Here is a 72,089-nt window from a genome sequence, read left to right as displayed (position 1 = left end):
CTAGACACTGCTGTAGGACAAGTGGTGTAGTACACATGATGAACACTAGACACTGCTGTAGGACAAGTGGTGTAGTACACATGATGAACACTAGACACTGCTGTAGGACGAGTGGTGTAGTACACATGATGAACACTAGACACTGCTGTAGGACGAGTGGTGTAGTACACATGATGAACACTAGACACTGCTGTAGGACGAGTGGTGTAGTACACATGATGAACACTAGACACTGCTGTAGGACAAGTGGTGTAGTACACATGATGAACACTAGACACTGCTGTAGGACAAGTGGTGTAGTACACATGATGAACACTAGACACTGCTGTAGGACAAGTGGTGTAGTACACATGATGAACACTAGACACTGCTGTAGGACGAGTGGTGTAGTACACATGATGAACACTAGACACTGCTGTAGGACAAGTGGTGTAGTACACATGATGAACACTAGACACTGCTGTAGGACAAGTGGTGTAGTACACATGATGAACACTAGACACTGCTGTAGGACAAGTGGTGTAGATGAACACTAGACATGATGAACACTAGACACTGCTGTAGGACGAGTGGTGTAGTACACATGATGAACACTAGACACTGCTGTAGGACGAGTGGTGTAGTACACATGATGAACAGACTAGACACTGCTGTAGTGGGACAAGTGGTGTAGTACACATGATGAACACTAGACACTGCTGTAGGACGAGTGGTGTAGTACACATGATGAACACTAGACACTGCTGTAGGACAAGTGGTGTAGTACACAGTGGTGCTAGTACACATGATGAACACTAGACACTGCTGTAGGACGAGTGGTGTAGTACACATGATGAACACTAGACACTGCTGTAGGACAAGTGGTGTAGTACACATGATGAACACTAGACACTGCTGTAGGACAAGTGGTGTAGTACACATGATGAACACTAGACACTGCTGTAGGACAAGTGGTGTAGTACACATGATGAACACTAGACACTGCTGTAGGACAGTGGTGTAGTACACATGATGAACACTAGACACTGCTGTAGGACAAGTGGTGTAGTACACATGATGAACACTAGACACTGCTGTAGGACAAGTGGTGTAGTACACATGATGAACACTAGACACTGCTGTAGGACAAGTGGTGTAGTACACATGATGAACACTAGACACTGCTGTAGGACAAGTGGTGTAGTACACATGATGAACACTAGACACTGCTGTAGGACGAGTGGTGTAGTACACATGATGAACACTAGACACTGCTGTAGGACAAGTGGTGTAGTACACATGATGAACACTAGACACTGCTGTAGGACAAGTGGTGTAGTACACATGATGAACACTAGACACTGCTGTAGGACATGAGTGGTGTAGTACACATGATGAACACTAGACACTGCTGTAGGACAAGTGGTGTAGTACACATGATGAACACTAGACACTGCTGTAGGACGAGTGGTGTAGTACACATGATGAACACTAGACACTGCTGTAGGACAAGTGGTGTAGTACACATGATGAACACTAGACACTGCTGTAGGACAAGTGGTGTAGTACACATGATGAACACTAGACACTGCTGTAGGACGAGTGGTGTAGTACACATGATGAACACTAGACACTGCTGTAGGACAAGTGGTGTAGTACACATGATGAACACTAGACACTGCTGTAGGACAAGTGGTGTAGTACACATGATGAACACTAGACACTGCTGTAGGACGAGTGGTGTAGTACACATGATGAACACTAGACACTGCTGTAGGACACTAGTACACATGATGAACACTAGACACTGCAAGTGGTGTAGTACACATGATGAACACTAGACACTGCTGTAGGACGAGTGGTGTAGTACACATGATGAACACTAGACACTGCTGTACATGATGAACACTAGACACTGCTGTAGGACGAGTGGTGTAGTACACATGATGAACACTAGACACTGCTGTAGGACAAGTGGTGTAGTACACATGATGAACACTAGACACTGCTGTAGGACGAGTGGTGTAGTACACATGATGAACACTAGACACTGCTGTAGGACGAGTGGTGTAGTACACATGATGAACACTAGACACTGCTGTAGGACAAGTGGTGTAGTACACATGATGAACACTAGACACTGCTGTAGGACGAGTGGTGTAGTACACATGATGAACACTAGACACTGCTGTAGGACAAGTGGTGTAGTACACATGATGAACACTAGACACTGCTGTAGGACAAGTGGTGTAGTACACATGATGAACACTAGACACTGCTGTAGGACGAGTGGTGTAGTACACATGATGAACACTAGACACTGCTGTAGGACAAGTGGTGTAGTACACATGATGAACACTAGACACTGCTGTAGGACAAGTGGTGTAGTACACATGATGAACACTAGACACTGCTGTAGGACGAGTGGTGTAGTACACATGATGAACACTAGACACTGCTGTAGGACTAGTGGTGTAGTACACATGATGAACACTAGACACTGCTGTAGGACAAGTGGTGTAGTACACATGATGAACACTAGACACTGCTGTAGGACGAGTGGTGTAGTACACATGATGAACACTAGACACTGCTGTAGGACGAGTGGTGTAGTACACATGATGAACACTAGACACTGCTGTAGGACGAGTGGTGTAGTACACATGATGAACACTAGACACTGCTGTAGGACGAGTGGTGTAGTACACATGATGAACACTAGACACTGCTGTATGATGGACTGAGTGGTGTAGTACACATGATGAACACTAGACACTGCTGTAGGACAAGTGGTGTAGTACACATGATGAACACTAGACACTGCTGTAGGACGAGTGGTGTAGTACACATGATGAACACTAGACACTGCTGTAGGACAAGTGGTGTAGTACACATGATGAACACTAGACACTGCTGTAGGACAAGTGGTGTAGTACACATGATGAACACTAGACACTGCTGTAGGACAAGTGGTGTAGTACACATGATGAACACTAGACACTGCTGTAGGACAAGTGGTGTAGTACACATGATGAACACTAGACACTGCTGTAGGACAAGTGGTGTAGTACACATGATGAACACTAGACACTGCTGTAGGACAAGTGGTGTAGTACACATGATGAACACTAGACACTGCTGTAGGACAAGTGGTGTAGTACACATGATGAACACTAGACACTGCTGTAGGACAAGTGGTGTAGTACACATGATGAACACTAGACACTGCTGTAGGACGAGTGGTGTAGTACACATGATGAACACTAGACACTGCTGTAGGACGAGTGGTGTAGTACACATGATGAACACTAGACACTGCTGTAGGACAAGTGGTGTAGTACACATGATGAACACTAGACACTGCTGTAGGACAAGTGGTGTAGTACACATGATGAACACTAGACACTGCTGTAGGACAAGTGGTGTAGTACACATGATGAACACTAGACACTGCTGTAGGACAAGTGGTGTAGTACACATGATGAACACTAGACACTGCTGTAGGACAAGTGGTGTAGTACACATGATGAACACTAGACACTGCTGTAGGACAAGTGGTGTAGTACACATGATGAACACTAGACACTGCTGTAGGACAAGTGGTGTAGTACACATGATGAACACTAGACACTGCTGTAGGACAAGTGGTGTAGTACACATGATGAACACTAGACACTGCTGTAGGACGAGTGGTGTAGTACACATGATGAACACTAGACACTGCTGTAGGACAAGTGGTGTAGTACACATGATGAACACTAGACACTGCTGTAGGACGAGTGGTGTAGTACACATGATGAACACTAGACACTGCTGTAGGACAAGTGGTGTAGTACACATGATGAACACTAGACACTGCTGTAGGACGAGTGGTGTAGTACACATGATGAACACTAGACACTGCTGTAGGACGAGTGGTGTAGTACACATGATGAACACTAGACACTGCTGTAGGACAGTGGTGTAGTACACATGATGAACACTAGACACTGCTGTAGGACAAGTGGTGTAGTACACATGATGAACACTAGACACTGCTGTAGGACAAGTGGTGTAGTACACATGATGAACACTAGACACTGCTGTAGGACAAGTGGTGTAGTACACATGATGAACACTAGACACTGCTGTAGGACAAGTGGTGTAGTACACATGATGAACACTAGACACTGCTGTAGGACGAGTGGTGTAGTACACATGATGAACACTAGACACTGCTGTAGGACAAGTGGTGTAGTACACATGATGAACACTAGACACTGCTGTAGGACTAGACACTGTGGTGTAGTACACATGATGAACACTAGACACTGCTGTAGGACAAGTGGTGTAGTACACATGATGAACACTAGACACTGCTGTAGGACAAGTGGTGTAGTACACATGATGAACACTAGACACTGCTGTAGGACAAGTGGTGTAGTACACATGATGAACACTAGACACTGCTGTAGGACAAGTGGTGTAGTACACATGATGAACACTAGACACTGCTGTAGGACGAGTGGTGTAGTACACATGATGTGGTGTAGTGGTGTACACATGATGAACACTAGACACTGCTGTAGGACGAGTGGTGGTACACATGATGAACACTAGACACTGCATAGGACAAGTGGTGAACACTGAGACACTGCTGTAGGACGAGTGGTGTAGTACACATGATGAACACTAGACACTGCTGTAGGACAAGTGGTGTAGTACACATGATGAACACTAGACACTGCTGTAGGACAAGTGGTGTAGTACACATGATGAACACTAGACACTGCTGTAGGACAAGTGGTGTAGTACACATGATGAACACTAGACACTGCTGTAGGACAAGTGGTGTAGTACACATGATGAACACTAGACACTGCTGTAGGACAAGTGGTGTAGTACACATGATGAACACTAGACACTGCTGTAGGACAAGTGGTGTAGTACACATGATGAACACTAGACACTGCTGTAGGACAAGTGGTGTAGTACACATGATGAACACTAGACACTGCTGTAGGACGAGTGGTGTAGTACACATGATGAACACTAGACACTGCTGTAGGACAAGTGGTGTAGTACACATGATGAACACTAGACACTGCTGTAGGACGAGTGGTGTAGTACACATGATGAACACTAGACACTGCTGTAGGACAAGTGGTGTAGTACACATGATGAACACTAGACACTGCTGTAGGACAAGTGGTGTAGTACACATGATGAACACTAGACACTGCTGTAGGACAAGTGGTGTAGTACACATGATGAACACTAGACACTGCTGTAGGACAAGTGGTGTAGTACACATGATGAACACTAGACACTGCTGTAGGACAAGTGGTGTAGTACACATGATGAACACTAGACACTGCTGTAGGACAAGTGGTGTAGTACACATGATGAACACTAGACACTGCTGTAGGACAAGTGGTGTAGTACACATGATGAACACTAGACACTGCTGTAGGACAAGTGGTGTAGTACACATGATGAACACTAGACACTGCTGTAGGACGAGTGGTGTAGTACACATGATGAACACTAGACACTGCTGTAGGACGAGTGGTGTAGTACACATGATGAACACTAGACACTGCTGTAGGACGAGTGGTGTAGTACACATGATGAACACTAGACACTGCTGTAGGACGAGTGGTGTAGTACACATGATGAACACTAGACACTGCTGTAGGACGAGTGGTGTAGTACACATGATGAACACTAGACACTGCTGTAGGACAAGTGGTGTAGTACACATGATGAACACTAGACACTGCTGTAGGACAAGTGGTGTAGTACACATGATGAACACTAGACACTGCTGTAGGACAAGTGGTGTAGTACACATGATGAACACTAGACACTGCTGTAGGACGAGTGGTGTAGTACACATGATGAACACTAGACACTGCTGTAGTACACATGATGAACACTAGACACTGCTGTAGGACAAGTGGTGTAGTACACATGATGAACACTAGACACTGCTGTAGGACGAGTGGTGTAGTACACATGATGAACACTAGACACTGCTGTAGGACGAGTGGTGTAGTACACATGATGAACACTAGACACTGCTGTAGGACGAGTGGTGTAGTACATATGATGAACACTAGACACTGCTGTAGGACAAGTGGTGTAGTACACATGATGAACACTAGACACTGCTGTAGGACGAGTGGTCTAGTACACATGATGAACACTAGACACTGCTGTAGTACACATGATGAACACTAGACACTGCTGTAGGACGAGTGGTGTAGTACACATGATGAACACTAGACACTGCTGTAGGACGAGTGGTGTAGTACACATGATGAACACTAGACACTGCTGTAGGACAAGTGGTGTAGTACACATGATGAACACTAGACACATGATGAACACTAGACACTGCTGTAGGACGAGTGGTGTAGTACACATGATGAACACTAGACACTGCTGTAGGACGAGTGGTGTAGTACACATGATGAACACTAGACACTGCTGTAGGACGAGTGGTGTAGTACACATGATGAACACTAGACACTGCTGTAGTGGTGGTACACATGATGTGGTGTAGTACACATGATGAACACTAGACACTGCTGTAGGACAAGTGGTGTAGTACACATGATGAACACTAGACACTGCTGTAGGACGAGTGGTGTAGTACACATGATGAACACTAGACACTGCTAGGACTAGTACACATGATGAACACTAGACACTGCTGTAGGACGAGTGGTGTAGTACACATGATGAACACTAGACACTGCTGTAGGACAAGTGGTGTAGTACACATGATGAACACTAGACACTGCTATAGGACAAGTGGTGTAGTACACATGATGAACACTAGACACTGCTGTAGGACAAGTGGTGTAGTACACATGATGAACACTAGACACTGCTGTAGGACAAGTGGTGTAGTACACATGATGAACACTAGACACTGCTGTAGGACAAGTGGTGTAGTACACATGATGAACACTAGACACTGCTGTAGGACAAGTGGTGTAGTACACATGATGAACACTAGACACTGCTGTAGGACGAGTGGTGTAGTACACATGATGAACACTAGACACTGCTGTAGGACGAGTGGTGTAGTACACATGATGAACACTAGACACTGCTGTAGGACAAGTGGTGTAGTACACATGATGAACACTAGACACTGCTGTAGGACAAGTGGTGTAGTACACATGATGAACACTAGACACTGCTGTAGGACAAGTGGTGTAGTACACATGATGAACACTAGACACTGCTGCTGTACACAGGACACTAGTGGTGTAGTACACATGATGAACACTAGACACTGCTGTAGTGGGACATGAGTGACACTGCTGTAGACACGAGTGGTGTAGTACACATGATGAACACTAGACACTGCTGTAGGACAAGTGGTGTAGTACACATGATGAACACTAGACACTGCTGTAGGACAAGTGGTGTAGTACACATGATGAACACTAGACACTGCTGTAGGACGAGTGGTGTACACATGATGTACACATGATGAACACTAGACACTGCTGTAGGACGAGTGGTGTAGTACACATGATGAACACTAGACACTGCTGTAGGACAAGTGGTGTAGTACACATGATGAACACTAGACACTGCTGTAGGACAAGTGGTGTAGTACACATGATGAACACTAGACACTGCTGTAGGACAAGTGGTGTAGTACACATGATGAACACTAGACACTGCTGTAGGACAAGTGGTGTAGTACACATGATGAACACTAGACACTGCTGTAGGACAAGTGGTGTAGTACACATGATGAACACTAGACACTGCTGTAGGACAAGTGGTGTAGTACACATGATGAACACTAGACACTGCTGTAGGACAAGTGGTGTAGTACACATGATGAACACTAGACACTGCTGTAGGACGAGTGGTGTAGTACACATGATGAACACTAGACACTGCTGTAGGACAAGTGGTGTAGTACACATGATGAACACTAGACACTGCTGTAGGACAAGTGGTGTAGTACACATGATGAACACTAGACACTGCTGTAGGACAAGTGGTGTAGTACACATGATGAACACTAGACACTGCTGTAGGACAAGTGGTGTAGTACACATGATGAACACTAGACACTGCTGTAGGACAAGTGGTGTAGTACACATGATGAACACTAGACACTGCTGTAGGACAAGTGGTGTAGTACACATGATGAACACTAGACACTGCTGTAGGACAAGTGGTGTAGTACACATGATGACACACTGTAGGACAAGTACATGATGACACTGCTGTAGGACGAGTGGTGTAGTACACATGATGAACACTAGACACTGCTGTAGGACAAGTGGTGTAGTACACATGATGAACACTAGACACTGCTGAGGACGAGTGGTGTAGTACACATGATGAACACTAGACACTGCTGTAGGACGAGTGGTGTAGTACACATGATGAACACTAGACACTGCTGTAGGACAAGTGGTGTAGTACACATGATGAACACTAGACACTGCTGTAGGACAAGTGGTGTAGTACACATGATGAACACTAGACACTGCTGTAGGACGAGTGGTGTAGTACACATGATGAACACTAGACACTGCTGTAGGACAAGTGGTGTAGTACACATGATGAACACTAGACACTGCTGTAGGACATGATGAAAGTGGTGTAGTACACATGATGAACACTAGACACTGCTGTAGGACGAGTGGTGTAGTACACATGATGAACACTAGACACTGCTGTAGGACAAGTGGTGTAGTACACATGATGAACACTAGACACTGCTGTAGGACAAGTGGTGTAGTACACATGATGAACACTAGACACTGCTGTAGGACGAGTGGTGTAGTACACATGATGAACACTAGACACTGCTGTAGGACAAGTGGTGTAGTACACATGATGAACACTAGACACTGCTGTGGTGTAGTACACATGATGAACACTAGACACTGCTGTAGGACAAGTGGTGTAGTACACATGATGAACACTAGACACTGCTGTAGGACAAGTGGTGTAGTACACATGATGAACACTAGACACTGCTGTAGGACATGATGAACAGTGGTGTAGTACACATGATGAACACTAGACACTGCTGTAGGACGAGTGGTGTAGTACACATGATGAACACTAGACACTGCTAGGACAAGTGGTGTAGTACACATGATGAACACTAGACACTGCTGTAGGACGAGTGGTGTAGTACACATGATGAACACTAGACACTGCTGTAGGACAAGTGGTGTAGTACACATGATGAACACTAGACACTGCTGTAGGACAAGTGGTGTAGTACACATGATGAACACTAGACACTGCTGTAGGACGAGTGGTGTAGTACACATGATGAACACTAGACACTGCTGTAGGACAAGTGGTGTAGTACACATGATGAACACTAGACACTGCTGTAGGACGAGTGGTGTAGTACACATGATGAACACTAGACACTGCTGTAGGACAAGTGGTGTAGTACACATGATGAACACTAGACACTGCTGTAGGACAAGTGGTGTAGTACACATGATGAACACTAGACACTGCTGTAGGACGAGTGGTGTAGTACACATGATGAACACTAGACACTGCTGTAGGACAAGTGGTGTAGTACACATGATGAACACTAGACACTGCTGTAGGACAAGTGGTGTAGTACACATGATGAACACTAGACACTGCTGTAGGACGAGTGGTGTAGTACACATGATGAACACTAGACACTGCTGTAGGACGAGTGGTGTAGTACACATGATGAACACTAGACACTGCTGTAGGACAAGTGGTGTAGTACACATGATGAACACTAGACACTGCTGTAGGACAAGTGGTGTAGTACACATGATGAACACTAGACACTGCTGTAGGACGAGTGGTGTAGTACACATGATGAACACTAGACACTGCTGTAGGACGAGTGGTGTAGTACACATGATGAACACTAGACACTGCTGTAGGACAAGTGGTGTAGTACACATGATGAACACTAGACACTGCTGTAGGACAAGTGGTGTAGTACACATGATGAACACTAGACACTGCTGTAGGACGAGTGGTGTAGTACACATGATGAACACTAGACACTGCTGTAGGACAAGTGGTGTAGTACACATGATGAACACTAGACACTGCTGTAGGACAAGTGGTGTAGTACACATGATGAACACTAGACACTGCTGTAGGACAAGTGGTGTAGTACACATGATGAACACTAGACACTGCTGTAGGACAAGTGGTGTAGTACACATGATGAACACTAGACACTGCTGTAGGACAAGTGGTGTAGTACACATGATGAACACTAGACACTGCTGTAGGACGAGTGGTGTAGTACACATGATGAACACTAGACACTGCTGTAGGACAAGTGGTGTAGTACACATGATGAACACTAGACACTGCTGTAGGACAAGTGGTGTAGTACACATGATGAACACTAGACACTGCTGTAGGACCAGTGGTGTAGTACACATGATGAACACTAGACACTGCTGTAGGACAAGTGGTGTAGTACACATGATGAACACTAGACACTGCTGTAGGACAAGTGGTGTAGTACACATGATGAACACTAGACACTGCTGTAGGACAAGTGGTGTAGTACACATGATGAACACTAGACACTGCTGTAGGACAAGTGGTGTAGTACACATGATGAACACTAGACACTGCTGTAGGACAAGTGGTGTAGTACACATGATGAACACTAGACACTGCTGTAGGACGAGTGGTGTAGTACACATGATGAACACTAGACACTGCTGTAGGACGAGTGGTGTAGTACACATGATGAACACTAGACACTGCTGTAGGACGAGTGGTGTAGTACACATGATGAACACTAGACACTGCTGTAGGACGAGTGGTGTAGTACACATGATGAACACTAGACACTGCTGTAGGACGAGTGGTGTAGTACACATGATGAACACTAGACACTGCTGTAGGACATGATGAACACTAGAGTGGTGTAGTACACATGATGAACACTAGACACTGCTGTAGGACAAGTGGTGTAGTACACATGATGAACACTAGACACTGCTGTAGGACGAGTGGTGTAGTACACATGATGAACACTAGACACTGCTGTAGGACAAGTGGTGTAGTACACATGATGAACACTAGACACTGCTGTAGGACAAGTGGTGTAGTACACATGATGAACACTAGACACTGCTGTAGGACAAGTGGTGTAGTACACATGATGAACACTAGACACTGCTGTAGGACGAGTGGTGTAGTACACATGATGAACACTAGACACTGCTGTAGGACGACAGTGGTGTAGTACACATGATGAACACTAGACACTGCTGTAGGACAAGTGGTGTAGTACACATGATGAACACTAGACACTGCTGTAGGACGAGTGGTGTAGTACACATGATGAACACTAGACACTGCTGTAGGACAAGTGGTGTAGTACACATGATGAACACTAGACACTGCTGTAGGACAAGTGGTGTAGTACACATGATGAACACTAGACACTGCTGTAGGACGAGTGGTGTAGTACACATGATGAACACTAGACACTGCTGTAGGACAAGTGGTGTAGTACACATGATGAACACTAGACACTGCTGTAGGACAAGTGGTGTAGTACACATGATGAACACTAGACACTGCTGTAGGACGAGTGGTGTAGTACACATGATGAACACTAGACACTGCTGTAGGACGAGTGGTGTAGTACACATGATGAACACTAGACACTGCTGTAGGACAAGTGGTGTAGTACACATGATGAACACTAGACACTGCTGTGGGACGAGTGGTGTAGTACACATGATGAACACTAGACACTGCTGTAGGACGAGTGGTGTAGTACACATGATGAACACTAGACACTGCTGTAGGACGAGTGGTGTAGTACACATGATGAACACTAGACACTGCTGTAGGGTGTAGTACACATGAGTGGTGTAGTACACATGATGAACACTAGACACTGCTGTAGGACGAGTGGTGTAGTACACATGATGAACACTAGACACTGCTGTAGGACGAGTGGTGTAGTACACATGATGAACACTAGACACTGCTGTAGGACGAGTGGTGTAGTACACATGATGAACACTAGACACTGCTGTAGGACAGTGGTGTAGTACACATGATGAACACTAGACACTGCTGTAGGACAGTGGTGTAGTACACATGATGAACACTAGACACTGCTGTAGGACAAGTGGTGTAGTACACATGATGAACACTAGACACTGCTGTAGGACAAGTGGTGTAGTACACATGATGAACACTAGACACTGCTGTAGGACAAGTGGTGTAGTACACATGATGAACACTAGACACTGCTGTAGGACAAGTGGTGTAGTACACATGATGAACACTAGACACTGCTGTAGGACGAGTGGTGTAGTACACATGATGAACACTAGACACTGCTGTAGGACAAGTGGTGTAGTACACATGATGAACACTAGACACTGCTGTAGGACAGTGGTGTAGTACACATGATGAACACTAGACACTGCTGTAGGACAAGTGGTGTAGTACACATGATGAACACTAGACACTGCTGTAGGACAAGTGGTGTAGTACACATGATGAACACTAGACACTGCTGTAGGACAAGTGGTGTAGTACACATGATGAACACTAGACACTGCTGTAGGACAAGTGGTGTAGTACACATGATGAACACTAGACACTGCTGTAGGACAAGTGGTGTAGTACACATGATGAACACTAGACACTGCTGTAGGACAAGTGGTGTAGTACACATGATGAACACTAGACACTGCTGTAGGACGAGTGGTGTAGTACACATGATGAACACTGCTGTAGGACAGTACACATGATGAACACTAGACACTGCTGTAGGAAGTGGTGTAGTACACATGATGAACACTAGACACTGCTGTAGGACACTGTACACATGATGTACAAGTGGTGGTACACATGATGAACACTAGACACTGCTGTAGGACGAGTGGTGTAGTACACATGATGAACACTAGACACTGCTGTAGGACACTGTACACATGATGAACACTAGACACTGCTGTAGGACGAGTGGTGTAGTACACATGATGAACACTAGACACAGTGGTGTAGTACACATGATGAACACTAGACACTGCTGACAAGTGGTGTAGTACATGATGAACACTAGACACTGCTGACACAGTGGTGTAGTACACATGATGAACACTAGACACTGCTGTAGACACTGGACAAGTGGTGTAGTACACATGATGAACACTAGACACTGCTGTACACATGGAACAAGTGGTGTAGTACACATGATGAACACTAGACACTGCATGATGACATGATGAACACTAGACACTGCTGTAGGACGAGTGGTGTAGTACACATGATGAACACTAGACATGATGATGAACACTAGACACTAGTGGTGTAGTACACATGATGAACACTGCTGTAGGACAAGTGGTACACATGTAGACACACATGATGAACACTAGACACTGTAGGACGAGTGGTGTAGTACACATGATGAACACTAAGTGGTGTGTAGTACACATGAACACTAGAAGCTGTAGGACGAGTGGCAGTACACTGATGAACACTAGACACTGCTGTAGGACGAGTGGTGTAGTACACATGATGAACAAGTGGTGTAGTAGTACACATGATGAACACTAGACACTGCTGTAGGACAAGTGGTGTAGTACACATGATGAACACTAGACACTGCTGTAGGACGAGTGGTGTAGTACACATGATGAAGTGGTGTAGTACACATGATGATGAACACTAGAACACACTGCTGTAGGACGAGTGGTGTAGTACACATGATGAACACTAGACACTGCTGTAGGACAAGTGGTGTAGTACACATGATGAACACTAGACACTGCTGTAGGACAAGTGGTGTAGTACACATGATGAACACTAGACACTGCTGTAGGACGAGTGGTGTAGTACACATGATGAACACTAGACACTGCTGTACACATGATGAACACTAGACACTGCGAGTGGTGTAGTACACATGATGAACACTAGACACTGCTGTAGGACAAGTGGTGTAGTACACATGATGAACACTAGACACTGCTGTAGGACAAGTGGTGTAGTACACATGATGAACACTAGACACTGCTGTAGGACAAGTGGTGTAGTACACATGATGAACACTAGACACTGCTGTAGGACAAGTGGTGTAGTACACATGATGAACACTAGACACTGCTGTAGGACGAGTGGTGTAGTACACATGATGAACACTAGACACTGCTGTAGGACTAGACAGTGGTGTAGTACACATGATGAACACTAGACACTGCTGTAGGACAAGTGGTGTAGTACACATGATGAACACTAGACACTGCTGTAGGACAAGTGGTGTAGTACACATGATGAACACTAGACACTGCTGTAGGACGAGTGGTGTAGTACACATGATGAACACTAGACACTGCTGTAGGACAAGTGGTGTAGTACACATGATGAACACTAGACACTGCTGTAGTACACATGATGGACGAGTGGTGTAGTACACATGATGAACACTAGACACTGCTGTAGGACAAGTGGTGTAGTACACATGATGAACACTAGACACTGCTGTAGGACAAGTGGTGTAGTACACATGATGAACACTAGACACTGCTGTAGGACGAGTAGTACACATGATGAACACTAGACACTGCTGTAGTGGTGTAGTACACATGATGAACACTAGACACTGCTGTAGGACAAGTGGTGTAGTACACATGATGAACACTAGACACTGCTGTAGGACACATGAGTGGTGTAGTACACATGATGAACACTAGACACTGCTGTAGGACAAGTGGTGTAGTACACATGATGAACACTAGACACTGCTGTAGGACAAGTGGTGTAGTACACATGATGAACACTAGACACTGCTGTAGGACGAGTGGTGTAGTACACATGATGAACACTAGACACTGCTGTAGGACAAGTGGTGTAGTACACATGATGAACACTAGACACTGCTGTAGTGGTGGACATGATGAACACTGACACTGCTGTAGTACACATGATGAACACTAGACACTGCTGTAGGACAAGTGGTGTAGTACACATGATGAACACTAGACACTGCTGTAGGACGAGTGGTGTAGTACACATGATGAACACTAGACACTGCTGTAGGACAAGTGGTGTAGTACACATGATGAACACTAGACACTGCTGTAGGACAAGTGGTGTAGTACACATGATGAACACTAGACACTGCTGTAGGACAAGTGGTGTAGTACACATGATGAACACTAGACACTGCTGTAGGACGAGTGGTGTAGTACACATGATGAACACTAGACACTGCTGTAGGACATGATGAGTGGTGTAGTACACATGATGAACACTAGACACTGCTGTAGGACAAGTGGTGTAGTACACATGATGAACACTAGACACTGCTGTAGGACGAGTGGTGTAGTACACATGATGAACACTAGACACTGCTGTAGGACGAGTGGTGTAGTACACATGATGAACACTAGACACTGCTGTAGGACAAGTGGTGTAGTACACATGATGAACACTAGACACTGCTGTAGGACGAGTGGTGTAGTACACATGATGAACACTAGACACTGCTGTAGGACAAGTGGTGTAGTACACATGATGAACACTAGACACTGCTGTAGGACAAGTGGTGTAGTACACATGATGAACACTAGACACTGCTGTAGGACAAGTGGTGTAGTACACATGATGAACACTAGACACTGCTGTAGGACGAGTGGTGTAGTACACATGATGAACACTAGACACTGCTGTAGGACAAGTGGTGTAGTACACATGATGAACACTAGACACTGCTGTAGGACGAGTGGTGTAGTACACATGATGAACACTAGACACTGCTGTAGGACAAGTGGTGTAGTACACATGATGAACACTAGACACTGCTGTAGGACAAGTGGTGTAGTACACATGATGAACACTAGACACTGCTGTAGGACGAGTGGTGTAGTACACATGATGAACACTAGACACTGCTGTAGGACAAGTGGTGTAGTACACATGATGAACACTAGACACTGCTGTAGGACAAGTGGTGTAGTACACATGATGAACACTAGACACTGCTGTAGGACAAGTGGTGTAGTACACATGATGAACACTAGACACTGCTGTAGGACGAGTGGTGTAGTACACATGATGAACACTAGACACTGCTGTAGGACAAGTGGTGTAGTACACATGATGAACACTAGACACTGCTGTAGGACGAGTGGTGTAGTACACATGATGAACACTAGACACTGCTGTAGGACATGATGAGTGGTGTAGTACACATGATGAACACTAGACACTGCTGTAGGACGAGTGGTGTAGTACACATGATGAACACTAGACACTGCTGTAGGACAAGTGGTGTAGTACACATGATGAACACTAGACACTGCTGTAGGACAAGTGGTGTAGTACACATGATGAACACTAGACACTGCTGTAGGACGAGTGGTGTAGTACACATGATGAACACTAGACACTGCTGTAGGACAAGTGGTGTAGTACACATGATGAACACTAGACACTGCTGTAGGACAAGTGGTGTAGTACACATGATGAACACTAGACACTGCTGTAGGACGAGTGGTGTAGTACACATGATGAACACTAGACACTGCTGTAGGACAAGTGGTGTAGTACACATGATGAACACTAGACACTGCTGTAGGACGAGTGGTGTAGTACACATGATGAACACTAGACACTGCTGTAGGACAAGTGGTGTAGTACACATGATGAACACTAGACACTGCTGTAGGACAAGTGGTGTAGTACACATGATGAACACTAGACACTGCTGTAGGACAAGTGGTGTAGTACACATGATGAACACTAGACACTGCTGTAGGACAAGTGGTGTAGTACACATGATGAACACTAGACACTGCTGTAGGACAAGTGGTGTAGTACACATGATGAACACTAGACACTGCTGTAGTGGGACATGATGTGGTGTAGTACACATGATGAACACTAGACACTGCTGTAGGACGAGTGGTGTAGTACACATGATGAACACTGGACACTGCTGTAGGACAAGTGGTGTAGTACACATGATGAACACTAGACACTGCTGTAGGACAAGTGGTGTAGTACACATGATGAACACTAGACACTGCTGTAGGACAAGTGGTGTAGTACACATGATGAACACTAGACACTGCTGTAGGACGAGTGGTGTAGTACACATGATGAACACTAGACACTGCTGTAGGACGAGTGGTGTAGTACACATGATGAACACTAGACACTGCTGTAGGACAAGTGGTGTAGTACACATGATGAACACTAGACACTGCTGTAGGACGAGTGGTGTAGTACATGATGAACATGATGAACACTAGACACTGCTGTAGGACAAGTGGTGTAGTACACATGATGAACACTAGACACTGCTGTAGGACAAGTGGTGTAGTACACATGATGAACACTAGACACTGCTGTAGGACAAGTGGTGTAGTACACATGATGAACACTAGACACTGCTGTAGGACAAGTGGTGTAGTACACATGATGAACACTAGACACTGCTGTAGGACGAGTGGTGTAGTACACATGATGAACACTAGACACTGCTGTAGGACAGTGGTGTAGTACACATGATGAACACTAGACACTGCTGTAGGACAAGTGGTGTAGTACACATGATGAACACTAGACACTGCTGTAGGACAAGTGGTGTAGTACACATGATGAACACTAGACACTGCTGTAGGACGAGTGTGAACACATGATGAACACTAGACACTGCTGTAGGACGAGTGGTGTAGTACACATGATGAACACTAGACACTGCTGTAGGACAAGTGGTGTAGTACACATGATGAACACTAGACACTGCTGTAGGACGAGTGGTGTAGTACACATGATGAACACTAGACACTGCTGTAGGACGAGTGGTGTAGTACACATGATGAACACTAGACACTGCTGTAGGACAAGTGGTGTAGTACACATGATGAACACTAGACACTGCTGTAGGACAAGTGGTGTAGTACACATGATGAACACTAGACACTGCTGTAGGACGAGTGGTGTAGTACACATGATGAACACTAGACACTGCTGTAGGACGAGTGGTGTAGTACACATGATGAACACTAGACACTGCTGTAGGACAAGTGGTGTAGTACACATGATGAACACTAGACACTGCTGTAGGACGAGTGGTGTAGTACACATGATGAACACTAGACACTGCTGTAGGACAAGTGGTGTAGTACACATGATGAACACTAGACACTGCTGTAGGACGAGTGGTGTAGTACACATGATGAACACTAGACACTGCTGTAGGACAAGTGGTGTAGTACACATGATGAACACTAGACACTGCTGTAGGACAAGTGGTGTAGTACACATGATGAACACTAGACACTGCTGTAGGACGAGTGGTGTAGTACACATGATGAACACTAGACACTGCTGTAGGACGAGTGGTGTAGTACACATGATGAACACTAGACACTGCTGTAGGACAAGTGGTGTAGTACACATGATGAACACTAGACACTGCTGTAGGACGAGTGGTGTAGTACACATGATGAACACTAGACACTGCTGTAGGAGTGGTGTAGTACACAGTGGTGTAGTACACATGATGAACACTAGACACTGCTGTAGGACGAGTGGTGTAGTACACATGATGAACACTAGACACTGCTGTAGGACAAGTGGTGTAGTACACATGATGAACACTAGACACTGCTGTAGGACAAGTGGTGTAGTACACATGATGAACACTAGACACTGCTGTAGGACAAGTGGTGTAGTACACATGATGAACACTAGACACTGCTGTAGGACAAGTGGTGTAGTACACATGATGAACACTAGACACTGCTGTAGGACGAGTGGTGTAGTACACATGATGAACACTAGACACTGCTGTAGGACAAGTGGTGTAGTACACATGATGAACACTAGACACTGCTGTAGGACAAGTGGTGTAGTACACATGATGAACACTAGACACTGCTGTAGTACACATGATGAACACTAGACACTGCTGTAGGACGAGTGGTGTAGTACACATGATGAACACTAGACACTGCTGTAGGACGAGTGGTGTAGTACACATGATGAACACTAGACACTGCTGTAGGACAAGTGGTGTAGTACACATGATGAACACTAGACACTGCTGTAGGACGAGTGGTGTAGTACACATGATGAACACTAGACACTGCTGTAGGACGAGTGGTGTAGTACACATGATGAACACTAGACACTGCTGTAGGACGAGTGGTGTAGTACACATGATGAACACTAGACACTGCTGTAGGACAAGTGGTGTAGTACACATGATGAACACTAGACACTGCTGTAGGACAGTGGTGTAGTACACATGATGAACACTAGACACTGCTGTAGGACAAGTGGTGTAGTACACATGATGAACACTAGACACTGCTGTAGGACAAGTGGTGTAGTACACATGATGAACACTAGACACTGCTGTAGGACAAGTGGTGTAGTACACATGATGAACATGAACACTAGACACATGATGAACTGACACTGCTGTAGGAGTGGTGTAGTACACATGATGAACACTAGACACTGCTGTAGGACAAGTGGTGTAGTACACATGATGAACACTAGACACTGCTGTAGGACGAGTGGTGTAGTACACATGATGAACACTAGACACTGCTGTAGGACAAGTGGTGTAGTACACATGATGAACACTAGACACTGCTGTAGGACAAGTGGTGTAGTACACATGATGAACACTAGACACTGCTGTAGGACAAGTGGTGTAGTACACATGATGAACACTAGACACTGCTGTAGGACAAGTGGTGTAGTACACATGATGAACACTAGACACTGCTGTAGGACAAGTGGTGTAGTACACATGATGAACACTAGACACTGCTGTAGGACAAGTGGTGTAGTACACATGATGAACACTAGACACTGCTGTAGGACGAGTGGTGTAGTACACATGATGAACACTAGACACTGCTGTAGGACAAGTGGTGTAGTACACATGATGAACACTAGACACTGCTGTAGGACGAGTGGTGTAGTACACATGATGAACACTAGACACTGCTGTAGGACAAGTGGTGTAGTACACATGATGAACACTAGACACTGCTGTAGGACAAGTGGTGTAGTACACATGATGAACACTAGACACTGCTGTAGGACGAGTGGTGTAGTACACATGATGAACACTAGACACTGCTGTAGGACGAGTGGTGTAGTACACATGATGAACACTAGACACTGCTGTAGGACGAGTGGTGTAGTACACATGATGAACACTAGACACTGTAGGACAAGTGTACACATGATGAACACTAGACACTGCTGGACGAGTGGTCTAGTACACATGATGAACACTAGACACTGCTGTAGTACACATGATGAACACTAGACACTGCTGTAGGACGAGTGGTGTAGTACACATGATGAACACTAGACACTGCTGTAGGACGAGTGGTGTAGTACACATGATGAACACTAGACACTGCTGTAGGACGAGTGGTGTAGTACACATGATGAACACTAGACACTGCTGTAGGACGAGTGGTGTAGTACACATGATGAACACTAGACACTGCTGTAGGACGAGTGGTGTAGTACACATGATGAACACTAGACACTGCTGTAGGACAAGTGGTGTAGTACACATGATGAACACTAGACACTGCTGTAGGACGAGTGGTGTAGTACACATGATGAACACTAGACACTGCTGTAGGACAGGTGGTGTAGTACACATGATGAACACTAGACACTGCTGTAGGACGAGTGGTGTAGTACACATGATGAACACTAGACACTGCTGTAGGACGAGTGGTGTAGTACACATGATGAACACTAGACACTGCTGTAGGACGAGTGGTGTAGTACACATGATGAACACTAGACACTGCTGTAGGACGAGTGGTGTAGTACACATGATGAACACTAGACACTGCTGTAGGACAAGTGGTGTAGTACACATGATGAACACTAGACACTGCTGTAGGACAAGTGGTGTAGTACACATGATGAACACTAGACACTGCTGTAGGACAAGTGGTGTAGTACACATGATGAACACTAGACACTGCTGTAGGACGAGTGGTGTAGTACACATGATGAACACTAGACACTGCTGTAGGACAAGTGGTGTAGTACACATGATGAACACTAGACACTGCTGTAGGACAAGTGGTGTAGTACACATGATGAACACTAGACACTGCTGTAGGACGAGTGGTGTAGTACACATGATGAACACTAGACACTGCTGTAGGACAAGTGGTGTAGTACACATGATGAACACTAGACACTGCTGTAGGACGAGTGGTGTAGTACACATGATGAACACTAGACACTGCTGTAGGACATGAGTGGTGTAGTACACATGATGAACACTAGACACTGCTGTAGGACAAGTGGTGTAGTACACATGATGAACACTAGACACTGCTGTAGGACAAGTGGTGTAGTACACATGATGAACACTAGACACTGCTGTAGGACAAGTGGTGTAGTACACATGATGAACACTAGACACTGCTGTAGGACAAGTGGTGTAGTACACATGATGAACACTAGACACTGCTGTAGGACAAGTGGTGTAGTACACATGATGAACACTAGACACTGCTGTAGGACAAGTGGTGTAGTACACATGATGAACACTAGACACTGCTGTAGGACGAGTGGTGTAGTACACATGATGAACACTAGACACTGCTGTAGGACGAGTGGTGTAGTACACATGATGAACACTAGACACTGCTGTAGGACAAGTGGTGTAGTACACATGATGAACACTAGACACTGCTGTAGGACAAGTGGTGTAGTACACATGATGAACACTAGACACTGCTGTAGGACAAGTGGTGTAGTACACATGATGAACACTAGACACTGCTGTAGGACAAGTGGTGTAGTACACATGATGAACACTAGACACTGCTGTAGGACAAGTGGTGTAGTACACATGATGAACACTAGACACTGCTGTAGGACAAGTGGTGTAGTACACATGATGAACACTAGACACTGCTGTAGGACGAGTGGTGTAGTACACATGATGAACACTAGACACTGCTGTAGGACAAGTGGTGTAGTACACATGATGAACACTAGACACTGCTGTAGGACAAGTGGTGTAGTACACATGATGAACACTAGACACTGCTGTAGGACAAGTGGTGTAGTACACATGATGAACACTAGACACTGCTGTAGGACGAGTGGTGTAGTACACATGATGAACACTAGACACTGCTGTAGGACGAGTGGTGTAGTACACATGATGAACACTAGACACTGCTGTAGGACAAGTGGTGTAGTACACATGATGAACACTAGACACTGCTGTAGGACAAGTGGTGTAGTACACATGATGAACACTAGACACTGCTGTAGGACGAGTGGTGTAGTACACATGATGAACACTAGACACTGCTGTAGGACGAGTGGTGTAGTACACATGATGAACACTAGACACTGCTGTAGGACGAGTGGTGTAGTACACATGATGAACACTAGACACTGCTGTAGGACAAGTGGTGTAGTACACATGATGAACACTAGACACTGCTGTAGGACAAGTGGTGTAGTACACATGATGAACACTAGACACTGCTGTAGGACAAGTGGTGTAGTACACATGATGAACACTAGACACTGCTGTAGGACAAGTGGTGTAGTACACATGATGAACACTAGACACTGCTGTAGGACAAGTGGTGTAGTACACATGATGAACACTAGACACTGCTGTAGGACAAGTGGTGTAGTACACATGATGAACACTAGACACTGCTGTAGGACAAGTGGTGTAGTATACATGATGAACACTAGACACTGCTGTAGGACGAGTGGTGTAGTACACATGATGAACACTGGACACTGCTGTAGGACAATTGGTGTAGTACACATGATGAACACTAGACACTGCTGTAGGACAAGTGGTGTAGTACACATGATGAACATGAACACTAGTACACATGATGAACACTAGACACTGCTGTAGGACGAGTGGTGTAGTACACATGATGAACACTAGACACTGCTGTGATGGACACTGCTGTAGGACGAGTGGTGTAGTACACATGATGAACACTAGACACTGCTGTAGGACAAGTGGTGTAGTACACATGATGAACACTAGACACTGCTGTAGGACGAGTGGTGTAGTACACATGATGAACACTAGACACTGCTGTAGGACGAGTGGTGTAGTACACATGATGAACACTAGACACTGCTGTAGGACAGTGGTGTAGTACACATGATGAACACTAGACACTGCTGTAGGACGAGTGGTGTAGTACACATGATGAACACTAGACACTGCTGTAGGACGAGTGGTGTAGTACACATGATGAACACTAGACACTGCTGTAGGACGAGTGGTGTAGTACACATGATGAACACTAGACACTGCTGTAGGACGAGTGGTGTAGTACACATGATGAACACTAGACACTGCTGTAGGACAAGTGGTGTAGTACACATGATGAACACTAGACACTGCTGTAGGACGAGTGGTGTAGTACACATGATGAACACTAGACACTGCTGTAGGACAAGTGGTGTAGTACACATGATGAACACTAGACACTGCTATAGGACGAGTGGTGTAGTACACATGATGAACACTAGACACTGCTGTAGGACGAGTGGTGTAGTACACATGATGAACACTAGACACTGCTGTAGGACGAGTGGTGTAGTACACATGATGAACACTAGACACTGCTGTAGGACAAGTGGTGTAGTACACATGATGAACACTAGACACTGCTAGGCGAGTGGTGTAGTACACATGATGAACACTAGACACTGCTGTGGACGAGTGGTGTAGTACACATGATGAACACTAGACACTGCTGTAGGACGAGTGGTGTAGTACACATGATGAACACTAGACACTGCTGTAGGACAAGTGGTGTAGTACACATGATGAACACTAGACACTGCTGTAGGACGAGTGGTGTAGTACACATGATGAACACTAGACACTGCTGTAGGACGAGTGGTGTAGTACACATGATGAACACTAGACACTGCTGTAGGACGAGTGGTGTAGTACACATGATGAACACTAGACACTGCTGTAGGACGAGTGGTGTAGTACACATGATGAACACTAGACACTGCTGTAGGACGAGTGGTGTAGTACACATGATGAACACTAGACACTGCTGTAGGACGAGTGGTGTAGTACACATGATGAACACTAGACACTGCTGTAGGACAGTGGTGTAGTACACATGATGAACACTAGACACTGCTGTAGGACAAGTGGTGTAGTACACATGATGAACACTAGACACTGCTGTAGGACGAGTGGTGTAGTACACATGATGAACACTAGACACTGCTGTAGGACAAGTGGTGTAGTACACATGATGAACACTAGACACTGCTGTAGGACAAGTGGTGTAGTACACATGATGAACACTAGACACTGCTGTAGGACAAGTGGTGTAGTACACATGATGAACACTAGACACTGCTGTAGGACAAGTGGTGTAGTACACATGATGAACACTAGACACTGCTGTAGGACAAGTGGTGTAGTACACATGATGAACACTAGACACTGCTGTAGTGGGACATGATGAACAGTGCTGTAGGACGAGTAGTAGTACACATGATGAACACTAGACACTGCTGTAGGACAAGTGGTGTAGTACACATGATGAACACTAGACACTGCTGTAGGACGAGTGGTGTAGTACACATGATGAACACTAGACACTGCTGTAGGACGAGTGGTGTAGTACACATGATGAACACTAGACACTGCTGTAGGACGAGTGGTGTAGTACACATGATGAACACTAGACACTGCTGTAGGACGAGTGGTGTAGTACACATGATGAACACTAGACACTGCTGTAGGACGAGTGGTGTAGTACACATGATGAACACTAGACACTGCTGTAGGACGAGTGGTGTAGTACACATGATGAACACTAGACACTGCTGTAGGACGAGTGGTGTAGTACACATGATGAACACTAGACACTGCTGTAGGACGAGTGGTGTAGTACACATGATGAACACTAGACACTGCTGTAGGACGAGTGGTGTAGTACACATGATGAACACTAGACACTGCTGTAGGACGAGTGGTGTAGTACACATGATGAACACTAGACACTGCTGTAGGACGAGTGGTGTAGTACACATGATGAACACTAGACACTGCTGTAGGACGAGTGGTGTAGTACACATGATGAACACTAGACACTGCTGTAGGACGAGTGGTGTAGTACACATGATGAACACTAGACACTGCTGTAGGACGAGTGGTGTAGTACACATGATGAACACTAGACACTGCTGTAGGACGAGTGGTGTAGTACACATGATGAACACTAGACACTGCTGTAGGACAGTGGTGTAGTACACATGATGAACACTAGACACTGCTGTAGGACAAGTGGTGTAGTACACATGATGAACACTAGACACTGCTGTAGGACAAGTGGTGTAGTACACATGATGAACACTAGACACTGCTGTAGGACAAGTGGTGTAGTACACATGATGAACACTAGACACTGCTATAGGACAAGTGGTGTAGTACACATGATGAACACTAGACACTGCTGTAGGACGAGTGGTGTAGTACACATGATGAACACTAGACACTGCTGTAGGACGAGTGGTGTAGTACACATGATGAACACTAGACACTGCTGTAGGACAAGTGGTGTAGTACACATGATGAACACTAGACACTGCTGTAGGACGAGTGGTGTAGTACACATGATGAACACTAGACACTGCTGTAGGACGAGTGGTGTAGTACACATGATGAACACTAGACACTGCTGTAGGACGAGTGGTGTAGTACACATGATGAACACTAGACACTGCTGTAGGACGAGTGGTGTAGTACACATGATGAACACTAGACACTGCTGTAGGACAAGTGGTGTAGTACACATGATGAACACTAGACACTGCTGTAGGACAAGTGGTGTAGTACACATGATGAACACTAGACACTGCTGTAGGACAAGTGGTGTAGTACACATGATGAACACTAGACACTGCTGTAGGACGAGTGGTGTAGTACACATGATGAACACTAGACACTGCTGTAGGACAAGTGGTGTAGTACACATGATGAACACTAGACACTGCTGTAGGACGAGTGCTGTAGTACACATGAAGAACACTGGACACTGCTGTAGGACAAGTGGTGTAGTACACATGATGAACACTAGACACTGCTGTAGGACGAGTGGTGTAGTACACATGATGAACACTAGACACTGCTGTAGGACGAGTGGTGTAGTACACATGATGAACACTAGACACTGCTGTAGGACAAGTGGTGTAGTACACATGATGAACACTAGACACTGCTGTAGGACAAGTGGTGTAGTACACATGATGAACACTAGACACTGCTGTAGGACGAGTGGTGTAGTACACATGATGAACACTAGACACTGCTGTAGGACGAGTGGTGTAGTACACATGATGAACACTAGACACTGCTATAGGACAAGTAGTGTAGTACACATGATGAACACTAGACACTGCTGTAGGACGAGTGGTGTAGTACACATGATGAACACTAGACACTGCTATAGGACAAGTAGTGTAGTACACATGATGAACACTAGACACTGCTGTAGGACGAGTGGTGTAGTACACATGATGAACACTAGACACTGCTATAGGACAAGTGGTGTAGTACACATGATGAACACTAGACACTGCTGTAGGACGAGTGGTGTAGTACACATGATGAACACTAGACACTGCTGTAGGACGAGTGGTGTAGTACACATGATGAACACTAGACACTGCTGTAGGACGAGTGGTGTAGTACACATGATGAACACTAGACACTGCTGTAGGACAAGTGGTGTAGTACACATGATGAACACTAGACACTGCTGTAGGACAAGTGGTGTAGTACACATGATGAACACTAGACACTGCTGTAGGACAAGTGGTGTAGTACACATGATGAACACTAGACACTGCTGTAGGACGAGTGGTGTAGTACACATGATGAACACTAGACACTGCTGTAGGACAAGTGGTGTAGTACACATGATGAACACTAGACACTGCTGTAGGACGAGTGGTGTAGTACACATGATGAACACTAGACACTGCTGTAGGACAAGTGGTGTAGTACACATGATGAACACTAGACACTGCTGTAGGACGAGTGGTGTAGTACACATGATGAACACTAGACACTGCTGTAGGACAAGTGGTGTAGTACACATGATGAACACTAGACACTGCTGTAGGACAAGTGGTGTAGTACACATGATGAACACTAGACACTGCTGTAGGACAAGTGGTGTAGTACACATGATGAACACTAGACACTGCTGTAGGACAAGTGGTCTAGTACACATGATGAACACTAGACACTGCTGTAGGACGAGTGGTGTAGTACACATGATGAACACTAGACACTGCTGTAGGACAAGTGGTGTAGTACACATGATGAACACTAGACACTGCTGTAGGACGAGTGGTGTAGTACACATGATGAACACTAGACACTGCTGTAGGACGAGTGGTGTAGTACACATGATGAACACTAGACACTGCTGTAGGACGAGTGGTGTAGTACACATGATGAACACTAGACACTGCTGTAGGACGAGTGGTGTAGTACACATGATGAACACTAGACACTGCTGTAGGACGAGTGGTGTAGTACACATGATGAACACTGGACACTGCTGTAGGACAGTGGTGTAGTACACATGATGAACACTAGACACTGCTGTAGGACTAGTGGTGTAGTACACATGATGAACACTAGACACTGCTGTAGGACGAGTGGTGTAGTACACATGATGAACACTAGACACTGCTGTAGGACGAGTGGTGTAGTACACATGATGAACACTAGACACTGCTGTAGGACAAGTGGTGTAGTACACATGATGAACACTAGACACTGCTGTAGGACAAGTGGTGTAGTACACATGATGAACACTAGACACTGCTGTAGGACGAGTGGTGTAGTACACATGATGAACACTAGACACTGCTGTAGGACAAGTGGTGTAGTACACATGATGAACACTAGACACTGCTGTAGGACAAGTGGTGTAGTACACATGATGAACACTAGACACTGCTGTAGGACAAGTGGTGTAGTACACATGATGAACACTAGACACTGCTGTAGGACAAGTGGTGTAGTACACATGATGAACACTAGACACTGCATGATGATGAACACTAGACACTGCTGTAGGACAAGTGGTGTAGTACACATGATGAACACTAGACACTGCTGTAGGACGAGTGGTGTAGTACACATGATGAACACTAGACACTGCTGTAGGACGAGTGGTGTAGTACACATGATGAACACTAGACACTGCTGTAGGACAAGTGGTGTAGTACACATGATGAACACTAGACACTGCTGTAGGACAAGTGGTGTAGTACACATGATGAACACTAGACACTGCTGTAGTACACATGATGGACAAGTGGTGTAGTACACATGATGAACACTAGACACTGCTGTAGGACGAGTGGTGTAGTACACATGATGAACACTAGACACTGCTGTAGGACGAGTGGTGTAGTACACATGATGAACACTAGACACTGCTGTAGGACAAGTGGTGTAGTACACATGATGAACACTAGACACTGCTGTAGGACGAGTGCTGTAGTACACATGAAGAACACTGGACACTGCTGTAGGACAAGTGGTGTAGTATACATGATGAACACTAGACACTGCTGTAGGACGAGTGGTGTAGTACATATGATGAACACTAGACACTGCTGTAGGACAAGTGGTGTAGTACACATGATGAACACTAGACACTGCTGTAGGACAAGTGGTGTAGTACACATGATGAACACTAGACACTGCTGTAGGACAAGTGGTGTAGTACACATGATGAACACTAGACACTGCTATAGGACAAGTGGTGTAGTACACATGATGAACACTAGACACTGCTATAGGACAAGTGGTGTAGTACACATGATGAACACTAGACACTGCTGTAGGACGAGTGGTGTAGTACACATGATGAACACTAGACACTGCTGTAGGACAAGTGGTGTAGTACACATGATGAACACTAGACACTGCTATAGGACAAGTGGTGTAGTACACATGATGAACACTAGACACTGCTGTAGGACGAGTGGTGTAGTACACATGATGAACACTAGACACTGCTGTAGGACGAGTGGTGTAGTACACATGATGAACACTAGACACTGCTGTAGGACGAGTGGTGTAGTACACATGATGAACACTGGACACTGCTGTAGGACGAGTGGTGTAGTACACATGATGAACACTAGACACTGCTGTAGGACAAGTGGTGTAGTACACATGATGAACACTAGACACTGCTGTAGGACAAGTGGTGTAGTACACATGATGATCACTAGACACTGCTGTAGGACGAGTGGTGTAGTACACATGATGAACACTAGACACTGCTGTAGGACAGTGGTGTAGTACACATGATGAACACTAGACACTGCTGTAGGACAAGTGGTGTAGTACACATGATGAACACTAGACACTGCTGTAGGACGAGTGCTGTAGTACACATGAAGAACACTGGACACTGCTGTAGGACAAGTGGTGTAGTATACATGATGAACACTAGACACTGCTGTAGGACGAGTGGTGTAGTACATATGATGAACACTAGACACTGCTGTAGGACGAGTGGTGTAGTACACATGATTAACACTAGACACTGCTGTAGGACAAGTGGTGTAGTACACATGATGAACACTAGACACTGCTGTAGGACGAGTGGTGTAGTACACATGATGAACACTAGACACTGCTGTAGGACGAGTAGTGCAGTACACATGATGAACACTAGACAGTGCTGTAGGACGAGTGGTGTAGTACACATGATGAACACTAGACACTGCTATAGGACAAGTAGTGTAGTACACATGATGAACACTAGACACTGCTGTAGGACGAGTGGTGTAGTACACATGATGAACACTAGACACTGCTATAGGACAAGTAGTGTAGTACACATGATGAACACTAGACACTGCTGTAGGACGAGTGGTGTAGTACACATGATGAACACTAGACACTGCTATAGGACAAGTAGTGTAGTACACATGATGAACACTAGACACTGCTGTAGGACGAGTGGTGTAGTACACATGATGAACACTAGACACTGCTGTAGGACGAGTGGTGTAGTACACATGATGAACACTAGACACTGCTGTAGGACGAGCGGTGTAGTACACATGATGAACACTAGACACTGCTGTAGGACGAGTGGTGTAGTACACATGATGAACACTGGACACTGCTGTAGGACAAGTGGTGTAGTACACATGATGAACACTAGACACTGCTATAGGACAAGTGGTGTAGTACACATGATGAACACTAGACACTGCTGTAGGACGAGTGGTGTAGTACACATGATGAACACTAGACACTGCTGTAGGACAAGTGGTGTAGTACACATGATGAACACTAGACACTGCTGTAGGACGAGTGGTGTAGTACACATGATGAACACTAGACACTGCTGTAGGACAAGTGGTCTAGTACACATGATGAACATTAGACACTGCTGTAGGACAAGTGGTGTAGTACACATGATGAACACTAGACACTGCTGTAGGACAAGTGGTGTAGTACACATGATGAACACTAGACACTGCTGTAGGACAAGTGGTGTAGTACACATGATGAACACTAGACACTGCTATAGGACAAGTGGTCTAGTACACATGATGAACACTAGACACTGCTGTAGGACGAGTGGTGTAGTACATATGATGAACACTAGACACTGCTGTAGGACAAGTGGTCTAGTACACATGATGAACACTAGACACTGCTGTAGGACGAGTGGTGTAGTACATATGATGAACACTAGACACTGCTGTAGGACAAGTGGTCTAGTACACAACCCATCCTGGGGTGGTAGGTAGCCTAGTGGTTAGAGCGTTGAGCCAATAACCAAAAGGTTGCTGGATTGAATCCCCAACCTGACAAAGTAAAAATCTGATATTTGGCCTCAAAACAAGGCAGTTAACTTACTGTTCCCTGGTAGCCTGTCATTGTAAATAAGAACGTGTTCTTAACTGACTTGCCTAGTTAAATAAAGGTTCAAATAAAACATGATGAACACCAGGTAGAGGAAGAGAGCTGATAGACCCAAGATGCACTAGTTTCTACTTCCCTATGTACACACACATATAAACAAAGACGCACAATTATAATATACTTCAACCGATTATGCAGCAGAGGCTCTAAACTTGCTGCAACTTCATTAAGTGATATCCATCCATCAATTCACTTCTTTACATGTGGTCTGTGTTACTTAATTGGCAAAGAAACAAAATCCAACTCTGCCTTGATTGGGTTGTATCCATTTCCATCCCTTCCTACTTTATCAGTGGTCAGAGAAACACAGAGATCTATGGCCAAGGATCAGTTTCCTCTCCCCTCGTCCCCTCCTCCTCTCTCGTTCACAGCCTGGGGGTGAAATGGGATGGAATGCTGGAGGTGTTGGAGTAGGGCAGATCGGATTACTCCTTCCTTCTCAGGTTGGTCAGTAGTATCACTCTGGTGGGATTGTACCTGGATGTTCCTGACATCTTACGCTCTTCTGTGTGACATCATTAGTGGTCTGAACATGAATATGACATGAGAATTATTTCCCTACTCCTTCATTTTCTCTGTCTCTCTCTCACTTTCCTCCCTCTCTTCACCTCTCCTGGACCCCACTCCCAACCCCCCTGGGGATGGACGCCACTCCCAACCCCCCTGGGGATGGACGCCACTCCCAACCCCCCTGGGGATGGACACAACTCCCAACCCCCCTGGGGATGGACACCACTCCTAACCCCCCTGGGGATGGACACCACTCCCAACCCCCCTGGGGATGGACAAACAGATGGACGTACTCAGTCACACTTGGCACTTGTGTCCCATGAATAGTTAAAGAGGGGTTTGGTGACGATCAGGCCGTAACTGAGATTAGAACAGCCAGCAGGACTCAGTCCAGGAGGCAACAGGCCGGGCTCTGGGACTCCCCAGGAGGCAACAACAACCAGCAGGAGGGGCAGGAGGCAGGACTAGGGGGTACAGCACGTGGCATGATGCCTACCCTGTGGTGGAAACGTAAACTTGGAAACGTAGACTTGGGTGGAAGGGAGAAACAAAGCAAACAACTGTCAATCTGTGGGTAAACAAACACATGACTGTACATTAGACCTCTGTGCCTGTGTGTTCATCCAAAGGGATGTATATGTATATACAGTATGGAGAGGAGACATTGTAGCTGTGTTGTGTGTTGGTGTTTTGCTGAGGTGTTTAAACACTGTAATGCACCTTCACCTTCCTATAGATATACCATTACCTGACACAGGTGTGAGTACACGTGTCCTCTGCATGCTGAAGCCCGTAGAATAGCTGGCCTACAGTAGAGTGGATTGGGTATGGTGGTAGGGACATTGGGGGATAAAGTAGGGGCCATTGAGTAGGACTGCTAGGAGAGAGAGAGAGAGAGAGAGAGAGAGAGAGAGAGAGAGAAAGGGAGAGAGAGAGAGAGAATATAGACTTAGTTTGACAACAAAACAAAACAATCAAAATGAAACAAAAGCTGATCAGGACAAAATAAAGGTAGAGGAATTGAAAAAGGATATGATGCCTTGGTGGCAATTCACTTGAGACGGTGGTGGAAACTGATCCTGACCAAAAAGATGCAGATTGCTTCCTGTACTCTGATGCCACTAGAGAGACACTCACACAAGTGGAGAGTACATCAACCCTATGCAAATAAGAGAGAGAGGGGGGGGGGGGAGAGAGACAGCAGAGAGAGAGAGAGAGAGAGGGGAGACAGAGCAGGAGAGAGAGAGAGCAGAGAGAGACCAGAGAGAGAGCAGAGAGAGAGAGAGAGGGGGCTGGACCCTGAGCAGTATGGTCCAGAGGGAAAGGCATTGAAGCAAGAGGAGATTCACACATCCTAACACGACGTAGATAGAGAGGAGACTAAAGAGACGTCTTCTAGGGAAGCATAGACAGCATTAAGACACTTCATTAGAACAAGCAACGATTCTATGTTGTTAGAACAAGTAGATAGATACAAAAGGACGGACGAGAGAGAGAAAGTTTGGATTCTAGTGTTGTCCAACACACATATATATATATATATATATATTTTTTTTTTTACCTTTGTCAGTCTACATCAGTCTCAATTGGATACGATAAGTCATGGACCCTCCTCTCCTGCCGGTGGCCAGGATGGAGGTGGATGTGGACCTGGGCTTTGCCCTCTTCTTTGTCTTCCTACTGTGTTCCTTCCTGCTGTTCACCATAGTGCGCTGTGCCCAGATGGTCCTGAACCCCTACAGCGCCATCTCTGTCGCCGCATACCAGAATATGGAGGAACAACCTGAGGAGTGACCTCACTCCACACTGGGCAGGAAATAATGTGAGCATAGTGGAAGAACCCTAGCCCAACTGTGGCTAGTGTGCTGAAGGTGGGAAGTTTGGTTTCGTAGTTAGACTTGTGGGAATCAAGAGGAGCAGGAAGCACATGAAGGGAGTGGTACTTAAAAGTTTGGAGAATTCATCAGTCCACAGATCTGGAGATGAACATCACACACCATGATAATTTGGAAAACAGGAGCAAATGGGACCATGAGGATTTCAAATTGTTACAGTACAGTTTATGTTTAGGCAATGTGCTTTTGGGAAAGTCTACAGTTGTCAGCATGTCATGGACCAGTGTCAGATAAATGTAGGAATGACCACCATTTTAGTTTTTGTATTCCTAATCAGCCACTGTCATATTCACATCTGCTTTCCATTAAAACAAATAGGCGAAGCCATGAGAGAAAGTTTCATGACAATAAAAAGCATACTTGAATGTCTGTTTAATTTGTGATGTTTTTACAATATGCAGTCTAGGTTAGAATAATAATAATTGATTGCATTTCTATAGCGCTTTCCATAGAGTCTCAAAGCACTTGAAGAGCAAAAAACAAACTAGCAATATAATAATATATCATGACAGGTCAAGCAAGAGAGGCCAAGTCTTTGAAAGCTGCAACTTCTGAAGACGGAAAGGGTCAATTCATGGCTTGAGCATAAGGACCTGGTCAGAGGATGGTCGATGATTTCATGTCATTTTCAATAAACATAATGCATGTTAATTGCCAATAATTAGTGAGAGTTAAAAGAAAGGGATGAGGTAATGGGAATAACACAACCATTGAAGGAGCCTACATGTATTCAGTCTGACTGTAAGCAGAGCATTGGTGGAGGGAAAGAGGTCCACTTTACTTCTTTTCGGGAGGTATGATGATGCGATAGCGTAAGAATAGTGCTGTTAAGATCAGAGATATGTCTCCTGGGTATACACCTTCGTTCGAGGTGCACATACATATGTCTCCTGATTACAAACCAAGTAATATTACTTATAGGTCTTCATGCTCTCTTGAGAATCTTGACGATCTCTAAATGGAGTCAGACAGCAGTGGTGAGCACTCTGAGGATGAGCCAGTCCAGGATTACCTGCAGCGACAGAGCAGGCACTTCGAGTCACACGGCCCGGGGCTCAACCTGTGGTGTGCTTTGCTCTCCGGAGCAGGGCACCGCTAAAAGGGGTGATAGTGTTGAGTATAGAGGTGGTTCAAATGAAAAGGAATATTCATAGTGTTTGTGACGCCTGCCGTTTGGTGAGACGTAGACCTGGTGGCAATGGCGAGACTGACAATACCCTGTCAGTTTTGTTGAGCTTTGACACAGAGTTTCTACCTCATAAGGTCTGGTTAGGTTATATTTGATTTTCTGCGAGGGCCTGTTTCGAACCCACTTTGGTGCTTTAAGTGCCAACGTTTCGGACATATTGCAGCAGGGAGATCCCACAATGTAAAACATGTGCAGGAGGGTAGTCAGAGGGAGTGTACAGCTGCCATAGAGAAAACACTGTCTGTCAATTGTGGGGGTTCCCATGCAGCTGTGGATCTGAAGTGCCCTGTGAGAGGGAGACAGGTTGAGATTGCCAGAGTTCACGTGGGACTGAAAGTTTCCTATGCTGAGGCAGTGAAGAGAGTAGAGGATAGCCCAATGGTGAGTGAGTCGACTGGGAAGCCACCAGTGAGTAGACCTGAAGAGAGAGAGCCAGAAAAGATTAGTTTTTAGAAAGGTTGGATTTATTGCGTAATAGCCATGGTGATCAACTGCACTGATGGAGTGGAAATCACAAAAGATAGATGGTAGTTGCAGCAGCAAATATTTGTGTGTGAGATTTTAGTGCAGAAGATCGACAGGAAGTTTTGAGAGAAGGGTTCCATCCGACCAGGCTGACAGCCTGCAATGCTGTAGGATCGTTTAGTGCCAAAGTAATGGGATGGGCTGATGGTTTTTGTGGATAGTGTATAGCAGGGTTTGATGGTGCAATTGAAGTTTTACCCCATTTCCCTTTTTTGATCAAAATGTGCAATACGCATTCCGACCTGCTAAGGGCAGCAATTCGCAACACCGCGTCTAGTCTGCCGGAAAGCCACAGGAAGAAGTTGTACGCGGGTTATTGTGAGTGGTCTGGAGCTGTCTAGCTGAATGACTGGATAAATGGACAATAATGATGTGTGAGTTCATTAACTTCCAATAAAAATAGTCTCGATTCATAAAACAGTTTTTAGTTGCAGATGCATTATACGGTGAGCGGATATAGATTTAGAGAAGGCAACTACAAAAGGCTGAACTGCTTGTTATAGCATAGCTAGCTAGTCTGCCTCCCCAGCTCAGTAACGTTAGCTTGCTAGCGAGGTAACTTTAGAATTGGCAAGATTGTTTGAATACACTCAACTTGTCCGATAAATGAAGATCCACTGTGATTACGAGCACAAAATCACTTAATTTAAAAAGTGCATTCCCCCAGGAATGTAATTTAAAGCTACTACAGTACAATATTTCTGACTGCTAAACTTGTCCTCTTCGCTCACGGCTGTGTGGTAACCTTTTGCCGATGTGACGTTTGGTAGTTGTAGTTTAAATTTTTCACTAAGAGTCTCTTTCCCCTATGTTAGTATGATATACAAATGGTGTAAAAGGTTTTTGATTACAATAACTTTCATTCCAAATAACGAGTTTCAAAGGTTTATTTGGGTCTTCTAAGATGAGTTAAATACGTTTATTTATAAGACTACAACTACCACGAGCACGGTCGATGTCCCTGAACAGTGGTCCCTCATTTCAAAACAATGCGACGATCACATGAAATTGAAAACACCAATGCATGACCTTTGTTACAATATAAACTACCTAGGGTGATATTTTAAAAACATTGTACAGGTGAGTTTTAGTCCCAACGTTTAATCGGCCCTGAAATTACAACAATGTTCAGAATGGCGTGTAGTTGGCTTGCTAGCTAGCTAACACTAGCTTGATCAGTCACAATGTAATCTTAGCTAACTCTATAAAATCTCTCGATGTCTCAACCCCGGTCTCCATCGTTCTCTCTGCCTGGCCCCCGTTACATCTCTCACTCCTGTCTCCCCACAGGATGGAGGTGGAGGGCTGGGACTCTGGTCTGGAGGAGGAGCTGGGTGTGTCTCTGGAGGAGCTGAGTAAGTGGATTGAGGAGGAGGTGGAGAGGAGCGAGGCAGTCCGCCAGAGGAAGGCCCAGCTGGCTGAGCTCAAAGAATGGGTGGAGCAGAAAGAGAAGGAAGAGGAGGTGGTGGACAAACTCTTCAACAATGCCAACCAGTGAGTGTGTGTGTGTGGGGGGGGATGATGTTTTGTTTCTTTCTTTCTCAGGTCCATAGTAGATTAGAAGACTTTAGGGTGTGTGTCTCTGTGTCAGGTCTACAGAAGAATGTGAGGCCCGGCTTACTGTAAAATAGGACTGGTGTGTGTGTTACCGTCTGTGTGATTCTCTCCATTGTGTGTGTGTGTTTCAGGTCCATAGTGGAGTGTGAGGCGCTGGTGAAGTCCACCTACAGTAAAATGGGTCTGGTCTACAAGGAGAGCTCTTCAGAGGATGAGGGTGGAGTGGGAGGGGTTCAGTCCTCTGATGTCATAGAAATTGACGATGATGATGACGATGATGATGTCATCGCTGTGGGCTTACGTACGTACTGCCACTTACTCCCAGTGAGCTAAACAATATGTTTACCAAAGGAAACCTTTCCAGGGGGGCAGCTCCAGGATAAGACACAGGAGTGAATGTCTAACCTGGTTTCTTTTCTCTCTTCTCTGACCTCTTTCCTCTCAGTGGTTCCTCCCAAGAAACCTGGGATACCTGTCCAGGATGCAATGGTGAGAGAACAAATAATTAGTCACACACACACTCGTGTTAATTGAATGTGTATTAATTGACCCTGTTATCTGCAGATTTCCAGTGTTCCTCCCAGCCGGTGTTCAAAGATGTCTCTCTCTCTCTCTCTCTCTCTCTCTCTCTTCCCCATACATACATACATACATACATACATACATACATACCGTGGGGCAAAAAAGTATTTAGTCAGCCACCAATTGTACAAGTTCTCCCACTTAAAAAGATGAGAGAGGCCTGTAATTATCATCATAGGTACACTTCAACTATGACAGACAAAATGAGGAGAAAAAATCCAGAAAATCACAGATTTTTAATGAATTTATTTGCAAATTATGGTGGAAAATAAGTATTTGGTCACCTACAAACAAGCAAGATTTCTGGCTCTCACAGACCTGTAACTTCTTTAAGAGGCTCCTCTGTCCTCTACTCGTTACCTGTATTAATGGCACCTGTTTGAACTTGTAATCAGTATAAAAGACACCTGTCCACAACCTCAAACAGTCACACTCCAAACTCCACTATGGCCAAGACCAAAGAGCTGTCAAAGGACACCAGAAACAAAATTGTAGACCTGCACCAGGCTGGGAAGACTGAATCTGCAATAGGTAAGCAGTTTGGTTTGAAGAAATCAACTGTGGGAGCAATTATTAGGAAATACAAGACCACTGATAATCTCCCTCGATCTGGGGCTCCACGCAAGATCTCATCCCGTGGGGTCAAAATGATCACAAGAACGGTGAGCAAAAATCCCAGAACCACACGGGGGGACCTAGTGAATGACCTGCAGAGAGCTGGGACCAAAGTAACAAAGCCTACCATCAGTAACGCACTACGCCGCCAGGGACTCAAATCCTGCAATGCCAGATGTGTCCCCCTGCTTAAGCCAGTACATGTCCAGGCCCGTCTGAAGTTTGCTAGAGAGCATTTGGATGATCCAGAAGAAGATTGGAAGAATGTCATATGGTCAGATGAAACCAAAATATAACTTTTTGGTAAAAACTCAACTCGTCGTGTTTGGAGGACAAAGAATGCTGAGTTGCAGCCAAAGAACACCATACCATGTGAAGCATGGGGGTGGAAACATCATGCTTAGGGGCTGTTTTTCTGCAAAGGGACCAGGACGACTGATCCGTGTAAAGGAAAGAATGAATGGGGCCATGTATCGTGAGATTTTGAGTGAAAACCTCCTTCCATCCGCAAGGGCATTGAAGATGAAACGTGTCTGGGTCTTTCAGCATGACAATGATCCCAAACACACCGCCTGGGCAACGAAGGAGTGGCTTCGTAAGAAGCATTTCAAGGTCCTGGAGTGGCCTAGCCAGTCTCCAGATCTCAACCCCATAGAAAATCTTTGGAGGGAGTTGAAAATCCGTGTTGCCCAGCAGCAGCCCCAAAACATCACTGCTCTAGAGGAGATCTGCATGGAGGAATGGGCCAAAATACCAGCAACAGTGTGAATACCAGCAACAGTGTGAAGACTTACAGAAAACGTTTGACCTCTATCATTGCCAACAAAGGGTATATAACAAAGTATTGAGATAAACTTTTGTTATTGACCAAATACTTATTTTCCACCATAATTTGCAAATAAATTAATTCAAAATCCTACAATGTGATTTTCTGGATTTTTTTATCTCATTTTGTCTGTCATAGTTGAAGTGTACCTATGAAGAAAATTACAGGCCTCATCTTTTTAAGTGGGAGAACTTGTACAATTGGTGGCTGACTAACTACTTTTTTTGCCCCACTGTACGTACATACATGCATACAAACAAATACTGGTGGTAGTTAAAATTCAGAAAGAAGTTTGAACAATATCCACATGTATGTGTTAATTGTTTGTGTTTCCTGTAGTTTAAGGAGGCGTCGGCAGCTCTCCAGCGTTCCTCCCAGCAGGTGTTGAAGCTGGCCCAGACAGTCAACAAGAACTCTTCTTCCGGGCCTGCTATACAACAGCCAGGTAATGGCACCAATGTGCAATTCTATGTCTGTGATTGATGTATATCTCCGGGTCGCTAGGTGGCGTTCTCTCTTCAGTGTTGTCCATGATGGCAGTGTCTTTGTGTGTATACATACTGCACAAATGTTCATGTGCGTTTTTTATTTTGTGTAGGTGGCCCAGTGCCCATGCCAGCAGTGTTTGTGTCCCAGGCCACGCCCAGGAACACACCCACCCAGCCTAACCCCTCCCTGAAGGATGATGAAATCAGACTGGAGATGAGTCTTCTGGGAAAGAAACGCACCAAGACCTGGCACAGTGGAATGCTCATCGCCATCAACCCTGTCGGTGAGACATGCATACACACACACACACACACACACACACACACACACACACACACACACACACGCATGGTGAAGTTTGACATTGAATGTGTGTGTTTGTAGGTAATGGTTACAGTAAGTACAAGGTGAAGTTTGAGAACAAGGGGAAGAGTCTACTGTCTGGGAACCACATAGCGTTTCACTACCACCCCACCCTGGAGAGGCTATACGTGGGAGCCAGGGTGGTCGCCAAGTACAAGGACGGCAACCAGGTCTGGCTCTACGCTGGCATCGTGGCAGAGATGCCCAACAACAAGAACCGCATGAGGTGGGAAGCTGTGTGTGTGTGAGCATGTTTCAAATATCCTCTGTGTGTTTGGTGAAGGATTGTGAAGCTGTTTCAACTGTTGTCTATGTGTGTTTCAGGTTCCTGATCTTCTTTGACGACGGTTATGCCTCCTACGTGACCCTGCCTGAGCTCTATCCTGTCTGCAGACCAAGTAAGAACCCTCCTTTCTGTCTTCATGTCCTCTCTTTCCTTTCAATATGCTCTCTTTTCTCCTATCAATCTGGTTTTGGGATGTGACCTCAGCTTAACCTCTTCACATCTTTTCTCACCATCTCTCCTCTCCCCCATTGTCTTTTCTCACCATCTCTCCTCTCCCCCATTGTCTTCTCTCACCATCTCTCCTCTCCCCCTCTGCCCCATTGTCTTCTCTCACCATCTCTCCTCTCCCCCATTGTCTTCTCTCATCATCTCTCCTCTCCCCCATTGTCTTCTCTCACCATCTCTCCTCTCCCCCATTGTCTTCTCTCACCATCTCTCCTCTCCCCCATTGTCTTCTCTCACCATCTCTCCTCTCCCCCATTGTCTTCTCTCACCATCTCTCCTCTCCCCCTCTGCCCCATTGTCTTCTCTCACCCTCCGCTCCCCCCCCTCTGCCCCATTGTCTTCACTAACCATCTCTCCTCTTCCTCTCCCCATCATATTTTCTCCCCCAGTGAAGCGTACATGGGAGGACATAGAGGATGCATCGTGTAAAGACTTCATAGAGGAATATATAACGTCATACCCCAACAGGCCCATGGTGCTGCTGAAGGCAGGCCAGGTCATCAAGACAGAGTGGGAGGGGACATGGTGGAGGAGCAGAGTGGAGGAGGTGGACGGCAGCCTCGTCAAGATCCTCTTCCTGGTATGATGACATCATCACTGGGATTTGATTACCAGCCAACTTTATTTATAGTCTGATTTAACATGATGGTCCCAGCATGTTATAAACAGGGATAGTTTAATTTGTGGTTTTGAATCACATTTTTATACTACTTCTGCAGACACTCAACAAAATATGAAAATAAGGTAAGATAAAGCAATTAAATGACTGAAAAGTGATCTCTGTTGTAATCCGTTTGTATGGTTATTTGTTCTCCTTCAGGATGACAAGCGTAGTGAGTGGATCTACCGCGGTTCAACCAGGCTGGAGCCCATGTTCAACCTGAAGACCAACTGTGCCAACACCCAGGAGAAGAAGATGGCTGGCCAGCAGAGGACACGCCCCAGCATGGGTAACACTCACTCTATTCAATCAATCATTTAATATATGAACAATCAAACCAATCACTTAACCAATCAATCCATCTTTAATAACCCAGCAGGATCACATATTATATTGGACATGACGGAACCTTGGCCTGTCCTTCATTGGATAACTCTAGTCTCTACTTCATTGGGATGTCGTTAACCATTTTCTCTCTCTCTGTAGGAGCATTGAGGACCAAGGGCCCCGTGGTCCAGTATCACAGTGGGGGGAACACCATAACCCCCAGTGGGACCCCCACTAAATCCCCCCATCCCCTCTCCCCACCCTCCTCTATCCCTCCTACACCCTCCCAGCCCAATCAGCTTGCACGAACAGAGTGAGTATCACAGACACACAGTTTAAATCTTGTGACATTCCTTGAAAATGGACATCCTCTCTCTCCTCTCGCTGCTACATTTACCCCTTTTCTCCCTGATCCCCCCTTCTTCCCTCCTGTTCCTCTCTGTCTCCCCCACCCTCAACAGTCCTAAGTATCAGATGGCTAAGAAGAGTACTTCTCCATACATTCCCACGCCAGGAGGCTCTCGCACTGGATTGGCCAGTAATAGCCACGCCCCTAAAGCCATGCAGCCCCAACCTCCAACTGGTTCTCCTGGAAACTCATCCAGGTGAGAGAGGGGACAGGAAATGTATGAACCTAAAAAAAAACATCAAATCTGCATTAATTAGGTCCCTTCTCCTTCTGCTATTGAACATAATCTCTTACTAAAGAGCCACACTCACAAATATGCTGTTTTATAGGAATTCATAACTCTACTTCACTCTCGCACCCCCCTCCAGAATGTATGTCCTTCAGACTGGCAACATCCAGACTCTCACGTCCCTACAGCCTATCCAACACCAGCAGCAGTCTCTGCCCCCTCCTCCCCAAGCTCCTCCCACCGCCCCCGCACCTGCAGTGACCCCATACACCTTCAGTAACGACCGGATTCCCCACGAGCCCTCGTACCGCGCCCCCACAGACCGCATCTTCTACCTGCCTCACACCTGCCAGCCTGCTTGTCTCAACCGTATCCGGCCCTCCAGACCAGATATGCACCGGGGCAGGAACCCCCTGCTCACCCCTCTACTGTACGAGTTCAGACGCATGACGGGCCGACGGAGAGTCAACCGCAAGGTAAAGACAGAAAAAGAGCTTTGAGAAGTATTATCTTTGGATTGGATTATAATAGGGGGACAGATTTTGGTATTAACTATCTTTCATCCCCCCTCTCTCTCCCTCTCCCCAACCCCCCTGTCAGATGTCGTTCCATGTGATCTACAAGTCTCCTTGTGGGCTGTGTCTGCGCAGCATGGCAGAGATCCAGCGCTACCTGTTCCAGACGCGCTGTGACTTCATCTTCCTGGAGATGTTCTGCTTGGACCCCTATGTCCTGGTCGACCGGCGCTTCCAGCCCCAGAAGCCTTACTACTACATCCGAGACATCACCAACGGCCGCGAGGACATTCCCCTGTCCTGCGTCAACGAGATCGACATCACACCACCCCCCGACGTGGCCTACAGTGAGGAGAGGGATTTCTCAATCAGTATATAGGCCTTGAGTTACTATAGAGGCCTCAATCAAACGATTACCCATCAGAGCGCTAGGTCTTCCTGTATAGTACAGGCCAATGGTGGTGCACTAGCTACACAACACGTAAGGAAAGGGGGATACCTAGTCAGTTGTACAACTGAATCCATTCAACTGAAATGTGTCTTCTGCATTTAACCCCTCTGAATCAGAGAGGTGCGGGGGGGCTGCCATAATTGGACATTCTTCGGCGCCCAGGGAACAGTGGGTTAACTGCCTTGCTCAGGGGAACAGTGGGTTAACTGCCTTGCTCAGGGGAACAGTGGGTTAACTGCCTTGCTCAGGGGAACAGTGGGTTAACTGCCTTGCTCAGGGGAACAGTGGGTTAACTGCCTTGCTCAGGGGAACAGTGGGTTAACTGCCTTGCTCAGGGGAACAGTGGGTTAACTGCCTTGCTCAGGGGAACAGTGGGTTAACTGCCTTGCTCAGGGGAACAGTGGGTTAACTGCCTTGCTCAGGGGTAGAAAGGCATATTTTTACCTTGTCAGCTGAGATTCGATCTAGCAACCTTTCGGTTACTGACCCAACGCTCTAACCACTAGGCTACCTGGAATAGGGAGTCAATTGAGATGAAGGGTGAAGAATTCCTGAAGACATCAGTGACTGATGTCTGTGTGTTCCCAGGTAAGGAGCGTATCCCTGAAGACGGAGTGTTCATCAACACCAGTCCTGAGTTCCTGGTGGGCTGTGACTGTACCGACGGCTGCAGGGACAAGTCAGTACTATGCCTCTTGATCTTCTGACCTTCCTGTGACCCCCTCGTGACCCCCTCATCTGGGCTCTGTCTTAGATTTCACATGTCCAATTGTTAAATCAGGGAATAACTCATTTAGTCAATTGAAATTGTTGAAATGGAGATTGTGTGTGTTGTGCAGGTCCAAGTGTTCGTGTCACCAGCTGACCCTGCAGGCCACAGCCTGTACCCCTGGAGCACAGATCAACCACACGGCTGGATACACACAAAAGAGACTGGAGGAGTGTTTGCCCACCGGGTGAGAGACGCACACAAACAACACACACAGCCACAAACACAGACATCCCTCTTACTAATCTCTCCCCCTCTCCGTCCTTCCCCCTCTCAGGATTTATGAGTGTAATAAGCGTTGTAAGTGCTGCAGTCAGATGTGTACTAACCGTCTGGTGCAGCACGGTCTGCAGGTGAGGCTGCAGCTCTTTAAGACCCAGAACAAAGGCTGGGGCATCCGCTGTCTGGACGACGTGGCCAAGGGGTCCTTCGTCTGTATCTACGCAGGTACGTCGCTGGGTGGTGTGGTGGAGGAGGGGACAGAGCGGCGTTATAGCAGGCGTTACACATGGATAACAGTATGTACCGGTATTCACATTGCATTACATGTAGGAAGTTGTTAGAGGAATTCTAAATTCCTCTATATTTTTCCCAATCAGAATTAAATACTCTGTCAATGCATTCTATGGGATTGTAAGACCCAATATTTTTATAAGAAATGGACAGAGCCCCGGTCTTAAAAGTCAGGTAACAGCGTTTAATTCAAGAGAGTACTGGGTACATACACATTTTCCCACAGGTTATAAACTGAAAATGACGTCAGCGTTTTCTAAATGTTCTATCTCTTCATGACACGGGTAGAGAGGCCCTATAGTTCTCGAGCCTTCCCTCCTCGCCTAAAGCCAAGGTCAGTCAGTGTAAATCAGCATTCTAGACAGTCTGGAGATAGTCCGTCCCTGCCATCTGGAGATAGTTCATTCATTTGTACAAAGGAACAGACCGTCATTGTTACTAGACTCCTGACTATATTATATACAATTGGGAATGGGAGCGAGAGAGAGAATTCATTATGTACAGTACATAATAGCATTTGGACTAGTCAGTCCTGATTGAAATGTATACATAATTAGTCATCATTGATAAAAAATTCCCTTAACAGAAGTGGACTGCATAATAAGACCATTCATAACAGCACATGGCTCCTTGTCAGTGTATATAATTGTTTAAATGCCTACATGTGAATGCAGAATGAATACTAATGTAGAAAGTCTTGCCCTATTTCCTTTACTTCCCTTCTTCTCTCTCTCTCTCCTCACATCTCAATTCAATTCAGGGCTTTAATGGCATGGGAAACATGTTTACATTGCCAAAGCAAGTGAAATAGATCATAAACAAAAGTCAAATAAACAATCAACAATTAGCAGTAAACATTAGTTTCAGAGGATTAGAGCCATTTGAAATATCATATTATGGCTATGTGTTATAACTTTCTAATATAAATATGGCTTGTATTTACAATGATGTTTGTTTTTCACTGGTTGCTCTTTTCTTGTGGCAACAGGTTACATCTCTGCTGTGGTGTCTCAATGGTATTTCACCTAATAAATACAGGAGTTTATCCACATTTGATTTGCTTTCAAATACTTTGTGGGTCTGTGTAATCTGAAGGAAATATGTGTCTCTCATATGGTCATACATTTGGCAGGAGGTTTTGAAGTGCAGCTCAGTGTGTACATAGCCTGCCTTCTCTCAAGAGCCGGGTCTGCCTATGGCGCCCTCTCTCAATAGCAAGGCTATGCTCACTGAGTCTGTACATAGTCAAAGCTTTTCTTAAGTTTGGGTCAGTCACAGTGGTCAGGTATTCTGCCACTGTGTACTCTCTGTTTAGGGCCAAATAGTATTCTAGTTTGCTCTGTTTTTTTGTTAATTCTTTCCAATGTGTCAAGTAATTATCTTTTTGTTTTCGCATGATTTGGTTGGGTCTAATTGTGTTGTTGTCCTGGGGGTTTGTGAACAGAGCCCAAAGACCAGCTTTCTTAGGGGACTCTTGTCTAAGTTAATCTCCCTGTAAGTGATGGTTTTGTTATGGAAGGTTTGGGAATCGCTTCCTTTTAGCTGGTTGTAGAATTTAATGTCTCTTTTCTGGATTTTGATCATTAGCGGGTATCGGCATAATTTTGCTTCTGCATGCATCATTTGGATGAGTCTCAATTTGGTGTTTGTCCCGTTTTCTGAATTCTTGGTTTGTGAGCGTACCCCAGACCTCACAACCATAAAGGGCAATGGGTTCTATAACTGGGGTTTTTAGACAGATCCTGATTTTATGTTCCTTTTGATGCCGTTGAAGGCACTTCTTGCCTTGTCTCTCAGTTCACAGCTTTGTGGTAGTTACCTGTGGTGCTGATATTTAGGCCGAGGTATGTGTTGTTTTTTGTGTGCTCTAGAGCTACGGTGTCTAGGTGGAATTTGTCTTTGTGTTCTTGGCATCTGGACTTTTTTTGGAACAACAATTTTGTATTACTGAGATTTACTGTCAGGGCCCAGGTCAGATTCTGGTAGGGTGAGGCCGGGTGCTGCAGACTGCCCTCGCCAATTTGTTTATATGTAATGTTATGTTATGTTATGTTATGTTGAAGAGGGTGGGGCTCAAGCCCTGTCTCACCCCACAGCCCTGTTGAAAGAAATGTGTGTGTATTTTTAGTCAATATTAACTGTACACTTGTTTGTGTACATGGATTTTATAATGTTGTATGATTTTTCCCCCCCCAACACTGCTTGCCATTAATTTGTATAGCAGACCCTCATGCCAAATTGAGTCAAAAGCTTTTTTGAAATCAACAAAGCATGAGTTTTGTTTAGGGTGTGCAGGGTGAATATGTGGTCTGTCGAACAGTAATTTGGTACAAAGCCTATTTGACATTTGCTCAGTACATTGTTTTCATTGAAGAATTGAACGAGTCTGCTGTCAATGATATTGCTTAGGATTTTCACACGGTTGCTGTTGATGATGCGTATCCCACAATAGCTATTGGGGTCAAGCTATTGTCTCCACTTTTGTGGATTGGGGTAATGAGTCCTTGGTTCCAAATATTGGGGAAGATGCCAGAGCGTTGGATGATGTTTAAGTAGAGCCAGTTGGAAGTCTGTATATTTTATCATTTAGGATACCATCAACACCACATGCCTTTTTGGGTTGGAGGGTTTTTATTTTGTCCTGTAGCTCATTCAATGTAATTGGAGAATCCAGTGAGTTCTGGTAGTCTTTAATAGCTGATTCTAAGATTTGTGATTGATCATGTATATGTTTTTGCTGTTTGTACCTTTTGTTATAGGGCCAAAAAGTTTGGCGAAGTGGTTTATCCATAGATCTCCATTTGGGATAGATTATGCTTTGTTTTTGTGTTCCAATTATCCCAGAAGTGGTTAGATTCTATGGATTCTTCAATTACATTGATCTGATTTCTGGCGTGCTGTTCCTTTTTCTGTATTGTTTTAGTGATTCACCATAGTGAAGGCGTAGTAGACTCAGGTTTTCTAGGTCTCTATATTTGTGGTTGGGTAGGTTTCTCAATTTCTTAGGTTTTTGCGTTCTTCATCCAGCCATTTGTCATTGCTTTGAACTTTCTTTGGTTGTCTGCTTGAGATTTTTAGATTTCATAGGGAAGCTGAAAGGTCGAATATACTGTTTCGGCTTTCTGCTGTTACAGTGAAATGTTTTGTCCAGGAAGTTGTCTAAAAGGGATTGAATTTGTTGTTGTTTGGTAGGTTTCTACACTACACTTTTCTATAGCATTTCGTAATATTGTGCAGTTCCTTTGGCTTTGATGCCTCATGATTGAGTTTTGCTCTGTTCAAGTAGACTGTGATTTTGCTTGTGGTCTAATAGGGGTGTCAGTGGACTGACTGAATGCTCTGAGAGACTCTGGGCTGTGGTCAGTGATAAAGTAATCTACAGTACTACTGCCAAGGGATGAGCTGTAGGTGTACCTACCATAGGAGTCCCCTCAAAGTCTACCATTGACTATGTAGAGATCCTAGGTGCGTCAGAGCTGCAGGAGTTGTGACATGTTTTTGTTGGTTGTTTTGTCATAGTTGTGTCTAGGGGGGGATTTTTGGGAGGATATACTGTCTCCTCCAGGTGTTTGTCCCCCTGTGTGCTGAGAGTGTCTGGTTCTTGTCCAGTTCTGGCATTTAGGTCACCACAGACTAGTACATGTCCCTGGGCCTGGAAATGGTTGATCTCCCCCTCCAGGATGGAGAAGCTCTTATCGTTAGTATGAGGATTCTATTGGGGGAATATAGGTAGCACACATGAGGACATTTGTCTCTGTTGGGATAGTTTCCTTATTAATTTCTGGCCAGGTGTAAATTGTTCCTCTTTTGACTAATTTAATAGAGTGCGTTGGCTCAGCGCTACACCAAGTTAGCATTCCCCTGAGTGTCTTTCCTGTTCCACACCTGGTAGTTCAGTGGATGGGACTACCAGCTCTCTGTAACCCCGAGAATGCAACCAGCGGGTTTGTCTCCTCTATACCATTGAAGATTACAATGTCTGTATTTCCACTTTATTTGTAGTCTGGGTTCCTGTTCTTTAGACCAAAGGCAGATGACCTCAGACATGGTATATTCCAGGATGAGATAGTAAAACCTTTGTGTTCCATAGTGTCTAGTGTTGTTTTCATGTGGTTTTGTCCCGCACGCCCTCTCTCCCTCCCTTCTCTCTCTCCCTCCCTCTCGTCTTTCTCTCCCTCCCTCTCGTCTCTCTCTCCCTCCCTCTCGTCTCTCTCTCCCTCCCTCTCGTCTCTCTCTCCCTCCCTCCCTCTCGTCTCTCTCTCCCTCCCTCCCTCTCGTCTCTCTCTCCCTCCCTCCCTCTCGTCTCTCTCTCCCTCCCTCCCTCCCTCTCGTCTCTCTCTCCCTCCCTCTCGTCTCTCTCTCCCTCCCTCTCGTCTCTCTCTCCCTCTCTCCCTCCCTCTCGTCCCTCTCTCCCTCCCTCTCGTCTCTCTCTCTCTCCCTCCCTCCCTCCCTCCCTCCCTCCCTCTCGTCTCTCTCTCCCTCCCTCTCGTCTCTCTCTCCCTCCCTCTCGTCTCTCTCTCTCCCTCCCTCTCGTCTCTCTCTCCCTCCCTCTCCTCTCTCTCTCCCTCCCTCCCTCCCTCCCTCTCGTCTCTCTCTCTCTCCTCTCTCTCTCCCTCCCTCCCTCTCGTCTCTCTCTCTCCCTCCCTCTCGTCTCTCTCTCTCTCCCTCCCTCTCTCTCTCTCTCTCCCTCCCTCTCGTCCCTCTCTCCCTCCCTCTCGTCTCTCCCTCCCTCTCTCCCTCCCTCTCGTCCCTCTCTCCCTCCCTCTCGTCTCTCCCTCCCTCTCTCCCTCCAGTCTCTCTCTCTCCCTCCCTCTCGTCTCTCTCTCCCTCTCCTCTCTCCCTCCCTCACTCCCTCTCGTCTCTCTCTTACTCTCTTCTCCCTCTCCCTTTCTCCCAGGTAAGATTCTGACAGATGACTTTGCGGACAAGGAGGGTCTGGAGATGGGTGATGAGTACTTTGCTAACCTGGACCACATAGAGAGTGTGGAGAACTTCAAGGAAGGGTATGAGAGTGAGGCCCACTGTTCAGATAGTGACGGGAGTGGGGTGGACATGTCCAGGCTGAAGAACCCCCCCCCGTCCTCCCTGGCTTTGCAGAACAAGAACCTTCCCAAACCCCCCCAGAGAACCAATGCTGCCAACCCCGCTGGCAAAGGTGAGGGGTCACAGTTTAGTCTGGCTTTTACTTTTGACCAGAGCCAAAGTAGTGCACTATGTAGGGATTATGATGCCATTTAGGACTCGCATAGGGTCTGAAATGACACCTTTTGTGGTTTTCCGACTTCCTTCTCTCCGTCAGCGCGGGGTGCTGGTGGCGACTCCTCTAAGGATGGGGATAGTGATGAAGAGTCGAACAACGACAAAAGTTCAGACGACACGTTTGTGAAGGACCCCTACTACAGCTCCAGCTCTGTGTGGAGGAGCTACACCACCCGTCGCCAGGCCAAGGGCGTCATGGAAGGTGTGTGCGCACTTAACTGAACCCCCAGTTGTCACGCTGGGCCTGCAGTAGGAAGTTATGTTAAAGGCCCACTGCAGTCAATGTGATATATATATTTCCACACTGAGGTTGGTGTAAGAGCTATTTGAAAAGACCTCCTGAAAGGTCAGCCTGTTGTGGTGGGATGGAGTTTTGTCCTGCCTGATGACATCACCAGGCGGTTAATGAGTTAATAAGAAAGAGTTCCAAACATCTCTGCCAATAACAGCTAGTTATCTGTTTCCTCCTCCCCACTTGCCAGGATCAACTGGGGATCCTTAATAAATACACAAATACCCTCAGACACTCCTAGCAAGATTCATGCTTGAGAAATTGCCATTTTCTAGAAACATTTATTACATTCTTTAATATTTTAATTGAAAACAATCACAGTAAGATACTTAATTGTTACCCAGATATATTTGATATTGAGAAAAACAGCTGAACCATTTTACATGTAGCAGCGTGATGTAAAATGATATTTATTTAATCTGCCCCCATCCAGGGAGCCAGGACAGTAAGGATGGGATGAGTGTGTCAGTGGGGGGGAAGGAGGACAGGAAGCCGCCCCCCATGCCAGAGGAGAGTGGGAAGAGTAAAGTAGCGTCCTGGCTCACCAACCAACCCTCTACCTCCCAGGCCACCGTTAAGATGGAGGGACTGAAGATAGAGAAGAAGGTAAGGGGGGGGGGTAGCCCATATCCATCTCAGCTATTTTGTGTAGATCCTATTACATATATTATGAGAAATCGATCAGCCTCGATCTCTTGCTTTCATCTCCTGGTGTTCTGATTGGGCACCCTCTCATGTGATGATTGATTCCTTCTCATGTTTATTCATGAGTTATTTGTGTTCCGGTGCTCTGGTTGGATACTGATACACCTTCTCCTGTGTTCTCTGTTCTAGGACCCCGGAGACCAGAAAAGGTACGTAATGAATGATTGTGAAATGTAATTTCAACCTATTTAACTCTGGCTTGGCCCTTTTAGGCCTGTGTTGCACAATATCAAATATACCTGGTAGAATGTGCCATATGAATAACATTCGATAATGTTGAGTGACTCTGTGTGTTTTTACGCCCTCCGCAGTCAACAATCAGTGAAGACGGAGGGAGGGAAGAGACAGGATGTGATGACGCTGTCGGACAGTGATGACGTCCAGACCATCAGCTCTGGATCTGATGACAACAAGGAGAGAGAGAAACACACAGAGGGTGAAGATGGGGCAGGTAGGGAGAGGAGAGGATGGGAGAGGAGAGGATGGGAGAGGAGAGGATGGGAGAGGAGAGGATGGGAGAGGAAGGGAGAGGGGAGGTAGGGAGAGGAGAGGATGGGGGAGGTAGGGAGAGGAGAGGATGGGGGAGGAGAGGATGGGGGGAGGAAGGGAGAGGAGAGGATGGGGGAGGAAGGGAGAGGGGAGGATGGGGGAGGTAGGGAGAGGAGAGGATGGGGGAGGAAGGGAGAGGGGAGGTAGGGAGAGGAGAGGATGGGGAGGAAGGGAGAGGAGAGGATGGGGGAGGAAGGGAGAGGATAGGATGGGGGAGGAAGGGAGAGGATAGGATGGGGGAGGAAGGGAGAGGATAGGATGGGGGAGGAAGGGAGAGGGGAGGATGGGAGAGGAGAGGATGGGGGAGGTAGGGAGAGGAGAGGATGGGGGAGGAGAGGATGGGGGAGGAAGGGAGAGGAGAGGATGGGGGAGGAAGGGAGAGGGGAGGATGGGGGAGGTAGGGAGAGGAGAGGATGGGGGAGGAAGGGAGAGGGGAGGTAGGGAGAGGAGAGGATGGGGGAGGAAGGGAGAGGATAGAATGGGGGAGGAAGGGAGAGGATAGGATGGGGGAGGAAGGGAGAGGAGAGGATGGGGAGGTAGGGAGAAGAGAGGATGGGGGAGGAAGGGGGAGAAGAGGAAGGCAGAAGGGAAATGCACACGGGGAGAAGGGAAGGCGGAGGAAAACGTGCACCGGTTTAGGAGGAAATTGGAGGGGGGAGGGAGAAGGGGGCGAGGATGAGGGGGCAGGGGGGAAGAAGAAGAATGGGGGAGGGGAAAACACAGGTGAGGAGAGGGGGAAGTTGGGGCTGTGGGTTCATAGATCTGTGTTTTATCAGGTATTGCCAGACCTGTTCATGTGGTGCTTCTCCCTGAATTGACCCTTTCTCTTCTCCCCATCGTCCTCCTCTCCTCCCTCTCCTTGCCTCCTGTCTCAGGTGCGGTGAAGAGGCAGGTGGCTGTGAAGTCCACGCGAGGCATTGCTCTGAAGAACTCCCATGGCCTGATGGTGAAGACTGGAGGGGCTGGGATGGGGCCAGGGGGAGGCCCGGGGGGCCACGGAGGGGCACAGGGTAAGGGTGGGGACGGGGGGAGACAGTGGACCTAAAAACACACGGCAGTTCTTCGATGGCGAGGAGTCCTGCTACATCATCGACGCCAAGCTGGAGGGCAACCTGGGGCGCTACCTCAACGTGAGTGTGATACGTGTGTGTCACTTTCCATTAATCGGTAATAGCTGGCTTTTGTCTGATTTTAAAATAAATGCATAAAAAAGCTGATAAATAAAATTTCCGCCGGCCAAAGTTTTTGCCTATTCATTGATGGAAATACAGTTGACTGGTCATGCTTATCGGTCTATAGAGACATTTGTATAATTTAGTGGAATGTAATTGGCTCGTGTGTACAGTATATTGGTTATGCATCTTATTTATCACACGCGTACAGCATACAGATACAGGGTCTTAGTGGAACATCTGTCAGACAGCGGAAGAGCTGCTCCTTCAGCATCTTGTGCTGCTTTCAAGACACCTGGGAACTTGTAAAAATACAAATCATGACGTCCGTGAACTTCAGGTTGGAAAGTCGGAGCTCTAGAAAGAGACCCGAGTTGGAATTCCGTGTTGGTTGACCATTCAAAATCATTTTTCTGAGTTGGAGCTAGTTTTTTCTCCAGGTCCCATTTATCTTGAACTCACTGAAGTCAGAGATTTCCGAGTTCCTATGCCTCATCAGCGCGCAACATTCCAGTTTGCAATGGAGACTATATGCATTTTGACAAAGGGAATTAAGCTCTCTCTCCTCTCTTCCCTCTCATCTCTCCCCCTTACAGCATAGCTGCAGTGCTAACCTGTTTGTCCAGAATGTGTTTGTAGACACACACGATCTGCGTTTCCCCTGGGTAGCCTTCTTCGCCAGCAAGTGAGTGTTCTGTATTAGACATGGTTACATAGACTTGGTAGAAGCCTGTTACTCTGATAAAGAAACATGTATTATTTGAAATGTGGTTTTGTGCTGAGCACTTGTGAATGTTGCGCGTTGACCACTGAGTCATCCACTAACGTGTGTGTGTGTGTGTGCAGGCGTATCCGGGCGGGGACAGAGTTGACATGGGACTATAACTACGAGGTTGGCAGTGTGGAGGGAAAGGAGCTACTGTGCTGCTGTGGCTCAACAGAGTGCAGAGGAAGACTGCTATAAGAGACCACCCTCTATACCTCCATCTCATCCCTCTATTTCTTCATCTTATCTCGGAGTGCAGAGGGAGTTCTGCTGGAAGAGACCTCTAGAAGAAGTGTAGAAGAAGCCTGCTGTAAGGACACTATGCTAGATGGGACACCTGCACCCACGAGTCTCTGTCCATGTTTCTCTTTTCTTCCTCCCCCTCTATTTTTTTTCTGAATTGTTTGCCTATTGCTGATGTATTGTAATTCTTTACTGTTTTGTCTGTATGCCCAGTTGTCTGTATGCCCAGTTGTCTGTATGCCCAGTTGTATTTGACTGTCTGTGAATTCAGATAAAACTGTGCTCTTCTCACAACTGAATAAAATCCTGTTTTCTACACATTCCACATAGTTTTAATGTTTTATGCAGAAGGATTTCAGTGTACCTCAGGGCTAGATATCATTTGTGCTCATTACAGCTGTAGTAGTGTTTCCCTCAAGAAAGCAGGAAGCCACTTTCATCGACACTGGAGTCAGTCTCTCAAAGCCACCAGACAGACACTGGAGCAGCCAGTGATGTTGGACTCCGTGTCTGTAGATGAGCCCCTGTGGACATGGGTCTTCATACATGTACACTGAGCAAAAATATAAACGCAACAATTTCAAAGGTTCTACTGAGTTGAAGTTCATATGAGATTCAGTCAATTGAAATAAATTCATTAGGCCATAATGAATGATTTCACATCACTGGGATTACAGATATGCATCGTTTGGTCACAGATACCTAAAAACCAAAAGGGAGGGGTATGGATCAGAAAACCAGTCGGTATCTGGGGTGACCACCATTTGCCTCATGCAGCGCGACACATCTCCTTTGCATAGAGTTGGTCAGGCTGTTGATTGGAATGTTGTCCCACTCCTCTTCAATGGCTGTGCGAAGTTGCTCGATATTAGTTTAAATGAAACACGTTGTCGATCCAGAGCATCCCAAACATGCTCAATGGGTGACATCTCTGGTGAGTATGCAGGCCATGGAAGAACTGGGCCATTGTCAGATTCCAGGAATTGTGCACAAATCCTTCCAATATGGGACTGTGCATTAACATGCTGAAACCTGAGGTGATGGCAGCAGATGAATGGCACGACAATGATGTGTTTTTGTCCTGAATATAAAGTGTTATGTTTGGGGCAAATCCAATGCAACACATTAAGTACCACCCTACATATTTTCAAGCATAGTGGTGGCTGCATCATGCTTGTAATACAGTAATTAAGGACTGGGGTGTTGGTCAGCATACCAAAGATACGGAATAGAGCTAAGCACAGGCAAAATTATGTGGGAAAACCTGGTTCAGTGTGTTTTCCACCAGGCAAAGGGAGATTAATTCACCTTTCACTAAACTACAAGGACAAATATACACTGGAGTTGCTTACCAAGAAGACAGTAAATGTTCTTGAGTGGCCAAGTTACAGTTTTGTCTTAAATCTTCTAGAAAATCTACAGTATGGCAAGACCTGAAAATTGTTGTCTAGCAATGATCAACAACCAATTTGACAGCTTGAAGAATTTTGAAAAGAATAATGGGCTAATGTTGCACAGGTGTGGAAAGCTCTTAGAGACGTACCCAGAAACACTCACAGCTGTAATGGTTGACAAAGGTGATTCTAACATGTATTGATTCAGGGGGTTGAATTCTTATTTACAAATGTTACATTTGTTCTTCCACTTTTACATGATAGTATTTTACATAGATCATTGACACAAAAATGACAAATCCATTTTTATCCCACTTTGTAACACAACAAAATGTGGAAAAAGTAAAGTGGGTTGAGTAATTTCTGAATGCGCTGGTGTTGTTGAACCAATACATTGGGAATTTAACAGGTGTCCTTGGTGGAACATTTTGAGTTCATATCAAAAGACTGTGTGATGTAACAGAACACAGGTAAAAGATTAGTTCATACAAGTTTGGGGTGTTTAAAACCATGGGAGAGTCAAACCTGTTCAAGATCACTCCTTTCCACTTTAAAGATTGCTTATCTGTCTAATGCTGATCTACCCTACTTTAGTCTTTTTAGTAAGTGGATGGATTGGTGTAGTATGCTGACTGGCTTTATCTTGGGCCTCAATGGGATAAGCTTGTCCAGGAGGATAGCCTGGAGGGACACTACGGTATTGTATTGCTTTAAAACGTTGATAGGTAGCCTAGGAATGAACCAATAACCTGGCAGTGGCAACAGGTTTCTCTGTGGTTCCTCTTATATAAGACTAGTTAGGCCTAAACAGGTGGCCCCAACATTTCCAGTCCAGCTAGTTTTACAGGTGCGAGAGAATGTGTTGTGGACGTATGAACTCTGAACAAAGGGAATTGAAAGTGAAACTTAAATGTCTTTCTTCACCTGTTGAGCACCGAGGATCAAGACAGTGAACTTTTCAAAGACAGAAAAACATTGAAATAATAGTAAAGGTGTACCAGAACTTTAATACAGATATGACATCAGTCCTGTCCGAGCAGCTCCAGTGCCCAGTCTGTTTGTGCCTTTTCACCGACCCGGTGAGTCTACCGTGCGACCACACCTTCTGCCGCCCCTGCATCAGAGCTCACCTGTTGCAGAGCTCAGCGAAGAGCCAGAGCCGCTGCCCAGAGTGCCGCGGCCCTTTCAGCCAGAAGGATCTCCGGGCTCACCGTGTCTTGACCAATATGGCAGATGTGGCCCGAGAGGAGGAGGAGAGTGGCCTCGCAGCGAGGGGACCAGAGGCACCGCAGGGACGCACTGTAGCCTCAGAGCTGGTGTGTCCAGAGCATGACGAGAAGTTCAAGTTGTTCTGTGAGACAGACCAGAGGTTGGTGTGTGTGATCTGCAGAGATGGAGAAAAGCACCGGGGACACACGTTCACACCTGTGAAAGAGGCAGCAAAGATCAGTAAGGTGTGTAGGTCTATGACAGCACAGTTCTTTTTAAACCTCATAATTGTACTTATACTGCTGTGTGAACGTCTTAAATGGTAAGAGATGTTTATTATATAACTTTTCTTGCCTGTAGGTTTCCAAGTCTATATTTAATTTCCTCAATCTGTGTTTTAGTGTTCTATACAACAGTAAGTAACTTGATAAAACTTGCAAAATCTCTTTCTCTCTCTTAATTTCTCTCTTAATCTCTTTCTTAATCTCTCTCTTTCAATCTTGCTCTCTTTCTCTCTCTGTCACGTTCTGACCTTAGTTCTTTTGTTATGTCTTTGTTTTAGTATGGTCAGGGCGTGAGTTGGGTGGGTTGTCTATGTTCCTTTTTCTATGTTGTGTTTTGCGTTTGGCCTGGTATGGTTCTCAATCAGAGGCAGGTGTCGTTAGTTGTCTCTGATTGAGAATCATACTCAGGTAGCCTTTTCCCACCTGTGTTTCATGGGTGATTATTTTCTGTTATGTGTTTGTCACCTTTCAGAACTGTTTCGTTTCTCCTTTGTTATTTTGTTTAGTGTTCTCGGTTTAATAAATATATGATGAACACTCACAACGCTGCGCTTTGGTCCTCACCTCATTCCAACGACGATCGTGACACTCTGTCATAAATATAATCTTTAAATCTGTAAACACTGTTAAACCCATGGCAAAGTAGGCTACATGCATTCTCTCAGTCACAAGGAGTGTTGTGGTATGTATCTGTTCTCAAGCTCTGTTGGCTCTCTGGCATTCTATCAAATGGGAGATGTAGACAAGGGATTGCATACTGACAATTCATCTTTTAAAGTCAATTTCCCAGATGTTCACAGAGATCACATTCACAATAAACGCTACCGATGTCGCCTCAAGCGAAAATGATGTCAAAGGTGGTGCATTGTAGACTATTCCGCTCCTCAAACCAGGCTCTCTGTATGTGTGATAAATAAAAAGGCATAAGCGACATAAGCAGTCACTTAGGGCCCCCAGCCGCTAGGGGTCCTAGGTCCCAACTATGGATGTTAATGGTTAACTGTTAAAGCTGCCGAAAATACATTTGACCAGTCAAGCTTATCGGTCTATAGGTTCATTTGCATAATTTTGTGGAATTAAATTGGCTCATTTGTATTTTTGTGAGTCGTCATGCATTTTATTTATCACACATATAGACAGCCTAGTTTGAGGAGCGGAATAGCCTACCACCTGTCAGACAGCATGAGAGTAGCGCCTCAAAAAGCCTGTAGGCTACTGGAGTGAAACCTGCTTTTGTAAGCCCAAAAAATAACAATTCTATATGTAATCGTGTGTTAGAAACTTGTGGCGACGATTAAAAAGTAGCTATTTCTATTTCTCAATCTGAACTCGTAAAGCGCGCATTTGGATGCGTAGGCTATAGTCTGCCTACCGTTGACTATCAGCGCATCATCCACCACTTTGCAATGTGAGCTTGAGCCAGTAAAATTGTTTTAAACTTTATCCTTCTCCCCAATTGGTAGTTACAGTCTTGTCCCATTGCTGCAACTCCCGTACAGACTCAGGAGAGGCGAAGATCAAGGGCAGTGTGTCCTCCAAAACACAACCCAGCCAAGCCGCTTCTTGACACAATGCCTGCTTAACCCAGAAGCCAGCCGCACCAATGTGTCAGAGGAAACACTGTACACATGGCAACCGTGTCAGCGTGCATTGCGCCCAGCCCGCCACAGGAGTAGCTAGTGCACGATGGGACAAGGACATCCCTACTGGCCAAACCCTCCCTTAACCTGGACGACGCTGGGCTGGCTGCAACGGAGCTTGGACTCGAACCAAGAATCTCTAGTGGCACAGCCTAAAACCACTGCGCCACTCGGGAGGCCAAAAAATAGTTTAAACCTAAACATTTTTGTAAATAATGAGGCATGTCTTGCTTCACAGTTGTTTTTGCGAAAATCCATCCATAGAAACGTGGAGGCAATTATTTTATAAAGACTTCCTGATGCCTTTAACCAGCATTTCTCTCCTGTTCTATTGTTTTTTTTAATCATCTTTATTTTGTTGTCCAGAAGCCAAAGGCACAATCCTAGTCATATTAGCAACCCATCCTAGCAGTTGCTATTAGATTCCCCCTCAGTCTAAGTTTCTAATGGAGATTTTCATCTCACTCACATATTGAACTGCTCACATTAGATGCGCTGTTTAGAACTGTGTTTTCCGCTAATTTCATTTTGGCAAATGTTTAAAAATGATGTTTAATTAGCTGCTTCATTACAGGAATTGCATGTTCAATAATAGGCTATAGACTTTTTTTTTCATTATACCCCCCTATTTCTCCCCAATTTCATGAAATCCAATTGCAATCCAATTACGATCTTGTCTCATCGCTGCAACTCCCCAACGGGCTCGGGAGAGGCGAAGATCGAGTCATGCGTCCTCTGAAACATGACCCGCCAAGCAGCTCTTCTTAACATCCACTTGCTTAACCCGGAAGCCAGCTTCACCAATGTGTCAGAGGAAACACTGTTCAACTGACAACTACTGGCAGCTTGCAGGTGCCCGGCCCGCCACAAGGAGTCGCTAGAGCGTGATGATCCAAGGAAAACCCCCCTGGCTAAACCCTCCCCTAACCCGGACAACGCTGGGCCAATTGTGCACCGCCCTGTTGGACACCATCGAACCCCAGATCGAACCCCAGGCTGTAGTGACGCCGCAACACTGCGATGCAGTGCCTAACATTCTGACCAGACCGCACGCACGTGTGTGTCTGCGTGCACCATTGCACATGTGGATTTTGTCCCCCCACACCAGATGCTATCAGGACACGCAGGTTGAAATATCAAAACACTGAACCAATTATATTAATTTTGGGACAGGTCAAAAAGCAATAAACATTTATGGCAATATAGCTAGCTAGCTTCCTGTTGCTTGCTCATTTGTTCTGTGATATAAACATTGGGTTGTTATTTTACCTGAAATGCACAAGGTCCTCTACTCCGACAATTAATCCACAGATAAAAAGGTCAACCAAATGATTTTCTAGTCATCTCTCCTCCTTCCTTCAGACTTCTTCTTCTTATTTGGTCTTGATATGGCGGTTGGCAACCAACTGTAAGGTACATTACAACAACTGACTGGAGTGTGGACCTCAGTTCATCTTTCAATCACCCATGTGGGTATATTCTCCTAAAAACCAATGAGAAGATGGGAGAGGCAGGACTTGCAGCGTGTTGAGCATCACAAATAGAACCAAGTTATATTTTAGCTCCTGGCCATGCAGACACTCGCTGATGCGCGCAAGCAGTGTGGGTGCAATGATTGAATGACTTGTACAGTATGTGTACATTTATTTTGCAACGCTCACGCAGTTCACGTGTCCGGTCTGGTCAGCATGTTAGACCACTGCGCCACTCGGGAGGCCGGGCTATAGCCTTTTGACTGTAAAACGATGTTTCCATTAAGCTCTTAATGAAAAATGGCCGACCCTTGTATGCATGTGTAACCGATATGAAATGGCTAGTTTGCGGGGTGTACGCTAATAGCGTTTCAATCTGTGACGTCACTCGCTCTGAGACCTTGAAGTAGTTGTTCCCCTTGCTTTGCTTTTGTGTCGCGATGGGTAACGATGCTTCGAGGGTGGCTGTGGTCGATGTGTGCAGAGGGTCCCTGGTTCGAGCCCAGGTAGGGGCTAGGAGAGGGACAGAAACTAAACTGTTACACATGCACAGTATCAGAGAGGAACAGGCGAAGCGAGAGGTTCACTCTCACCAAAATAAGTCACATGGGCTTATTTTGGGACTAATCTTGTCGCCTGCCTTCCCGCCTTGGGACGACTCCCATTGTTAGGGCAGAAACATAAGCATCTCGTCATTATATACATATCTCTGATAGTATTTTCTGTTGGTCACGTCATTTTACTGGTTGGACATTTTCTTACCGTTCGTTGACCGGTTAATGAGGGTCAGTTAAGTCGGCAGAATACCGACCAGGCATGCAGGGCACGTGTCCAGGGGTCCTGACCTCAGGGTGCCTCCATTGATTTTGTTAGTCACTCTCACTCAGATATCATTAACATGGCATAAGTCACTGTAAAATGTGTAGAATTGCAGGAAATTAGCTTTAAAACGGCAAAAATGTATCTCTGCCCCATGGCAAAATGAGTAGATTACATGACATTTTTTATTTTTTTTAATTGCTTGCTTGGTAGGGGGGTATTTGATTGAATCCTAGTCTCTGTGTTGTTAGAACGTTCTGAGGGGAGCTCTGGGGTTCCTGGTGAAAGAGAACCGTGAAATGGAAGGACTGAACCAACAGCAGGCCTCTGAGATCATCAAGACCAAGGTGAGGGAATCTCTTTCTCTCTCACTCACACCTACACATACTGTTGGCTGTAACTAATGGACAATAAAGTTGTATTGTACGTGTTATTGTATTGAATAATTGACTAATCTGTGAATGTGACTTTAGTAAAGCTTGAAGAAAGTGGTGTGTCATACAGTCAAACATTTCCATCCCATCACAGGAGAAATCTAAAAGCCTGTCGGCTCACATCTCCTCCTGTTTCGAGGAGCTGCACCAGTTCCTGAGGAGGAGGGAGGAGGAGTTGAAGGAGGAGCAGGAGAGGGAAGAGAAGAAAACTGTGGCGGCCATGCTGAAGAATGATTGTGTAATAGAGAACACGCTGATGATTGGTCGGGAGATGGAAGTGACTTTGCAGTCCGCTTTGGAGATACCTGAGTCTGACTACTTTCTAGAGGTGAGAGGAGTCTCACGGAGTCTAGTTACTGGTTGTCTTGTGGTCTGCCTTTCATAATTAGTGATTTGATGTGTGTGTATGTGTGTTCACAGTGGTGGACTGAAAGAGGCCTTTCTGTTATTGAGGGGATGAAGATGAAGGACACAGCCAAACCTAAGTGCAAAAACATTAAATATACACATGTGAATACAATGACATGAGCAAATATACAGTACCAGTCAAAGGTTTGGACACACCTACTCATTCAAGGGTTTTTCTTTATTTGGACTATTTTCTATATTATAGAATAATAATGTAGACATGAAAACTATGTAATAACATATGGAATCATGTATTAACCCAAAAAGTGTTAATTAGGGCTAGGCCCCTCTTTCTCCACTTCCTGTCTGAATGACGTGCCCAAACTAAACTGCCTATAGCTCAGGCCCATAAGCCAGGATAGGCATATACAGTGGGGCAAAAAAGTATTTAGTCAGCCACCAATTGTGCAACTTCTCCCACTTAAAAAGATGAGAGAGGCCTGTAATTTTCATCATAGGTACACTTAAACTTTTTAATGAATTTATTTGCCAATTATGGTGGAAAATAAGTATTTGGTCAATAACAAAAGTTTATCTCAATACTTTGTTGATATACCCTTTGTTGGCAATGACAGAGGTCAAACGTTTTCTGTAAGTCTTCACAAGGTTTTCACACACTGTTGCTGGTATTTTGGTCCATTCCTCCATGCAGATCTCCTCTAGAGCAGTGATGTTATGGGGCTGTTGCTGGGAAACACGGACTTTCAACTCCCTTCAAAGATTTTCTATGGGGTTGAGATCTGGAGACTGGCTAGGCCACTCCAGGACCTTGAAATGCTTCTTACGAAGCCACTCCTTCGTTGCCCGGGCGGTGTGTTTGGGATCATTGTCATGCTGAAAGACCCAGCCACGTTTCATCTTCAATGCCCTTGCTGATGGAAGGAGGTTTTCACTCAAAATCTCACGATACATGGCCCCATTCATTCTTTCCTTTACACGGATCAGTCGTCCTGGTCCCTTTGCAGAAAAACAGCCCCTAAGCATGATGTTTCCACCCCCATGGTTCACAGTAGGTATGGTGTTCTTTGGCTGCAACTCAGCATTCTTTGTCCTCCAAACACGACGAGTTTTTACCAAAAAGTTATATTTTGGTTTCATCTGACCATATGACATTCTCCCAATCTTCTTCTGGATCATCCAAATGCTCTCTAGCAAACTTCAGACGGGCCTGGACATGTACTGGCTTAAGCAGGGGGACACGTCTGGCACTGCAGAATTTGAGTCCCTGGCGGCGTAGTGTGTTACTGATGGTAGGCTTTGTTACTTTGGCCCCAGCTCTCTGCAGGTCATTCACTAGGTCCCCCCGTGTGGTTCTGGGATTTTTGGGTGAGATCTTGCGTGGAGCCCCAGATCGAGGGAGATTATCAGTGGTCTTGTATGTCTCCCATTTCCTAATAATTGCTCGCACAGTTGAGTTCTTCAAACCAAGCTGCTTACCTATTGCAGATTCAGTCTTCCCAGCCTGGTGCAGGTCTACAATTTTGTTTCTGGTGTCCTTTGACAGTTCTTTGGTCTTGGCCATAGTGGAGTTTGGAGTGTGACTGAGGTTGTGGACAGGTGTCTTTTATACTGATAACAAGTTCAAACAGGTAACAAGTGGAGGACAGAGGAGCCTCTTAAAGAATAAGTTACAGGTCTGTGAGAGCCAGAAATGTTGCTTGTTTGTAGGTGACCAAATACTTATTTTCCACCATAATTTGCAAATAAATTCATAAAAAATCCTACAATGTGATTTTCTGGATTGTTTTTCTCATTTTGTCTGTCATAGTTGAAGTGTACCTATGACGAACATTACAGGCCTCTCTCATCTTTTTAAGTGGGAGAACTTGCACAATTGGTGGCTGACTAAATACTTTTTTGCTCCACTGTAATTAGTACCATTGGAAAGAAAACACATTGAAGTTTATGGAAATGTTTAAATAATGTAGGAGAATATAACACAATAGATATGGTAGGAGAAAGTCCAAAGAAAAACCAACCAGATTTTTTTGAGAGAGAGACCATCCTTTTAGAATTGCAGGAGAAAGGTCATATTGAAAATTAGCTCCCTGGATGCAATTCCTATTTTTTTACCCCCTTTTCTCCCCAATTTCGTGGTATCCAATTGTTAGTAGTTACTATCTTGTCTCACCGCTACAACTCCCGTACGGGCTCGGGAGAGACAAAGGTCGAAAGCCATGCGTCCTCCAAAACACAACCCAACCAAGCCACACTGCATCTTAACACAGCACGCATCCAACCCAATGTGTCAGAGGAAACACAATGCACCTGGCGACCTGGTTAACGTTTACTGCGCCCAGCTCGCCACAGGAGTCGCTGGTGCGCGATGAGACAAGGATATCCCTACCGGCCAAACCCTCCCTAACCCAGACAATGCTAGGCCAATTGTGCATCACCCCATGGACCTCCCGGTCACGGCCGGCTGCAAGAGAGCCTGGGCTCGAACACAGAGTCTCTGGTGGAACAGCAGAGACTCTATACCACCACTGCGCCACCCGGGAGGCTTAGTAAGTGAATATTTAATCGTTATTTGTGAACGTATGAAACCTGTGCCGGTGGAAAAATATTTTGATGTGGGGCGCCGTCCTCAAACAATCGCATGGCATGTTTTTGCTGTAATAGCTACTGTAAATCGGACAGTGCAGATAGATTAAAACCAATCTAAGCTTTCAGCCGATATAAGACACTTATATGTACATAAATGTTTAAAATCCATAATATTTATGATTATTTATTTGAATTGCGCGCCCTCCAGCTTCATCTGAAATCGCTAGCGGGACTCCTATCCCTAAGAAGCTTTTAAACAAATCAAAATATATTTTAGATTCTTCAAATTAGCCCTTTTCCTTGATGACAGCTTTGCACAGTCTTGGCATTATCTCAACCAGCTTCATGAGGAATGCTTTTCCAAGGAGATCCCACATATGCTGAGCCCTTGTTGGCTGCTTTTCCTTCCCTCTGCAGTCCAACTCATTCCCAAACCATCTCAATTGGGTTGTAGTTGAGTGATTGTGTAGGCCAGGTCATCTGATGCAGCACCATCACTCACCTTCCCGGTCAAATAGCCCTTACACAGCCTGGAGGTATATTTTGGGTCAATGTTCTGTTGAAAAACAAATGATAGTCCCACTAAGTGCAAACCAGATGGGATGGCGTATTGCTGCAGAATGATGTGGTACCCATGCTGGTTAGGTTTGCCTTGACTTCTAAAGAATCACTGACAGTGTCACCAGCAAAGCACACCCACACCATCACACCTCCATGCTTCACGGTGGGATCCACACATGAGAAGATCATCTGTTCACCAACTCCGCATTTCACAACAAAGACACAGGGATTGGAACCAAAAATCTCAAATTTGGTCTCATCAGACCAAAGGACAGATTTCCACCAGTCTAATGTCCATTAGTCATGTTTCTTGGCCCAAGCAAGTCTCTTCTTCTTATTGGTGTCCTTTAGTAGTGGTTTCTTTGCAGCAAATCGATCATGAAGGCCTGATTGACGCAGTCTCCTCTGAACAGTTGATGTTGAGTTGTTTCTGTTACTTGAACTCTGTGAAGCATTTATTTGGGCTGCAGTTTGAGGTGCAGTTAACTCTAATGAACTTATCCTCTGCAGCAGAGGTAACTCTGGGTCTTCCTTTCCTGTGGCGGTCCTCATGAGAGCCAGTTTCATCATAGCGCTTGATGGTTTTTGGGACTGCACTTTTTATTTATTTTTTATTTATTTCACCTTTATTTAACCAGGTAAGCAAGTTGAGAACAAGTTCTCATTTACAATTGCGACCTGGCCAAGATAAAGCAAAGCAGTTCGACAGATACAACGACACAGAGTTACACATGGAGTAAAACAAACATACAGTCAATAATACAGTTAAAAAAAAATAAAATAAAAAAAAAAATAAAAAAAAAATAAAAAAACAAGTCTATATACAATGTGAGCAAATTAGGTGAGAAGGGAGGTAAAGGCAAAAAAGGCCATGGTGGCAAAGTAAATACAATATAGCAAGTAAAACACTGGAATGGTAGTATTGCAATGGAAGAATGTGCAAAGTAGAAATAAAAATAATGGGGTGCAAAGGAGCAAAATAAATAAATAAATTAAATACAGTTAGGAAAGAGGTAGTTGTTTGGGCTAAATTATAGGTGGGCTATGTACAGGTGCAGTAATCTGTAAGATGCTCTAACAGTTGGTGTTTAAAGCTAGTGAGGGAGATAAGTGTTTCCAATTTAAGAAATTTTTGTAGTTCGTTCCAGTCATTGGCAGCAGAGAACTGGAAGGAGAGGCGGCCAAAGAAAGAATTGGTTTTGGGGGTGACTAGAGAGATATACCTGCTGGAGCGTGTGCTACAGGTGGGAGATGCTATGGTGACCAGCGAGCTGAGATAAGGGGGGACTTTACCTAGCAGGGTCTTGTAGATGACATGGAGCCAGTGGGTTTGGCGACGAGTATGAAGCGAGGGCCAGCCAACGAGAGCGTACAGGTCGCAATGGTGGGTAGTATATGGGGCTTTGGTGACAAAACGGATAGCACTGTGATAGACTGCATCCAATTTGTTGAGTAGGGTATTGGAGGCTATTTTGTAAATGACATCGCCAAAGTCGAGGATTGGTAGGATGGTCAATTTTACAAGGGTATGTTTGGCAGCATGAGTGAAGGATGCTTTGTTGCGAAATAGGAAGCCAATTCTAGATTTAACTTTGGATTGGAGATGTTTGATATGGGTCTGGAAGGAGAGTTTACAGTCTAACCAGACACCTAAGTATTTGTAGTTGTCCACGTATTCTAAGTCAGAGCCGTCCAGAGTAGTGATGTTGGACAGGCGGGTAGGTGCAGGTAGCGATCGGTTGAAGAGCATGCATTTAGTTTTACTTGTATTTAAGAGCAATTGGAGGCCACGGAAGGAGAGTTGTATGGCATTGAAGCTTGCCTGGAGGGTTGTTAACACAGTGTCCAAAGAAGGGCCGGAAGTATACAGAATGGTGTCGTCTGCGTAGAGGTGGATCAGAGACTCACCAGCAGCAAGAGCAACATCATTGATGTATACAGAGAAGAGAGTCGGTCCAAGAATTGAACCCTGTGGCACCCCCATAGAGACTGCCAGAGGTCCGGACAGCAGACCCTCCGATTTGACACACTGAACTCTATCAGAGAAGTAGTTGGTGAACCAGGCGAGGCAATCATTTGAGAAACCAAGGCTGTCGAGTCTGCCGATAAGGATGTGGTGGTTGACAGAGTCGAAAGCCTTGGCCAGATCAATGAATACGGCTGCACAGTAATGTTTCTTATCGATGGCGGTTAAGATATCGTTTAGGACCTTGAGCGTGGCTGAGGTGCACCCATGACCAGCTCTGAAACCAGATTGCATAGCAGAGAAGGTATGGTGAGATTCGAAATGGTCGGTAATCTGTTTGTTGACTTGGCTTTCGAAGACCTTAGAAAGGCATGGTAGGATAGATATAGGTCTGTAGCAGTTTGGGTCAAGAGTGTCCCCCCTTTGAAGAGGGGGATGACCGCAGCTGCTTTCCAATCTTTGGGAATCTCAGATGACACGAAAGAGAGGTTGAACAGGCTAGTAATAGGGGTGGCAACAATTTCGGCAGATAATTTTAGAAAGAAAGGGTCCAGATTGTCTAGCCCGGCTGATTTGTAGGGGTCCAGATTTTTCAGCTCTTTCAGAACTTCAGCTGAATGGATTTGGGAGAAGGAGAAATGGGGAAGGCTTGGGCGAGTTGCTGTTGGGGGTGCAGTGCTGTTGACCGGGGTAGGAGTTGCCAGGTGGAAAGCATGGCCAGCCGTAGAAAAATGCTTATTGAAATTCTCAATTATGGTGGATTTATCAGTGGTGACAGTGTTTCCTATCTTCAGTGCAGTGGGCAGCTGGGAGGAGGTGTTCTTATTCTCCATGGACTTTACAGTGTCCCAGAACTTTTTAGAGTTAGTGTTGCAGGAAGCAAATTTCTGCTTGAAAAAGCTAGCCTTGGCTTTTCTAACTGCCTGTGTATAACGGTTTCTAGCTTCCCTGAACAGCTGCATATCACGGGGGCTGTTCGATGCTAATGCAGAACGCCATAGGATGTTTTTGTGTTGGTTAAGGGCAGTCAGGTCTGGGGAGAACCAAGGGCTATATCTGTTCCTGGTTCTAATTTTCAAAGTTCCTGAAAGTTTCCGCATTGACTGACCTTCATGTGTTAAAGTAATAATGAACTGTCATTTCTCTTTGCTTATTTGAGCTGTTCTTGCCATAATATGGACTTGGTCTTTTACCAAATAGGGCTGTTATGTATACCACCCCTTCCTTGTCACTGATTGGCACAAACACATTAAGAAGGAAAGAAATTCCACAGATGAACTTTTAACAAGGCACACCTGTAAATTAAAATGCATACCAGGTGACTATCTCATGAAGCTGTTTAAGAGAATGCCAAGAGTGTGAAAGCTGTCATCAAGACAAAGGGTGGCTACTTTGAAGAATCTTAAATATAAAATATATTTGGATTTGTTTTGTTTTGTTTAATCATTTTTTGGTTACTACATGATTCCATATGTGTTATTTTCTCGTGTTCATGTCTACACTATTATTCCATAATGTATAAAATAGTAAAAATAAAGAAAAACCATGGAATGAGTAGGTGTATCCAGACTTTTGACTGGTACTGTATGTATAGGTCCTGTATTGCCTTCTGAGAGATGTGTTGTGTCTTTTAGACCAATATGGCCAGCAGTGTCCCTACGATGAAGTATTTTTTTGATAGGAAATGTTTGTTCCAGACAGTCTAACTCCAAAATGGTGAACTTTTTGTGGTAGTTTCAACCCTGTCTGTCTCAGTTACAGGTCAAGGGTTAGAGGTCTGTTTGTGACCCCTGACTCTCTCAATCTCGGCCTCTACGAGACTCACCTGCCCTTCTGCATGTGGAAGGAGATGCTAAAGATCATCAAACCAGGTGAGAATGAGGACTGACTGAGGAAACCAGGTGAGAGTGAGCACTGACTGAGGAAACCAGGTGAGAATGAGGACTGACTGAGGAAACCAGGTGAGAGTGAGCACTGACTGAGGAAACCAGGTGAGAGTGAGCACTGACTGGGGAAACCAGGTGAGAAAGAGAACAGGGGAAAGTGTGTGTCTCTAACTCCATCTCTCTCTGTCTGTTGAACTCTTCCCCTCAGTTCCTGTGCGCCTCACCCTTAGCAGCAGTGATGATTCCTATTTAAAGGTATTAGAGGGTGGGGCCAGTGTCAGGCACGCAGACCGGAAGGGCGGCTTCGGCTTCAATTACTACCGTGACTACGCCGCCACCTCCACCGTCGTCTCCACAGAAACCGTCCAAACAGGGCAGCACTACTGGGAAGTGGAGGTGGGGGGGAAGCTGGACTGGGGGGTGGGGCTAAAGGTGAAGGAAGATTCCGGCAAAGAGTCTGTCCTGTCTCCAGAGAGGGAGATAATGTTGCACCTGAAGCCTGAGAAGGGCCTGGTGTTCAGCCATGATGGTGTGGAGACTCCCCTGATGGCAGCTGCAGGTGACCCAGGTACTCAGGCTGAGGCCCAGGCCGGGCCTCGTAGGGTGGGGCTGTACCTAGACTGTGACAGGGAGAGGGTGTCCTTCTATGATGCAGACAGCATGGTTCTCCTCCACTCCTCATGGTGCAGCTTCATCTCCCCGTGTTCCTTATGCCTCTGCCCCGGGCCGTACATGGAGGGCCGCAACAATAACCCACTGACTGTCTGTTGGTACTGACCCAGCAGGCAAACTGGTTGCAATGACGTCATTATGCTATATTTTCTGACGTCATGGTCAGGTTTTGTTCACGTCTTTTTAGTAACCAGAAAAGGATGTATAAAATAGTACTTATTTTCCATGATGTCTTCAGGGGTAGACCAGTTGGTAGTTATGTAGTATAGTTATTTGGCATGTTCTAAACCAAAAAATTAATTAGAAAGTTGTAATTTGGATAGAAGTCACATGCCAAATTTGGCTTGCTGGGGACCTGGCCCTGGTGTCCACTACCTTTCTTGATTATGTTGAGTATTTCAGAAACTATTTACCAGCTAGAATGATCAAATTATCAATTTTGAGTTCATCCTTTTCTAAAATCTTTTATTAAATGTTTTATTGTTGACGTTAGGGGCATATTCTGTTAATAACTGCTTTGTGGTGTCCTTTTTAAGTAATCTTACCATGTGTTTGTGAAGGCAGGGTTATGCTTTGTGTAAAACAGCGCCGGCGCTATGGGTTGGCAAAGTCGGGCATGGCCCCTCTCAGGGGGTGTTGGGATTTTCAAAAAACACATTTTCAATAAACACTTGTGTGTAACAAGATAAATATAAGCAACCCCAAATAATGATTCATTACCATGCCCGGTTTTGCCAATGTAGCGCTTCCAGGCCTGCCAGTAGTGCACAATCTCATAATCTGAGGAGGGGGTGGAAGGGGGGATGTAATAATGTAATATTACGTTAAAATAAAGCAATTTATTCTGACTTGGCACTGGTACCGCCTTCATTACCTTATTGTTGACCGGGTTTGTTTCTCACAGAGGGAAAACAGTCACTTTTACAGACAGCTAGCTACAGATTCTATGCTAGCTAGTAACCAGCTTTGTTAAGTTTTGGTAGTGGTTAATAATTACAGCTAGTTAATTGCTATGCTAAGAAAAAAGCTAAGAGAATAAAAACTGAGGACCACCAAACCTAGAGCGATGCCGAGCTCACCAAGCATTCTGCTAGCCAGACCACAAGGAGCCGAGCAGCAATACCCGCAAGTCCCCCGCACCACCTGCTGATCAGAAAGAGCCTGGGCCTAGCACCTGCAGCACGAGGGAACCACAACAACAACAACAACAACAACAACAACAACAACAACAAGCACCTGTTTGTCTTGACACTTACCCGAGCCGCATGTTCAGTGGGGAAAAGCAGGCCTTTTGTAGTTAGCGCCTGGTTCACAGAGAGTGGTTTGAATGCTAGACTAGAGAGTGACTTAAATGTTAATTCGGACAGAGCTTTCACTCAAACTGGCTACTCAATTTGGAAACATGCCAGTGGCATCACTAAAGGACTGGGGAAGCATGCCTCTTGTAAAGAGCATTTGAAAAGCATGATTTTATGGAAGACCAAACAAACACTAAGCACAAGAAATGTCCACTCTTGTGAATACAGAGCAGATAGGAATATTGAGGACACTGTGGAGTTTCTTGAGGTGATTGAGCTCCCTTTGTGAGGGAGTTTGGATGCGATTGACTCGATGGCATCTCTTCTAAATGGTAAGCTTACAGACTGTATTTGTCACGTTCTGACCTTTATTTTGTTGTTATTTAGTATGGTCAGGGTGTGAGTTGGGGTGGGCAGTCTATGTTTGTTTTTCTATGATTTTGGGATTTCTATGTTTCGGCCTAGTACGGTTCTCAATCAGAGGCAGGTGTCATTAGTTGTCTCTGATTGAGAATCATACTTAGGTAGCTTGGGTTTCACTGTTTGTTTGTGGGTTGCTTGTGTCAGCACAGTTCTCATTATAGCTTAACGGTCGTTATTCATTTATTGTTTTGGTATAGTTTGTGTTCAGTGCTTTCTTTTATTAAAAACTTCATCATGAACACATACCAAGCTGCATTTTGGTCCGTTCCTTACGACGATCGTGACAGTATTGCCCTGGCCGCCGTGCCAGAATGCTTAACTCATTGTTTTTTTCTCATGTAGGCCTTCCTCTACTGGTTGTTTAGTGATTAGTTCTTTTTGAGGTTGTTTTGGTTCAATGATTCCAAAGTAATCACAGGTTTCGGTTTCCATTCTTTTTTTAAAACATTAAATGCATTGTTGAATGCTGTAACAACACAGTCTAAACAGTTGAACTAAACTCATGAAGTGTTAAAAAATGATCTTCTAGAATCAGTGGATATATTTAATTAAGTTAAATGATCAAGAATTGCTGTAAATATCACAGTGGACCTTTTAATGTCCCATTTCCCTTGTTTAATCTCAGTATGGAATGGCAATGATAAGTGAGGTAAATGGCACAATATAAAAGTGTAAAGTGTATGCCGTATGTTCACCTTATAACACGGAGAATGATAGTCGTCATTGCAAAAAAGCATGGATACAAATACAGAATGTAAACTCTGGTATTTAGTAAGCTGTAATTATTTTAATAGGGACCAGCAGGAGAGAGCAGACTCACCTGTTCCCAGCTGTGTGTCCATGAAGAGTGACCAGTCAATAATAACTCTATTATTATTTCAGTAAGGGAGTCTTTCCTACTGAACAGAGGTGAGTGGCTCAGGTTGTATTAAGGTATTTTGGACAAGCTTTACTGTATGACTTTGTGAAAGGAACTTTAGAAGTATAGATGCCTTCTTTAGTCTAACCTAATGAATAATAGGATACAGAGTGTAAACAGGAAACTTTTGCGGTGTGTCTATATGGGGTTATCTTTAAAACCAACTGTCCATTCACTCATGTTTACAGCAAACCAGGTGTTGGGGCTGTTTCAGAAATGTAACCACTCTCAAATTTGCAGATGGAGCTATGGATGCAAGGACTGACAGATCACGAGCTCAACATGATTGCTGTTAACATAGTTTGAAGCTATACGATGTTTTATTACAAAGACTCAAATGACAACAAAAACAGTGTACCTTTTAATGGTGTTCATAGCTAAGGGTACTGTTGTGAGTATAGAAATGATTGTGTTCACCTTTGTGAGTGATATAAAGAGGTGTGTGTGTATAGTTACCTGTAGTGTCTGTAACCTTGTGTTTTGTCTGTACATTCCAACAGGAGGGATCAGAGTCTGAGACTAACAGTCATCAAACAGACCTGGCGTCCATAGTCAAGGTGTGTTTTATAGTCACATATTATTTATTGAAATTCAACAATTCAAAATGCTCTCCTCTGATTTGATCTTTATCTTCCTTAGTTGTTTGAAGACAAGTCCCTCTCATATCTAAAGTCTCATCTGAAGAAGTATAGAATAATTCTGTGTCCAGATGACCCAGGGTCAGTGGGAGGATGAGGAAGGGATGGATGCTGAAGATCAGAAGCAGGAGAGCAATGCCAGCAAAGGGGCTCTGAAGATCACAATTAATGTCCTGAAGAGTAATGAACCAGAAAGAGCTTGTAAGACACACTGGAAAAAAGTAAGAGCTATCTATTTTAATATTGATTTTATGCTGACACAGAGTTGAGAGAATTCCTATACTCTCTCATTCACTGAGAAATATCAGCATATTAGAAGAGTTGTAGGAAGCTGTGTATTCTGCAGTTTGCAAAGAATTGTCGGATGTCATCAGAGATTTCCAGTTCATTTGAATGGTCTAGAAATGTTTCCACCCTTGAAGCTGCTTCCCCAAAGTTTTCAAAGCATATATTTGCCCCAGATTATTCTCCACAACTGTTAACCAGGGTGTGGAAATACTTCCAATTGACTATTAAAGTTTGTCTCCATGAAAAAAGAATGACAGCATGATTTACATAGAGTGGGGC

The 72,089-nt window shown here is 45.2% G+C and overlaps 2 protein-coding genes across 2 annotated transcripts; both read left to right on the top strand.

Annotated features, from left to right (window-relative positions):
- Positions 1 to 35,435: 35,435 nt before the first annotated feature.
- On the top strand, positions 35,436 to 53,272 carry LOC115123820 (histone-lysine N-methyltransferase SETDB1-B-like). Its single transcript, XM_065027800.1, is given in 26 exon segments — positions 35,436 to 35,523; positions 36,440 to 36,643; positions 36,838 to 37,007; positions 37,152 to 37,195; positions 39,069 to 39,174; positions 39,328 to 39,501; positions 39,603 to 39,807; positions 39,906 to 39,979; positions 40,482 to 40,672; positions 40,913 to 41,042; positions 41,240 to 41,393; positions 41,542 to 41,685; positions 41,858 to 42,194; positions 42,319 to 42,580; positions 43,273 to 43,363; positions 43,524 to 43,640; positions 43,731 to 43,900; positions 48,864 to 49,121; positions 49,266 to 49,427; positions 49,951 to 50,123; positions 50,352 to 50,371; positions 50,534 to 50,658; positions 51,647 to 51,795; positions 51,797 to 51,901; positions 52,540 to 52,628; positions 52,790 to 53,272. Coding segments are annotated over 26 exon segments (3,789 nt in total). The 5' UTR covers positions 35,436 to 35,506; the 3' UTR covers positions 52,908 to 53,272.
- Positions 53,273 to 55,230: 1,958 nt separating this feature from the next.
- On the top strand, positions 55,231 to 69,092 carry LOC115123821 (nuclear factor 7, brain-like). The gene is made up of 6 exons (XM_065027803.1): positions 55,231 to 55,800; positions 60,022 to 60,117; positions 60,299 to 60,532; positions 60,625 to 60,689; positions 67,442 to 67,557; positions 67,781 to 69,092. Exons 1-6 carry the CDS (start codon positions 55,363 to 55,365, stop codon positions 68,347 to 68,349), a joined length of 1,518 nt encoding a protein of 505 aa, XP_064883875.1. The 5' UTR covers positions 55,231 to 55,362; the 3' UTR covers positions 68,350 to 69,092.
- The last annotated feature ends 2,997 nt before the right edge of the window (positions 69,093 to 72,089 follow it).

This window comes from Oncorhynchus nerka, linkage group LG14 (genome assembly GCF_034236695.1).
Source record: "Oncorhynchus nerka isolate Pitt River linkage group LG14, Oner_Uvic_2.0, whole genome shotgun sequence".
NCBI classification, from domain to species: domain Eukaryota; kingdom Metazoa; phylum Chordata; class Actinopteri; order Salmoniformes; family Salmonidae; genus Oncorhynchus; species Oncorhynchus nerka.
Note: the sequence above shows the minus strand (reverse complement) of the source record. Positions and strands in the feature narration are given on the sequence as shown.

What these genes read in the sequence shown, in the direction of transcription:
- LOC115123821 (XM_065027803.1), top strand. Translation starts at nt 55,363, where the DNA reads ATGACATCAGTCCTGTCCGAGCAGCTCCAGTGCCCAGTCTGTTTGTGC. An exon ending in AGTCTGACTACTTTCTAGAG is followed by an intron (nt 60,533 to 60,624) that starts GTGAGAGGAGTC and finishes GTGTGTTCACAG; the next exon opens with TGGTGGACTGAAAGAGGCCT. An exon ending in GCTAAAGATCATCAAACCAG is followed by an intron (nt 67,558 to 67,780) that starts GTGAGAATGAGG and finishes TCTTCCCCTCAG; the next exon opens with TTCCTGTGCGCCTCACCCTT.